The sequence below is a fragment of the Bidens hawaiensis genome, unplaced genomic scaffold, assembly GCF_021521415.1.
Source record: "Bidens hawaiensis isolate Kalapana, Puna unplaced genomic scaffold, B.hawaiensis_p1.1 tig00062734_1, whole genome shotgun sequence".
Lineage (NCBI taxonomy): Eukaryota > Viridiplantae > Streptophyta > Magnoliopsida > Asterales > Asteraceae > Bidens > Bidens hawaiensis.
In genome coordinates, this window is record NW_027501266.1 from 1 (window position 1) to 64186 (window position 64186).

The window sequence follows — 64186 nt, forward strand, 5'->3', positions numbered from 1 at the left end:
AATCGAACCAATCCCAACCTAACAATATAATCACCGGTGGCGTACTATCAGAACCTATATTGGTATTCGTTTCTTCTTTCTTTCTTTTTTGTCAATGTAATACACATGTCGACATCCAGGGTTACTCAACTAAGCCATTTAACCAAACCATTGTAAATAAACTTTTTATAATTTTGTGATGCACGTAATATTTTATCGAACCAAACTAAGACTGTATGAATAACATAGGTATATGTATTTGATTTTATAGTTTTTGGTTTCGATACAATTCGGTTTCGGTAAAATTTTGGTCCTTTTACACTACCATCAGCGAAGTGATATCGTATCGTAACGCAACTTAATTTATAATTAATTTGCAATTTTAAGTTTGTAACTTTTATTACTTTTATGTTTAGTGAATATAACAAATTTTCCACGGAAACGTGCGAATGAATTCTACTAGTTCAAATAAAAACAACTAAAATGCAAAAGTAGAATATTTATTCTATGATAACTAAGTTTTATTATAGATTAAAGAATTATCTAATTACGTATAATTGAAAAGTTTGTGTCACAAATAAGTTTTTCTAGATTTTTTGTATATAAGATATATTTGTGGAATAAAGTCATGAACTCTTTGATAGTGTGACAGGTGTAGATTTCTTTAAGTTGTTTTGTGTTGGCAGTGTCATAGTTCGAATCCTAATTTTGACATGTGAATGTTTTTTACATGTGAATGTTTTTTTTCTATTAGTTACATGTTTTTCTTTTTTCTTTTTTTTCTATTAGAAAATAAAGTGACAAAATCGAATGAATACTTAAGTTTTTAACGACTTTATGTAGTTCGAATCTTACTCTAGACCTGCGATTTTTTTTATTTCTTTTTTTGGTTTGTTTCTATTTAAAAATGAAGTGACAAAATTGAATGAAAGTATAGAATACCTTTTACGAGTTGAGGGGTCAACTGGCCACGATAAGTAACTATGATTCAATTAAAGTTTCCATTGTTATGTCAAAATACTTAAAAAACCAGCTACTCTTTTTTAACGACATATTAATTAAAGCAACTACTTTTAATCATCACCTCTGATGCTTCAAGAAAAAGGGTAAGGAGGACCAACATGTTGAATTATTAAATTCAAATGGCTTAAACTTAAGGTAGTTATTTACTTTAATCCATGGATGAATTCACAGTACCCAATGTCCAACGCTTGTTTTCATGTCATACATCGGCACTTGTTTTCATGTTAAAATGCCTCATTGTTAGGCATTTTACGCCATTTGGATTTCATAAACATTTTCCCCCGTTCTGAAAAGTTTAATTATTAGCAATAATTCAAAATAAAAAAGAATAAAATATGATCAAACCTTCTGATGCGTCATAACCAAGATTCGGGCCATCTTGCTCTAAAAGCCTATCAACCATATCCGAACCCTCTACTCTAGCATTAGAAGCAATTGTTTGAACCGGCATCTACAAGCAGTATAGTCTTATTTACCATATAACCTATTTATACATTAGTTTTTATCCCCCGTATTACGGGGGTTGCTTTATAATTGTTTGTTATAATATTTATTTATTTTTTGAATTTATATTTTTTTTATTGTATGAAAGTTAATAATATACTTATGGTTTGATGATAAGTTGTTTTACAAACAAATGAGATGTTATAACCCGGTTTAAAAGTTATATGGTCTTGATGAGACCCAAGACCCGTTTTATTTTTTTACTATAAAATTGGTTTTTTAATTATAAATAATATTTATGAAAGTTAATAACATACTTATGGTTTGATGAGACCCAAGACCCATTATTTTTTTACTATAAAATTGGTTTTTTAGTTTAAATAATATATATATCTTTTTTAACATAAATAAGATATTAATTTTTAGTATATCCTATTTTATAGGATTTTTACATCAATAATTTGGTGAGAATAATTTTTAATTAATGAGATGTTATAACCCGTTTAAGGTAAACCCTGGGTTTGGTAAGACCCATACCCATGAATTCGGGTCAAATGCATGAGAAGCCTCCATTTGAAAATCAAGCAAATCTGGTGACTCCAAAAAAGGGGGAGCGACCACATCGCGACACGTAGGATTTTTATGTTTTCGTTTATATATTATATATACATATATATATATAGGGGTGGGATCTAGAGAGAACTCCTCTTAAAGAGAGAACTAGAGAACTAGTAAAGAATTATTTTTAACTATTTTTAAAAAATTATTTTGTGATTTTTGTTTCTTTCCTCCTTCTACTAAAATGATATTGTTCCTAAAAAAACCGCCAATGTAATACGTATGTGCATTAATGTGTATTGTATATATAAAATAGTGGTTTTATTGCATACAATACAATACAAATACATTATCTAAATACACACTATTGAATATATACAAATACGACACTAATAATTGTATGCAACCCACATTATCGCATATATGTAATACAACACTAATGCACCATATGCACTATATCGATTTTTTTTAATTTTTGTATATAATATAACACTATTGCAAATATACAATACAAACAACTATATATGATATTCAACACAATTTCAAATATCAAAATGCACACTATTGCACATATGCATTATAAAAAAAGTTGGTGTATTGTATATATGCATTACTCGTTAATTTTTTAATTTTTTATTTTTATATTTTTTGTGGTGAAGAATAACAACATATAAGAAGGATGAAAGAAAAAAAATTTAAAAATATTTTTTTAATTAAATTAAAAATACTTCATTATTAGTTTTCTAGTTCTCTCCATAAATGGAGTTCTCTCATGATCCTCTTCTTATATATATATATAGGGGATGGTTCAAGAAAGGAATGATATTACTGCAAAGAAATGCGAAAAATGAATATGGGCCACTAGTTTTGTTTTAAGTTTTTAAATGCTTAAAACTAAATAAAGAAAGTATTAATCATTCTTTTTCTTCAATTAATATAACTAATAAACCATAATACTTATATACTTAATTAATATAACTAATTAAATTATTTAAAAATTGAAAAATATTAAGAACTCATTTATTTTTATAACTTATTTTTTATGTCTTGAATTTTTATCCTACACAAATATAATTTATTCATACATTAAAATTTCTTTCTATCCAAACTAATCTTCTTCCAACTCAATATATTAATATCAATAAAAACATACTTACATTACATTGAATAATACCAAAAATACTATTTTACATGTGTTTGCATTAAAAATCAACAAAAAACATACAACCTACACAAAAACGTATAATCTACACTTGTTCTAAGAATAAGACAACATATAACCTACACACGAAAAACATATAACCTACACACAAAATTTATCATCAGTGAAATATTCAAGCACACAAAAACAATAACATATACACGAAAAACATATAACCTACACAAAAATTTTATCTAACACAAATACAATTTATTTATACATTAATTTATTTTTATTCAAAACCAATTTCTTCAAACTCAACATATCAATATCTATCAACACGTAGTTACATTGTGATGAATAATTCAAAAAACTATCTTACACATGTTTGTATTAAAATGCCAATAAAAAATATACAACCTACACAAAAACATATAACTTACACTTGCTCTAAGAATAAATAAACATATAACCTACATACGAAAAACATATAACCTACGCATGAGTAGGATATGTGTATATTTGTGTAGTTTATACTAATTATTGATGTCGAATTCCATATGTAAGTTGTATGTTTTTCGTATGTTGCACGTTTTTATCGCTTAAAACAAGTGTATCCACTATGCTTTTATCACGATTCGCATTTCCATGATAAAAGCACTTATATATAGGATGTACCGGCGGCGTATCCACCATGTTTTTATCACGATTCGCATTTCCATCGTTTTTTTTTCTGCCATCATCCTCAGGTCTGAGTTATCGCACACAAGTGTACTTACTATGGTTTCCATACGGGGATTTCGATAATTAAGTGTGCACCCATAATTATTTCGATCGTCGCATGGTCCACATAGTTCGTTTCATTGCGTGGTTTAAGAGACATTTTTTTTGTTTTTGGGATTGACTTTTTAATAAGTAGGAAAATGGGATACATAAATGAAACAGTTTAAAAGCTTAGAATATAAATCAATGGTGGAAATAAAAATTCGGCTTAAATTAAGTAGGGACGATCAAATAAAATAAAATAAAATAAAATAAATAAATAAAAATTTGGGTAAACAATATGAAATAAGGTTCGAAGACAAAAGTCATCTAGATAATTGCCAAAGTCTATAAATCGAGGTACTAAATGAAATTGATAAGATGAAACCCGATAAAATAGAAATGAAAAGTCCAATAAATGATCACATAAGGTGGGGATAAACGATTATACGAATTGTAATAACGTCGTACGATGAGTTTCACACGTGAACAAACTTGAGGTTATAAATAATTAGGATTTCGATTGCTTGAATCACAAGAATGAGGTGAGTTTCTTTTGGGGTGACGCATACGTGCATCAATATAAATAAAATAGTATCTAGTTAACAACCAAAACCATCGATGAAATGTGATAAAACGTGAATACGGCCACTATTGTGAAACCATTTATATAATCGTCATTATAATAACGGTTTCTAATAGCGCCAAACTTGTAGACAGCCACACATAGGCCATTAATAGATTAGATGAAATGATATAGAATTCGTGTTTACATAAATGCTCAAATATAAATAACATAGTCATGCAAATATCGTTTAAAAGATAAACGAGATTTTTTTTAGCGAAAACCGAGGTTTTGAAAGTATTGCACAAATTCTTATTGAATAGTTTGCATTCGGTCATGAAAATCAAAACACAACAATGAAATCTCATGTGCAAAATATTGTCATCAAAACATCTCATCAAATGAAAATAAAATCGCAATAATTGTGAGACTCGAATTTAATGTCGAAATATGTAAATCGCGTAGCGTATAATAGACTAAAACTGAAAATGAGGTCTTAAATAAGGCTGTTTTATTGTTTCTAAGAAATGTACATAATAACAAAACATCGCGGTAACGCATTGCTAGGGGAAATATTTAAATTATTATTGATTGTAAATCTTGTAACCCAAATTGTTAAAGGAGTCGTATACATAAAGCGGTTGTGATAAAAAAATATTTATAAAATAATGCTTGCGATAATAAGAAGTAATAGTTTGCGTAAATCGTTATTGAGCAAAAATTTGTGTAACAATATAAAATATTTATAATTGCTTCCCAAGATTTGCAAAGTCGTGGTCATTGAGTTTATGCAATATGAGAAAAGTTGTAATTTATTAATAAATAAATTTCCGCATTCAACATTCAAAGTGAAACCTCGGTTTATAAAGTTATTAAGAGATTTATCACCTTAAGTGACAATATTTAAAATCTTGAAATCATACATATAATCGTTTAATAACCCTTAAATACTATTCCTCATAATAAAATTTTGTTTTCATGACAATACCATATATATATTTAGGGTTTATAATTTTAAAAACGATTATTCTAACACATGAGGTTATTATAAGTACACTAGTTGTATGTATGTATGTATATATATATATATATATATATATATATAAATTTCAGGGAAAAAACGAAACTTGCATGCGTAGGGAGGGGTCTTAGGCTTCGTACGGTTAATGGTTGGAAATTTAGTAGTAAGTGAGAGTGTTTAGGTCGGCTTGAGTAGTTGAGTTTTCTTGAGTTGAATCGATGGGGTTTGTTGAGTTTAGGTCTTTTGAGTGGGTTAGGCTTGGATGATTTGTGTGAGTAGTGGTTGGGCTTATTTGGGCTCGGGTTAAGTTGATGGGCTGGATAATTTGATCTTGGTTAGTTTGGGTGGAGATTTGGTTTATACATATATTTTGTAAGGAGTGTTTGGGTTTCTATTTTGATAACAAATTTTATTTTGGATGGGAACGGTGTGGCTATATGATTTGTGACTCGACATAATATGGGTCGAAGGATTTTAAGTCATAGTTGGGTAAGCTTTGGTTTGTATATGTTCAAGGCATTTGTGAGTGTGTTTGTCGGTGTCTTTGAATTATTAGGATAGTGAGTTAGGTAGGTTTTTATGGCGCAAAAGTGTCGGTATTTATGGCTTTTTGTTGGGTTGATTTTGTACATCTTGGATTTACGTGGAGGGTTGGAGTTGGTGAAGGTATAACTTTTGAAGTGGAAGGGTGGTTCGATTTAAGGCAGTAGTTTGAGATGAAATACGGGTGTTTGGGAACTTGTGGTTGCGTTTAGGGAGATTTTTTTTACCCATAATAAGTATTAAACTGAAAATATCATAATTTATAAATAATATTTGAAGCATCCATGAAAATTTTGATAATAAAAATTACAAGTTAATATATATATATATGAATATATATGTTGTATAAATAGATTTTTTTTGAGATCCAAGCGTGTGAATCATACAAATTTTTTTATAAAGATTAAAATAAATTTATTTATTTATTGCTTATGAGGAAATTTAAAATACGTAAATTGAATGTTAAAATTTGTTATGAGGTTTCAATATTAAATGATGAATGTCGTCTTTGGGAAAACAAAGTTGCGAAATATTTTTTTTTTACCAAGTTCGTTATTAATATCGTGTAACAAAAATATCATGGTAAGTTAAATGACCGACATTGTAAATCGAGAAATCATAAGTAAACGATTTTGATCTTTAAAGTAAAATTTCTATGAAGTTTTGCATGAGAGTTTCAAGAAGATTACAAAGTGTAAGTTTGTGACTTTCTTGAAAGATCATGGCAAAACTATCATAAGAATTTTAAAACGCGTAAAATCATATGATGTAAATTTTTATTTGCGAAAATTTATAACGAACCAAAGATTGCATGGTGATAGTTGTTATAAAATAAATTTGGGTAACGAAAATTCTACCATGCATATTATATAATATAGTATAATTAAAAATGTCGTGAGAGGTTTAAATAATTAAAATTTCGAAGTGATCGTCCAAAATAAACGGAATAGTTATAAAAATAAAAAAAAATTATAATTTTTTTTTGTACAAGGAACCTTCTTAATATGATGAAATTCATATAATAAGATTTTTTTTTTGTAAATAGTCTTAATGAAAATATATGACATATTAAAAATTATTATGAATAGGTCAAACTATATATATACATATATTTATTTATTTATTAATAACGTAGAGATTTTAATGAACAAAATTTGCAATAAAAATCCTTGTGAAATCAAGATGAGAAAATTGGTGTAAAACTTTACCATATAAAATCGAGATATAAAAGAATTATTAACAATAAGAAAAATATAACATTTATAAATGAAGACTTGATAAGAATTTATAACAAAATAAAGGAAAAATGGTATAAATTCTTGAAATTTGTAAACAATGTCTTAAGAATTTAAAGATGGAAAAATCGTGTATGAACCACCATGACTTGATATTCCAACTCTAAAAAAAATACATTTACAAAACACCACGTTGGAGTCCAAACATGTGCACGAACCACCGCGACTTTTCATGTTTTTGACTCAAATAACAATAATAACACAATAAATCGAGATACAACGTCATGTCAAAACACTAGTCCACGAACCACCTCGGTTCTATTGTTTAAACACCGAAAATTAGGATGGCGAGCGGAACACTCGAATTCGACTACTTAAACTGGTCATCTCATATGAGACAATCTTTAAGGAGATTTGAAACAACGGGATCCAAGTTAAGCTCGTGATCCATGAAACACAATATAAATCTAATGTTTTTGCGTTTTAAGGTAAGGATACCTTGGAGTACTATGAAAGTGTGTGTATGTGTATATTTATGATTTGATAAAATAAATAAGTATATAAATAAACAAGTGCATTGAACAATTAAGTAAGGTAAACACGTATAAGGACCCTAAAGTAAAGACTATACTAGGTCGTTATGTCTAACCACCTATCCTATAGTCTTGTGGCTCTGATACCAATCTGTCACACCCCGACCAAAGGCGGCGGAACATGCCGGGGTGCAACGTGATTGGACAAATACACAAGACACTATTTAAAGTGACAATATTTATTTAACTCATTTAATTTCAACAAATCGATAAACAACACATCTCGTCTACACAAACAAGTTGAATACAAGTAGCAATTATATTGTTCGTTTTACTAATATCCTAATAGTCTTGGTAACGTTTTTTCGTCAAGTCCTCGAGTCAACAAAAGTCAAACCTGTAACATTTCATAAAATAAAGTTTGTCAACACAAAGGTTGGTGAACAATTCATAAGTTTGAGCATATAAGTATATAGTAATAAAAAGCCACAAAACTTGTATACAAAACAATAAATAAAAGCAACAACTTGGATAAATTGACAATCGCTAATAGAATTACATTAGCGCCACCTAGCTACAAGGGGTTGCCAAGTAGTCTAGGATTTAATAGAATATCGTTAATTGCATTATGTTAACGACACCGTGCTATAAGAGAATACCAGATAGATCACGGATTTATAGACTTCCCCATGACTGAAAGCGATAAACACATAGGCACATAGCATGTAAGCATAGAACACCAAATCAAGCAATTATTCAAGTAATGTATACAAATCACGTTTGTGGGTTTAAGATTCAAGTAAATAAAGCATTTAGTTTGATAGGTATGAAATGTCACCCCAAAACGAAAGGTGGAAAAAGGGGTATGAAAGTACTCACCTCGACTGATGAACCGAGAAATAAATAGATAAATAAATGAAGCTCAAACGGTAAACGAACATATCCAACTTGAAACGATAAACACCTTAGCTAAAATAAATAACATAATACATATTAATGAACTTGAAACCATAATGAAACTATATTAATGGGACGGTTCGGTTGTAAATCGGATTATCGGTTAATTTGTTAATGGTTAGGGACTCGTACTTAAATGACAATTAAAATAAAATAATATTATTTTATTGGGCTTTTAAATAGTTAAACCAATATTAAAAGAAATAAGACGGGTTTAAATCAAGAGTTCGGTCTTATGAAAATGAATAGATAATAAAGTTTATAATAATATTATTAATGATAATGATAGTAATGATAATAATAATTCTAAAAAAAGATATGTTAGATATATATATATATATATATATATAGATATGTAAGATAATGACGGTAAAAATAATAACCATAATTATTATTAATAATACTAATAATAATAGTTAAAGAATAAAGATCTTAATATTAATTAAAATGTTGTTGATAAAAATAATATTAATAGTAAGTAATGCTACCATAGTCGATGTCGGTTTGATCTCTAAACGAATTCATAAAATAAATATAATAATATTATTGTAAATAAATAAATGATAGAAGTATAATTTTAATAAATAATAATAATATGATCTTTAATAAAAATATTAACAACTTTAATATTTATACGAATAATGATACTAATAATAATAATAATAATTGTTAAAAATAATGAGTTATATATATTTAAATAGTTTTATACTAATTATACGACTTCTAACTACGATAACACAAAATCGGTTTAAACGTGGGACTCGAACTCGGGTTTTGACGAGACGACTCAACAATCTAATCCCGAAACACAATTTATTAACAATCTAATTCTATATTTTATATAACAATTTATAACCAAACTTTTATATCCGATTATTAACAATTTAAATCCGACACTCGATATATGAAAGATTAATAATAACAAAACCCAATTAAATTGTACCTATTAGTGAACACGAGTCGTCGGAGATGAAGACACGGAGGGTTGCCGGAGCCAAATTCCGGCAGAGCCGAGAGAGAGATGGAGTAAGAGAGAGAGAGAGACATTGCGAGAGAGATAGAGAGAGATATGAGGAGGGAGAAAGACGGAGAGAGAGCAGAGAGATAAAGAGAGATAGAGAGAGAGAGACGGTGAGGGTCACGGTGGCCAAAAGTCGCCGGAAAAACGAGGAGAGCCGAGAGAGCTTGAACGATCACACGGCGGCCGGATTTCTGGTCGCTGGAGAAACGCGGGGGAAAGGGGGTGTTGCCAGGAGTGCGTGAGAGGAAGAGAGGGTTCGATGGTGTCAGGTTTCGGACCAGAGGGAGAGACGAAGGGAGGTGGTGGTGCGGGTGTGGTGGCCGGAGGCGGCTTTTCGCCGGAAATGGAGGTTCGCCGGAAAACGGCAGGAGGTGGTGGGGTGCGGTTGGATGTTTGTGTGTGTGTTGGAGGTGGTGGCCGGAGGGGTGGCGTCGGCTGTGGCGGCAGCGGCCGGAAAACAAAGGGAGGAAGAAGATGATGGAGGTTGTATGTTAATGTGGGTAGGGTTAGGGTTTTGGGTTGGGATATATGTATGCATATTTTCATAACAGCCCCCTCAAGTTTCAATAAATGTTTAAAACAAGTTTAAAGGTTTTAAAAGCTTATAACAACTTAACGAAAATTAGTTTGAACCACTTATGTTTTTCTTGACGACTCTATAATATGACTAACACCGATTTATTAGTGATCGAGATATATAATAATATTATATGATAAATAAATAAAGAAACAAAAAGATGTTGAGTCGGGTTTGTATAATAAAGGTTTGCAACACGAATGCAAATCGATATCCGAATTTTGACGAATGTCACATCCCCCATCAGTGAGTAAGACGTACTCACCAGTCGAATAACGAGTAGAAGGTTGATGATTTCTCGTAGACTGACTGAGTGGGACAAATGTAGGCATATCAACTGGTAACTCGGGATGAATATCCTCATTTAACTCCACATGCTCTTGATTATCAACATTATCGGTACCATGTTGTTCGTCATTTTGAATACCATCTTCGTGATGTGGCTCAGAATGCTGAGTAAGAATAGGGTCCAAATCAATGAGATCATCATTATACTGAGGAACTACCTGTGTCTTCTCAATATCTTTCAAACTCTCGTCTTCCACAAACACAACATCAAGACTTCTAACAAGCTTCTTTGAAACCGGATCATATAGCCTGTATCCAACCTCATCTTGCTCATAACCAAGGAATATACACTGTCTAGACTTCACATCAAGCTTTGATCTTTCATCTTTGGGGATATGCACAAATGTTTTGCATCCAAAGACCCGCAAATGACAATACGAAACATCTTTGCCACTCCAAACTTCGTCTGGAACATCATTATGCAAAGGAATACAAGGAGTAAGGTTAATAACATGTATCGCTGTATGTAAAGCTTCTCCCCAAAAGGAATTAGGCAACCCTGCATGTGATAGCAAACACTTAAACCTTTCAACCAAGGTTCGGTTCATCCGTTCTGCTAAGCCATTCAACTGTGGTGTCTTTGGAGGTGGCCTTTGGTGTCGAATACCCATCTCTCTACAATAAGCATTAAAAGGACCAATGTATTCACCTCCATTATCTGTACGAACACACTTGAGCTTCTTCCCAGTCTGTCTCTCAACTAGGGCATGAAACTGTTTAAACACATCAAATACTTGATCTTTAGACTTTAAAATATAAACCCATACCTTCCTCAAATGATCATCTATAAATGTGACAAAATATAAGCAGCCCCCAAGTTTTCTAGTCTTCATAGGACCGCATACGTCTGAATGCACCAAGTCAAGTATACTTTCTTTTCTATGAGGCGGATGGCTATGAAAAGAAACTCTCTTTTGTTTACCATTCATACAATGAGAACACTTCTTCAAATGAACATCTTTCACACCGGACAAGACATCTTTTTTCAATAAAATAGACATCCCCTTTTCACTTATGTGAGCAAGTCTCTTATGCCACATATCAGTCGCATCAGAATTCGTCAATGAATTAATCGAGTCTCTGGAAATCTTTGGATGTGCCATGTAAAACTTTGAAGTTCTTTCACCTCTTGCCACGATCAACGAACCACAAGTGAGTTTCCAAATTCCACCACCAAAGGTACTGTGGAAACCATCATCATCAAATGTGCCTGCGGAGATCAAATTAAGTCTAATATCCGGAACATGTTTCACATTGTGTAAAACCAAATCCATCCTAGTATCAAACTTCAAACAAACATCCCCAACACCACCGATCTTTGATAGCCCATTATTACCCATCTTGACATTCCCAAAATCACCAGAAGTATAAGACGAATAAAAATCCCTTTGTGATGTCACATGACAAGTAGCACCACTGTCAACAACCCAACTCGAATCATCACGTGCAATGTTCACCCTATCATAATCACAACAAATATAAAACTCTTCGGTGGCAGTGTTAGTTTCAGAAGTACCTTCATCACTATCATCTTTCTTGTAGTTGTTCTTTTTATTGTTGTAATTAGCCTTCTTGTTCTCCTTTTTCAGTTGCCTGCAATATTTTACTGTGTGCCCTTTTCTACCACAATGATGACACTCATATTCTTCAAACTTTCCTTTGGACTTACTGCGGTGCTTTGCTCTATTACTCGGACCTCTGCTATGGCTTCTCCCCCTAATTTCGGTAACCAAGGCATCTGAATGTGAAGAGGAACCTTGTGACTTTCTTCTCATCTCTTCATTTATAACATTACCTTTAGCCAATTCCATAGTAATAATACCGTTAGCTGCGGAGTTGGACAACGATGCCCTAAAAGTCTCCCAAGAATCCGGTAACGTACCAAGAAGCCATAAACCTTGTATCCCGTCTTCAAACTTAATACCCATACCTGTAAGCTGATTAATAACATCCTGAAAAACATTCAAATGATCAGTGACAGGAGTTCCATCACGGTATTTCAAGTTAATCAACTGTTTAATCAAGAACAACTTATTGTTCCCGGTCTTCTGAGCATACAACTCTTCAAGCTTGGTCCATAGAGTACGAGCATGAATCTCCCTGCTAATATGGTTCAAAACATTATCATCAACCCATTGCCGAATATACCCGCAAACCTTCCGATGCAAAATATTCCATTCTTCATCAATTTTATTTTCAGGTTTATCAGTACTAAAAACAGACAAATAATAATCCTTCACATAAAGAAGGTCTTCCATCTTGCCTTTCCAAACATGATAATTGGAACCATTCAAACTCACCATCCTACCCGTATTAGCTTCCATCGTTCAAACAAGTCTTAACCCAAGAACAAGAGCTGAAGCTCTGATACCACTCTGTTGGGAAAAACAACCACCTAGCCACGAACGGTAAACTAAAAGTGCGGAATTAAACTTCGTTTGGCTAAAATTTTCCCCGACCCGAATAAACCAATGAGGATGCAAACAAATAGGATAATATAAAAGTAAATATGACACAATAAATTTTTAGCGTGGAAAACCTCTCAACACGAGAGTAAAAAAACCACGGGACTACTAGAGCCGCTTCAAATCCACTATCACCAATAATGAGCAATACAAAAGTCTTCTCTAGGTAAAACTAGAGGCATACACAAATCATCATATACTTGGTACAACCAATCTTCAAGTCTATGGAATCAAACTACAAAAGAGTAACGAGTAAAAGGTTTCACCAACGAGAGAATTAATCGATCTTTGGCACGTCTCTTATCTTCACCAAAATACCAAAAGCTTTGTCGTCGTCTCTGTTGATCTTTGGCAGCAACAAAGGAACTCCAAAAAAACACCCTTTCGTATATGTTTGTGGTTTTCGGCAGAATGTATATCTCACAAACCACAAAACCTTAATAATATATATATTGTTGTTTCTTGTCCAAGATAACAAGCCCACCAAAAACATGGTGAGGACTCACGGGGCCCAAAGAAAAAAAAACGTGAACCTATATATATATTTTTTTCCTTTCTTTTTATATTAATAAATAATAATAATAGTAATACCCATGTAATATATAATTGTTGTCGGGTTTTTTCATGGGCAAAAAATACCCCAACATTAGTAGTATACATTTTCATAGAATTGAGTGTTTGTGTCACATACAATGGTGTAGAATTAGTGGATGTGTTAGTTGGCCGTTCTATGACTCTTTTTTTAACCTTTTAGCAGTTAATATTAGATAAGTGTGAATAATGTATCACACAATTTGTTTATTGACTTTGTAACATATAAGTGTAAGGCTAAACTTAAAGGATACAATTTTATTACAAATATATGCAAGGCTAATTATGTGGAGGTGATATCTTTAATTGATTTATTCCTTGATAGTTAAATATTCTTGGCATTCACACCGGAAAAAAAACTAATAAATATAATCCACAAAAATGGTTAATGTTTGTGTTTTAACCAACACCAACTCTTTTACTTACTCAAAAATAGCATCCATCAAGAAAACATTGGAGTCATATCATAATATGAATCTATTGATCAATAGTTGTTCATAAAACTTAATCTTAAATATATGTCTGTATGCTAATCAAATCGCTCATAAGCCAACTGCCAACAAAAAGAAGCGAAGTCACATTAAAATCACACTAACCCAACCCTTTGTATTTATTTGGTCTGTAGAATGTGTGCCAATCTGTTGCAGTATCTAGCGGTCATCAAAGACGAAATCCTAAACACAATCAAAAAAACGGTTCAGTAATCAGATATAAAATAATCAAACTTGCCCCGACCCAACCACGGTCAGTTTAACTAACCTTGCTGCATCAACTAACGCGGTTCTAATCACTTTCAGTGGGTCAATGATTCCACTTTTCACCATATCCACATATTCACCTATACATCACGAGAGTTAATTATTAACGGTAATTCAAAACTAAGAAATAAATAAATTAAAAGAAAACAAATGATCAAACCTTTGGCTGCATCATATCCAAGATCCGGGTCATCTTGCTCTAAAAGCTTACAAACAACAACCGAACCGTCGACTCCAGCATTAGAAGCAATTGTATAAACCTGCATCTGCAAATAGTTAAGTAAAAACAGACAAGTTTATCATCTTATTTAACCGATAACTACGTTATAAACAACCGTGTAAAAAATGCAAAAACATGTTTATAGTTGTGAGTGTTCTAACCTTTACTGCATTTTGAACAATTTGAACACCTATTTTCTGATCAAAATTGGTTGTTTTGCAACTTGTCCAATTCTTTAGATGCATACAAAAGAGCAACGCCACCACCTAAATAAAAATGGGATTGCTTAATATGTATCTATTGTTTAATGATTAATACAAGACAACAAATGCTATCCAATTTAATTACCTGGAACAATTCCTTCCTCAAAAGCCGCCTTCGTTGCATTTAACGCATATGTAACTCTATCTTTTTTTTCACCTACTTCAATGTCACTAGCTCCTCCAATCTAAATATTTCAAAACAAATCATCCCTTAAGCATAAAAGTAAATAAAAGCTACATGACAATACCTTGATAACAACACTCCTTGAAAGGTTGGCTAACCGTTTTTGAAACTTCTCTTTATCATTATCCGACGTGCTAGACTCAATTGCTGATCTTATCTGTCAAACAACACCATTTAACCTTTCCTTTATTCAATCTTGTTAATTGTTACAAATATATGTCATAGATTGAATATAATGGAAGTGCACCTGTTCACATCGTTGTTCTATGAACTCCTTATTACCATAACCATGAACCACAACTGTGTCATTTTTGGATACAATGACCTAAAACATTAATAAATTAACTAATTATAAACCAGTTTTAAATTAATCACCTAACTGCTGTTAATCCATGATTTAATGTAAGCATCTAGCTAGCAATTTAAACCTTTTTACAAAAGCCAGGAAACATACTACTGATTCTTCAGTTCCACGCTGCAGGTAGATTATAGATGGTAATTTTTGTAGGAACCGAGTTCGTGAATTGAGTAAATAAACAGAAAATTAACAAACAGTTTTATTACTCATACAATACAATGCAAGAATCTGAAATACAATACAGAATCAAAGAAATAAACCAAATACAATACAAAAAAAAATGCAAACAGTTTGGCTGAGGATCGTGTTGAACACGGGGCACTTAAAACAATATTTCGAATCTCCCAAGAGAACTCGTTGTTTCCCAGGCTACAACAGCCGGAGCAGTAGTACTGCCGGAGTTAACCGTAAACCTGAAAAATGTTCGAATAAAAGAAACCAGAAATGTAGAAGAAGAAGAAGTTGGAAAAACCTTGCAACAATGCTTGTGTTGTGTGTAAGGTTTTGTGTGTGTTGCAACTTAGTTTACCTCTCTATTTATAGTGGAAAAACAAGGCACAAGTTCTCCATCCCACCAATGTGGGATACACCACTATAGTATTTTCTTTCAAATACACACAATCACACATCGATATCTCATTCATCAATGTCTATTAGTGTGCATTTGTTGTGTCATAACAACCTACTAATGCACACGTAACAAATTTTCCAACAATCCCCCACATGAATGGAAATCGATTCTTCGAAGTAAGTTTCAGCAGTTGATTATTGCCGGATAGGTAGGTGTTACCCTTTGAACCTTCCGTTGTGAAGCATACTTAGCCTCCTAGCGGTTTGTAGTCGCGATGACTTTGAACAGACCCCCATTTGTGTAGACGACAATATGCCTTCACACAATACTTTCCCTGGTTTGGTCAACCCCTCATTCTTGTGTCCGTTATGGTCATGGATCACGGTCCTGGTTCTGCGAGAGCTCTAGGAAATTGCGCCTCCCCACAATTCCATTCGAAGCGACCACACTTCTCTCTAACATAGGTGATTCCCATGAATCATTAAAAGCATCATGGTTATTTCACTTAACCTTAATATGCTTAACCTCTTCCAAATGTCACTGGTTTTAGGGTACTCCCCTAGGAGAAAGGACTAGGAAGTTCAAGACTCCCTTTGGTTTTGGGGTACTCCCCCACAGTGACTGCCTCTGGTCATATGATTAAGTTTGCCTATTGAACTTAGCTCTTGGGATCTCCAGTATGCTAAGTTAGGTTTCCCTCATACTTCCTTTATTAAGGGCTTTAGTCCCATTCCTCTCGACAACTTATAAAATTTATCCGTGCTTAAGCCTTTTGTTAATGGGTCTGCAATGTTACCTTCTGACCTCACATGGTCAATCGTGATAACACCCGTTGACAGTAGTTGTCGTATCGTGTTATGTCTACGTCTCATATGTCTTGATTTGCCATTATACATTGAACGTTGAGATCTACCAATTGCAGACTCACTGTCACAATGTATGCAAATTGTCGACAACGGCTTTGGCCATTGTGGAATGTCTTCCACGAATTGATGTAACCATTCTGCCTCTTCCCCAGATTTGTCTAAGGCAATGAATTCAGACTCCATTGTGGATCTAGCAATTACAGTTTGTTTGGATGATTTCCAAGATATTGCTGCCCCACCAAGTAGGAACACGTACCCACTTGTTGATTTGAAATCTTTCATATCCGAAATCCAGTTCGCATCAGTATACCCTTCGATCACAGCTGGATGGTTGGTATAATGCAAACCATAGTCTCTTGTGTATCTTATGTACCTAAGCGCCCTTATAATAGCTTTCCAATGTTGAACACTTAGATTGCTAGTATATCTACTTAGCCTACTCACCGCGTATGCTAAATCGGGTCTCATACATGTCATGAGATACATTAGACTTCCAATGATTCTTGAATACTCTAATTGAGCAACTGGCTCAGCTCTATTTTTACATAGATGTAGAGTAGTGTCAACAGGAGAACGAGCCACTCGCTTGTCTTCCTTGTTGAATTTTTCAAGAATCTTGTCGACATAGTGTGCTTGACTCAAAGTAAGACCTTCTTTGGTTTTAATGATTTTTATTCCAAGAATAGTATCAACTAAACTCATGTCTTTCATGTCAAATCGTGCCTTTAACATGTCTTTTGATTGAACCATTTTATCATTACTCCCAATGATAAGCATGTCATCCACATAAAGGCATAAAATAACATAACCTCCATTTGTGTTTTTAACATAAACACATTTATCACACTCATTAATTTTGAAACCATTGCCAATCATGACTTGGTCAAACTTTTGGTGCCATTGTTTTGGAGCTTGCTTCAAGCCATACAAAGACTTGATGAGTTTGCATACTTTACCTTTTGACCAGGGGCAGAGAAACCCTCAGGTTGCTCCATGTATATCTCTTCTTCCAAATCACCATTTAGAAAAGCCGTTTTTACATCCATTTGGTGCCCTTCCAAACTTCGTAAAGACGCGATTGCAAGCACCAACCTTATAGAGGTTATACGTGTTACAGGTGAGTAAGTATCAAAATAGTCTAGACCTTCCTTTTGTCTAAAACCTTTGATCACTAGCCTCGCCTTGTATTTATCAATACTTCCATCGGCTTTCATCTTCTTTTTGAATATCCAAGTGGTTTGCAACCAATTGGAAGATCTACCAATTCCCAAGTATGATTTTATAAGATCGAATCAATTTCATTCTTGATTGCTTCTTTCCATTGAGGTCCTTCAGGTGAGGTCACTGCTTCATGGTAGGTATTAGGTTCACCTTCAACCATAAAGCTTACGAAGTCAGAACCAAAAGATTTTGCAACCTTTTGTCTTTTTCTTCGTCTTAAATCACCATCCTCAGTCTCGGGCCGTTCATGTGTTCCTTCATGAACCAAGTCGTCATTTTGTGTTGACGAGCTTGCACCTACATCATTCGCTCGTGATGATGAGGCCTCATGTGTGTGTCCTAACTTAGGAAACACGTGCTCAAAATACGACACAGTATCGGGGCTCGCCTCCATGAAAGTGTTTACGTGTACATTTGGATTTTTGGATTCATGTACCAAAAACCGATGTGCACTACTATTGTGAGCATATCCAATGAAAATGCAATCAACAGTTTTGGGACCAATCCTAAGAGCCTTAGGAGGTGGTACGGAGACTTTAGCTAGGCACCCCCACACTTTCATGTATTTGTACGAAGGTTCTCTTCCCTTCCATAACTTATAAGGAGTCTCGTCCCTAATCTTGAGAGATATCTTATTTAAAAGATAATTTGCCGTTAAAATGGCATCCCCCCACATGTCATGGCTCACCCCAGAATTAACCAACATGGCATTCATCATCTCTTTCAATGTACGGTTCTTTCGTTCCGCCATGCCATTTGATTGTGGAGAATAAGGAGCGGTTAATTCATGTATTATGCCACTTTGTGCGCATAAATCCGCAAATGGTGAAACGTATTCACCTCCTCGATCGCTTCTCACACGTTTAATTTTCTTGTTAAGTTGTAACTCAACTTCATTTTTAAACAAGATAAAATTTTCTATTGCTTTATCTTTACTTTTAAGTAAATATACATAGCAATATTTTGAGCAATCATCAATAAACGTGATGAAATATTTGTTTCCCCCTCTTGTTGGGCACATTTTTAAATCGCACACATCGGTGTGAATTAAATCAAGTGTTTCGGTTATTCTTTCAACCGATTTGAAGGATGATCTTGTAAGTTTGGATTCAACACATTTTTCGCATTTCGATTTTGTATCAACGTGGAATGTTGGTATGCTTTTTAATTTAATTAAACGACGAAGTGAATTGAAATTTACATGTCCTAATCTACCATGCCAAACATTTGAATTTAAAGACTCAATAATATAAGCAGAAGTAAATGCCTTATTCATTTCATTTCCAATCACGGTTACATCAAGTTTAAACATACCATTGAGGGCATAGCCCTTAACAACATACATTCCACGCTTAGTCAAGACAAACTTGTCCGACTCAAACACTAAACGAAAACCAAACTTATTAAGCAACCAACCCGAAACCAAATTCTTACAAATTTCGGGCACATACAAAGTGTTGCTCAAAGTAAGCTCTTTTCTCGAAGTCATCTTCAAGATCACATTCCCTTCACCCTTGATGTCGGTCGTTGCTTGATTCCCTATAAACAACTTAGCATCACTAGCAGCCTCCTTAAAGGTGCTAAAGAGGGTCTTGTCACCACACACATGACGGGTCGCACCCGTATCAATGAACCATCCTTGCGGTTTGTCCCCTCCAAGATTGATTTCTTCAATCATTGCCGAGAGCTCGGTGATTATTGCCACCAACGGTTCACCATTTCCATCCACCATATGCGCACGCGCACGCTCACGCTTAGGCTTCTTGCATTGGTTCGCACGATGGTCATTCTCATTACAATTGTAACAAACACCTTGGAAGTTTGAAGATTGAGGTTTCTTTTTCACAACCTCCTTCTTCGGTCCAAGGTTCACCTTTCCCTTTCCCTTATCCATTTTACCCTTACCCTTATGCCCCCCCCCCCCCCTAGAAGATTGTCCAAGTTCAACCATGTTGACCTTACCCATTGGCTCCACACGAGCTGATTTTTGAGCCGTTTAATTGTCATCCTCAATTCGAAGACGAACAATTAATTCATCAATAGTCATCTCCTTTCGTTTGTGCTTAAGATAATTCTTAAACTCAACCCAACTAGGAGGAAACTTTTCAATTATGGCTGCTACTTGGAACGTTTCACTAAGTGTCATACCCTCAGCATGAATTTCATGAAGTATAACTTGTAGTTCTTGGACTTGGGTGATCACAGTCTTGGAGTCAACCATTTTAAAGTCCAAAAAACGGGCCACAACAAATTTCTTTGTTCCCGCATCTTCGGTTTTATACTTCTTGTCTAAAGACTCTCATAGTTCTTTGGCAGTCTTTATCCCACAATAGACGTTATACAATGGATCCGCCAAACCATTGAGCACGTAATTGTGACATAGAAATTCAGAATGTTTCCAAGCGTCCAAAGCACTCACACTTTGGGCATCATCTTGGGCAGTGGGTATGGGCGCTGTTTTCTCCAAGAACTGTGCTAAGTTCAAGGTTGTCAAGTAGAAAAACATTTTCTGCTGCCACCTCTTAAAGTGGACACCCGTGAACTTTTCGGGTTTTTCAGCATGGTTAGCCATTGTGGTCGCTCCCACATTGGCTGGGGTCAAATGGACAGCAGGGGTAGCATTAGAAGTGTTTGGGGTTGGTCATATCTTTCTTAAACACATAAAACAGACCAAGTTAGTAACTTAGAAAAAAATTCAGAAAATTCTGAAATTTGCGAGATAAATTTATCCCGTGCGAGATAGCTAAAAACAACCCCAAAAAGGAGCCTTTTCTGATTTCAGAATGCTAAACTAAGAACGAATCTGTCTAACTCCAACTTTGAAGATCCAATTCTTGATTTTGAGACCAAAACAGAAAAGAAAAAACTGTTCTTAAAACATATACTATTTTGAAACAAAACTGGTTTGGATCAAAATAGAATAGTTTCTGAAAATTTAAACAAAGTTTTCACGATAAGCTATCTCGTGCTAGATAGCCAAAAACAGCCCAAAAAGGAGCCTTTTCTGATTTCAGAATGCTAAACCAAGAATGAATCTGTCTAAGTCCAACTTTGAAGATCCAATTCTTGATTCTGAGACCAAAACAGAAAAGAAAAAACTATTTTTAAAACATATACTATTTTGAAACAAAACTGGTTTGGATCAAAACAGAATAGTTTCTGAAAATTTAAACAAAGTTTTCACGAAACGATTTTAAAAATATTGTTTTAAGATTGTAGGAACCGAATTCGTGAATTGAGTAAATAAACAGAAAATTAACAAACAGTTTTATTACTCATACAATACAATACAAGAATCTGAAATACAATACAGAATCAAAGAAATAAGCCAAATACAATACAAAAAAATGTAAATGGTTTGGCTGAGGATCGTGTTGAACACGGGGCCCTTAAAACAATATTTCGAGTCTCCCAAGAGAACTCGTCGTTTCCCAGGGTACAACAGCCGGAGCAGTAGTACTGCCGGAGTTAACCGTAAACCTGAAAAATGTTCGAATAAAAGAAACCAGAAATGTAGAAGAAGAAGAAGTTGGAAAAACCTTGCAACAATGCTTGTGTTGTGTGTAAGGTTTTGTGTGTGTTGTAACTTAGTTTACCTCTCTATTTATAGAGGAAAAACAAGGCACAAGTTCTCCATCCCACCAATGTGGGATACACCACTATAGTATTTTCTTTCAAATACACACAATCACACATCGATATCTCATTCATCAATGTCTATTAGTGTGCATTTGTTGTGTCATAACAACCTACTAATGCACACGTAACAAATTTTCCAACAATTTTGACTCGTTTACTTAAAAAATGACCAAATTTTGACCCATTTATATAACATCAAAACTCACCACACGAACAGTGACGGCAAGATCATGCAAGATTGCCTTTCGGTTTTCACCAAAACCAGGTGCTTTTATAGCACAAACCTATTTAAAAAAAAGTCAGTTACATAAACTAAGAACGATAGTTATTAATGAATAGAGAAAAATTCTTTGAAAGTTGTAAAAACCACTAATCCAGTCTGAAGCTTGTTAGCAATCAACGCAGCCAATGCATCTTTTTCCACATCTTCAGCAAGAATTAACAGGGGTCGTTGTTTCTGAAAAAGCATCATAATAGAATAATTGATCAGGTGATCAACAAATACAAATGGTTAACAATTCGTTGATTAGGTTAAAAAGACTTAGGGATAATACTCTCTTCTGTGCCAACTTTGACATTTTGTTAACAAAATCAACGCTTGAAATCTTGTTCTCGCGTATTACTAACACAGGGCAGTCTAGTTCCTGTGAATCATCAATGAATGTATGTATTCAAATATAAATGATACATAAAATACAATGTGAATACTAATATTCTAACAAAGTAGTAATCACACAAACTTACACATGTTTGATTTTTTTGGTTTGTAATGAACTGTGAAGACATGTATCCGCAATCCAGCTTTATTCCTACAACAACTTCTAGTTCATTATACGATGTGTTCCCGTCCTACATCAGTCCATAATACGAATTTTGCAAAAAAAAAAATATAGTAAATTATCTGATGTTAATTTAAACAAATTAAATTGATCGAACTCCTAATAATTAAGGGTAAAGAGTAACTAAATGCAGCCTTACTTGAATTGTGACGACACCGTCTTTCCCAACTTTCTCCATAGCTTTGACTATTAATTCACCTATTTCACGTTCTCCGTTTGCAGAAGTTGTAGCCACCTGTTACTTATATTACATTCAGTACCCATCAGAAGGCAATTTCATACCAAATTTAATATACCAATTCACCAACCTGTGTGATCTCCTCAGATGTGCTTATCATGCGAGCCCTACTCTTCAAGTTTGCTACAACTGCATCGACCGCCATTTAAAACACCTCGCCTGAGGTCCTCTGCATTCACACCAGCTGCAACTGCTTTGCATCCTTCTGAAAATATTTCACGTGTAAGGACCACCGTTGTAGTACCTGAAACACAAACCATTAAAACAATTGTCACAAAAGGTTGTTAATTATTAAATATAATAACTAGGCGCAAATTATTCATCATGACAAGAATATTACCATCACCTGTGACATCGTTTATAGCAGTAGCAATTTGTTTCACAAGACTTGCACCAGCATTCTTGACTTTATCATTAAACTCAATGCTTTCTGCAACAGTTAGACCATCTTTTGTTGCTTTTAGTGCTCCGTTGCTTTGTTCAATCATCACATTACGCCCCTATATATAACGCTATTGCAAAATAAAACTTTTATCATAATACAGTGGACTAATTATCGTACTCCTAATCTTTAAAACATTCAACGTCAAAATTAGCTCGATAAGAGTCTCACACCTTGAACAGCACGTCCAAATATATAGATATTAAAATCCGGGTGACAAACTGTACATATTTACATTTATTAATGTATAATGATCCACTCCAATTAGGGGCGCAATCTTGGCGGGGCCACAATTTACATGTAAAATACTCATTATTCCCATTTAAAAAAACATTTATATTTGCGTAATTTTTTTAAGCTTTTGTATATCTTTTTGAACGGTCAAAAACAAATAATTGCGTAGATACTCTGTACGAGATGACTCAATGACAAAAAGCAACAGCTAGCTCTTGAGCGCATCCAAGTTATATGTAATAATAACTAGTGTTTTACCCAACGTGTTGCGCCAGGCAGGTTGTTAAAACCCAAATATTGCAGGTCCCGACTTTGAGGCGGTAAGTCGACATGAGTTCGATCAGTTTTGATTATGTGCGTTATGACATTAGAACTAAAATAAAAAACAAATTAAAAACTTAGGTTATGTGTGTTACACAAATTTGGCAGTCTTTGTCACGCTTGTTATGATACCGAAACTAAAAAAACAAAAACAAAAATAGAAACAAAATTGGTATCCTGTCAGTATTCGTTATTGTACCGATACTAACACAAAATGCGGTGATTGTACGCAAACTCGGTCGGTTTCACTTAACAACATAATTATCCAGTCCACTCCAAAGTTAATTTGAAAAGATAACCATTCTACCAAACACAAAAACATAAATAACAAAATTAGAAAATAATAAAACAATGTTGAAACATAAACCATATACACAAAAAACATAAATAACACAATCTAAAAATATAAAACAACAATTTGCTGCACCAGGGATTCGAACCTGGGCTGCACACTGGCACAAAAAGTTTCCTTTACCAACATAACCACCAAGCCAAGACCAATGTATTTGCTATCAATCAAAACAATTAATACATATACAAAAACATAAAAAACCCACTTTGTGGCACCAAACTCTTCTTTTATAATAATAATAATTTCCTCTTTTCTTAAAATTGAACCCAATACCATCCATCTAAAAGGCTTTACACCTCTACCATATATGATAATCCCACAATGGCCTTTTTAGAATCCTATGACTTTGTTTTGAGTTGCTTACGTGGAGATTTTCGGATAGGCTATCTATTTTTATATAACAACTAGCTTTTGAATCCGTGTATTACACGGGATTTGTCAAATGACCGAAATTTATATATTTAATCATACATAATTTAGGGGTTTTCTTTTGAATCTATAGATTAGTTTTAATATTATCACACACTTTAAATGTTACATATTTAAATTATACATTTTCCTAATATTAAAATATTGTTTCAGTATGACATAAAATCAATTATTCGTACCTAAATATATTCAAGATGTTTTATATGATCAATAAGAATGTAAATTAAATAGTGTTTTACAAATTGTAAGATTATAAATATTGTATTTATTCAACTAAATTTGATATACACACGTAACTAAATATCTATTATACGATAATGGTTAGTAAGTCATTATTTAACTAATTTAATAATTCACCGTTTGATTTTAAACTTATTATATATATTCAATGGTTTATGATTTATATGCTTTTTTAAAAATTATGGTAAAGTTTTATATATCTAGTAGTAAAATTAGATTTAATGGGTTAGTAAAAGTTAATGTGATTTAAATTACATTAAATACATTTTTTCATATGGGTTACAATTAATGTGTCATTATCAATTAAATACATAACCCATGGATAGCTTAGATTAAGGAGAATGAAGATTAAAAAAGATTGAATGTGGTTAGGATATATCATCATTATTATTTTTATTTATTAGTATAGGTAGATAATAACTATTATTATATACCCGTGTGACACACGGGTTAAAAAATTTTTAATGCAATAATAGTAAAACAAAACATTTGATGTTTTCTACAAACACAATATTTTAACTTTGTAAGTTTATATATGATACCAAACTAGTAATTATAAAATTACAAAAGTGCCTTATAGGGTTTGTTGCATTTAGTGGATCCCAAATTAAACATAATAAAATATAATAAAATGATACAATATAAACTTTTATCACAACACATAACTTCTATGATATTCAAATGGATTATATGTCACATTTACAAAGAAAAACAAAGTCATCTATCTCCAAGGACTTACTATCACAAGTACTGTAATTCTGCCTCTATTTTTCTTCTTGCAGTCATTTCTCAAAACTTATCTATACTACAAAACAAATATTCATCATTTTAAAATAAATAAGAATATTATATATATTTAAGAAAAAACAAAGATAAAGCACTGAATAACGTAAGCGTGGTCTACTCAAGTAATCAACACATATCCAAATACCGAAACATCAATTTGGTTTTGTTTTGCGCAAAATCGAACCAAAATTGTTTGGACGACGAAAATGCCCACAAATTTTCGAAAAGGCATATACTCTTGTGAGGTGTCACTATGTTGTAGCTTAATAAACCTGTTTGTAAAGTAATAATAAAAACAAAAATTGGAGTTTGCATCATCAATTGTTGCATACTTCAAAAGAGTGGAAATTTCTCAAGTTAACGGCATTTTTGTCATTTAAATTTTTCTGAACTTTTAACCTTAACCCATGATTGGGGAAAATGAAATAAAACTGGTGGAAAATACCTGCCAGATGAATTTGTAAGAAGGCAAATACTCTTGTTGTGTGTCAACAAGTTATAGGTTAAAACTGTTTGTAGAGTAAAAACTTGATTAGGGGCATTTTGTTATTTTACAGTTTCTGTACAAGTTATAAACCAGAATGGCATTACTGACAATAATAATATTGAAAATTCTCAAAACATCATCTTTACCTGAATTGAACATGCCTCAGCTCACGTTTGCCACCTGGCAGTTGTCTAATGGTGATGTACACGCTTGGCTCGTCCTTCTCAGCCCACTCGGTTTCCGAATCACTTGCATTGCTCATAGAAACTTCTTAGATCCTCTCTGGATGAACTACTCATTGCAGAAGCCAACTAATGAAATGCATCGTTACAAAATCCAACTAATGATAATAATGTATAACATTAAAACATGAAAGAAAAAAAAACTACAAATAATGAACAGAAACAAATAAATATAAAGTGTCCTAGAATGATGCTTTAGATAATTTGAATGACTATTTCAATAAAAACCAAATATTCCTGAAGCATAAATTAAACAAAAATAATGGATGAAAATCTTCTAAAACTAACCATGGGACGCTATCAATATTTGTAAATCAGTTATACTAACCAAAACAACCTCATTCAATATTAGAGCATGTACAATGAGTCTGACAATGGATTAAAAGTGACAGTTAAACCCAATTGGATTCTATGCTACGGTATATGTTTTTTTCCCTTGTCTCTAGTTTGTATTTTTATTCTTCAAATATGAGTGTGTTGAAATGAATAATCTTACCTAATATCCACTCCAATGTCTCTTTGCTCTGTAGCATGACGTAATTAATGCACCAAATCATGGAGAAACAAATACGAGAACTCAGATTGAATTAAAGGTTATGAATAATCGAGCGGAATTAAATAGTTAAAACGAAACATACCTATTGAAGTCGATAACAAACTGCAAAATCTTGAAAACTGAAAGGACAGATCTAATTTCAGAGCTAACCAAACTAACGACAATGAAAATTAACGATCGAATTAGGCTTTGTTGAGATTGGGTGTTTAATGTTAATGTTGAAGCAAATTCGAAGGTCTTCTCTTAAATATTTTTTCAAACACCATGGCAGAACTACAAACCAATCAATGTTTTAAAATTGTTGCAACATGCCAATATGATACAAAATTTTACAAAAAAGTTAACCTCTAAATAAACCTGTTAGTATTTTCTGAAAACCGTACCGCCCGAACAAAGATGATCATTTTCTAAAAAGACCCTTTCTGGTCTAACTCAAAATCACCTATTCGTTAAAAAGATTCGTTATAATGATCACATTCTAAAAAGACCCTTTCTGCTCCGAATCAAAATAATCATTTCGTTGAAAAGACCCGCTATGGCCTGAAGCCCTGAACCATATACAAGCCGAAACAAATATGTCCCGGACCAAAATGAACATTTTTATAGAAAAATATGTCCCTTTCTAGGCCGAACCAAAGTTACCAATTTCTTAAAAGACCTGTTGTGGCCCAAACCCATTATTTTTATTTTGATAAGATAAATTTAATCTTTTCATGTGCAGTCTATGTCACCAAAAATAAATAACAATAATAAAAAGAGAGTACATGATCAACTTCATGGCGTAAACAATTGACGAAAATAAATGAAAGAGGTGGTTAGTTACCTCAACAAATTTCTGGAGAGCATAATCTAGACCCCACTCGTGAACCAAATCTTTCTAAATTTATAATTGAAAGAATTAGACATAACCACTAAAATGAAGATCAAAATAAAGATACACATTTTGACTATTTAATCATCTCTAAACATACACAAGACATAACAAAAAAGAATGATTCATGGACTTACTTATGAACTTCATATCTCCACGTCTTCTAGTCATTTGCCATGTTAAGCACAGACTGATAGGATCCAAACCGCAAAAAGATATTTCTAATCCATGTTTGCTTACAAGTTTAATATATCTAAAAAGTTAGAAAAAAGTTTATTAAATATCTCCAAAGTAAGTAAAAAAAATACAAGCTTTATAGATCCCGAGAGAGAAATAAACTGCTTTTTATTCTCATCCACAATCAACCAAGTAAGTCCATAATCAACAACAAATCACACTAACAGCACTTTTACAAATTTAAATTTAATTCTTGATCTCATAAAATCATCCATTCCTAATGTACTTGTAGAATGAACAAAATGATGATCAAAACCTTGATATGAGCAATAGTGCCATTAACAATCTTTATCTAAGAAAATAACCAGATTAAAACCTTACCTGCTTGCCTTTGGTCAAAGAAAGGTGGACAACAAATTGAACAATCTGGCTCCTTTGTCTTGCATTGCATACAATCACCGACATAAAGCCTTAAATGTGAGCATATAAATGAAGAACAATACACTGTTTGAAAGTCTAGAAGCTTTTTGACTGTAAACAATAAAACCATGGATAAGATAGTTAAAACATAATGTTTGAATCTAATTTTAACAAATTGATTTCCTGATTCTTAGATGTCATAGCAATATAAATAAATACCCAAAACTTATAAACCCAAAATTCGAACCTTGATGATCCTATTTTAAGCAATTGATCTCTAATAGCTGAAGTATCACCAGGGAATCTAAACAAACTGATAAGAAAACACAGAGCCATTAACCTTATTACATTCAAGACATATCCGACCTATATTATAAGCACCAATCTTACTAAACAAAACTAACGAAACAAATGATATTAATTTGAAGAACATAGATTTTGAAAAAAAAAATACCATAATCAGAAAATTAGGTTAACAAATCAACAAACTAACCCGTGTGAAGAAGGACAAACCTTTGTTTCGTAATATACCGATAACATAATGAATGGAAAAGCCTATTATTATATACCGATGTTGTTGAAGAAATGAAGATCAATTGAAAGATAATATGATCTCTAATTTGTGGAATATCATAAACGTACATGGTGAAATCGTTTGAATTGGAGAGAGAGAGAAGTATAGATTTGTGCATCAAATTTTGAATTTTGAATTTGCACAAGAGATCGAGAAAGAGAATGCGACGTATCAATTCTTTGGAGGGGCTTCTTCAAACCCAAAGCTTCCTGAAGAAGATTTCTAATAGAGCCCATTCATGACTAATCCTATACCAACTCAAATACACAATTTGAATCTAAAACAAATAGGATTAAATAAAATAAGACTAATTTATCTTATAATAATAAACTAATTATTATATTAAATATTCTCCGAGATTTTATGAGCCTTCAATCTGGTTTGGTGTTGGACACGTTTAACAACCGCACAAGTAATCAATGTATAATCACATACAAAATCGAATGTTTAAAGTACCTTTGGGCCCATAGTAACCTTAACAGCATCATAAACCTCTTCAACACCTCTAAGCAATAAAGCCCTGGCCTCAACTCCAAATCTTACGTCTTTATCCGCATAGTTTCTTCTCAAATTCAACCTACTTCCAATTTAGTTTCGGCAGAACATATGTAGATGTGTAAAAAACATCATGCACACATACAAACAGATCAGTACATTACCTGTTGAGTTCTGTTTGCGATCCTGAGAAGAATTCAAAAACTATTTAGATGAACAAAAACGTAAATTAAACAATTGTTAGAGATAATGAAACCTGGATTTAGAAGCAACATTCAGTGCGAAACGATACATGATTGAAAATGATTTATGAGAGGAAAACATTAGACTCCTGAAGAAACACTAAGTGAACCCTGGACAGATTATAGATAATCTGGGGGTTAAGTAATGTTTCCCACGGGGATGAGGTCCAACAGAGAAGGTTGTTCTTCAGGAGACCTGCAAAACAGACACCGTAAGCTCGTCACTGAGAAGGGGGGGTTCCTCCTTGTGACCACCCTCCTGCGTGAGAATCAGACTAGATTGCTCTGAATATAAGTGTATATTGAGAGATTGCTAGATAAGATTGAGATATCAGATGATGTCCTTACCATTCCAAGGTGTTGGAGTATTTATAGCCGAAGGTAGGTTTCCTAGAAGGTACAGCCGGCTGAATAGTAATCCTGTTCCACCAACAGTGGACTACGCACAGGCCATGCTGGTTGGTGGGTAGGCTACGGCCAACAGTAAAGGTCGGCTGTATACTGTTCATTTACTGCCGGCTACGCACTGTTCTACCAACTGTAGGCTGCGCACGTCCCCTTGTAAGGGTTGGTGAGTAGGCAGCGGCTAATAGTGACAAACAGTACTAGAGGGTGCTCCTCCTCGTATTGTTGTCGGTGAGCTGTCACCCTGTGATTGGTTCATGGGCTGCTTTGGTCAATTTGTCTGTTCCGCCCATACCTTAGTAGGTATAGTACGAAAGACCTTCCAGAAGCATACGGACTGGCTCACTTGGGCGGGAGTATTCCCGCCTTGCTCATTCCTTCATGTGACTACTGAAGTAGCTAATGCCTTGTGCGTGTAGCCTTGCTGTTAGTGCGGGTAGCCTTCCCTGATGGCTTGTATCCGCAGCTGCGGGAACAGGCGGGGTACTTCACCATTGGGAGGCTTTCCCTGCGGGTACAGCTGGCGTACTGCGCGTAAGGCTCTTTGAGCATGGTGGGTCCTGCTGGAGCAGTTGGTCCTTGCGCAGACGTCCCTGTTCAAGGTGAGTCTTGCGGGTCCAACTGGGCTCTGCTGGGACCTACCTCTTCAAGTCCCCCCAGTCCAATGTTCTTCTCATGAATTATTAATAAGTGAGGTGAACTTTTGGACTTAGCTAGGGGTTTTGAAAAGGGTTTAGTTTTTAGGTTTTCCGGGGTGATTCTTCCCGCGGTTTTCCTGGTGTCACGCAGAAATTCCCGACTTTTCTGCTTGATCTTTGGGTATGAAGCGGGTAGGTTTGTAACCTCCTCACACGTCAGGAGCGTTGAGTCCCATTCGTGTGGATTCTCCATGGGGTCTTGGTAGTTTTTAACATAGTGATCAATCATGCTAAAACCACCAATTCCATCTTGGAGTTTCAACCAATATAGTTCTCGACATTCCCGTCATGCGGGGATGTTATTCCCGTTTCCGCAAGCGTGGCCCAGAAGATCCTTCTTGGTTTGAATTCCCTGCAGAGTGCTAAGTATGTGAAGGGTTTTGCCTTTACACTGTACCCGCACTTGTCTTACGGTTACTTTATTTCCAAGGTATTCCTGGCGTCAATTCCCTGCTGGTGCTAAGTATGTGAAGGGTTTTGCCTTTACACTGTACCCGCACCCGTCTTATAGTTACTTGGTTGCCGAGGTATACTTGGCTTCAATTCCCTGCGGGTGCTAGGTATGTGAAGGTTTTTGCCTTAACACTGTACCCGCATCCGTCTTACGGTTACTTGTTTGCCAAGGTAAGGGGTATTTTCCCGCTTACTTTTGAATCTTTTTGAATTTTGAATTTTAAATTTCGAAGAGTTGGTGGAAGGATAAGAACAGTCCAAACATCTGAAACGTCGTGCGACGGTTTCTTCTGACTGTGTCAGGACGTGCAGGAAGTTATGGTGATGTGACAGTACATGGTCATTCCAGACGCTTTTTCAGGCGCGTGGGCGCGATTTTTCGGGCGCGTGGCCGCTAAATTAATGGTATGCGTCCTGTCAACAGCTGTTGCCAGCTTGCTTTTTGCCACGTGTCATAGTTTCATTGCACCTTCGTTTTCTCTCTCTTCCGTATTAAATGCATCGCATTAATTGCGATTAGTATATAAAGGGGGAGAGGGTTCTTTGTAATCCACACTTTCACTCTTCTCTTCATCTTTTAAGCGATTTCCGGCGAATACTCATCCTTTTTAGGCAAGCATTCTCCCGAAATCGTTTTCTACTTTAACAAAATGTCTCGTGATATCGATTCTTCAGCTGATGATAAGAGTACTGCTGGTGAGTGCCAGTGTGCTCTGCCTGGCGATCTATATTCGTACGTCGTCAGGAAGTTCATGCTCGAGTCTCTCGAGCCTGAGTTTCCTGAACCCCACCAGACGGTATACGATGCCCCCAGAGGCAAGATCGGGGTTTATGCTGCATTCTTTGTCTATGGGAATCTTAGGTTCCCATTGACAAAGTTTGTTTACCGTGTCCTTGAGAGGCACGGTGTTCATTTGACCGAGTTGCACCCCATGGCGATCGCCAAGATTCGCCACTTTGAGTGGGTGTGCCGGATACTGGGTGTTGAGCCCTACGTTGACCGCCTGATGACCTTCTACACTTGGAGGTGCATCAAGGGGTGGTACACGTTGACAACCCGGATTAAGGGTTTAAAGATCTGCGCGACCGAGCGCAGTCTTCGCGCGTGGAAGAGGGAGTTTTTCTTCATATCCGCTCGCGCCATCCCCATTGCCATGAAATTTAAGAACTGGCAAGCACTTCCCAGCCTTCACGCCTCCAACTACCAGGAGGCGGAATGGTTTGCGAAGATATCTCGGGTCCAATCTCCGGTTTACCGGTTTGCGGAGTCCGGGATGGTGATGCTGAGGATGAGCCGGGTGTGGAAGGCTAAGTGAACCCCGTCCCACGGATGGCGCCAATGAAGAAACACTAAGTGAACCCTGGACAGATTATAGATAATCTGGGGGTTAAGTAATGTTTCCCACGGGGATGAGGTCCAACAGAGAAGGTTGTTCTTCAGGAGACCTGCAAAACAGACACCGTAAGCTCGTCACTGAGAAGGGGGGGGTTCCTCCTTGTGACCACCCTCCGGCGTGAGAATCAGACTAGATTGCTCTGAATATAAGTGTATATTGAGAGATTGCTAGATAAGATTGAGATATCAGATGATGTCCTTACCATTCCAAGGTGTTGGAGTATTTATAGCCGAAGGTAGGTTTCCTAGAAGGTACAGCCGGCTGAATAGTAATCCTGTTCCACCAACAGTGGACTACGCACAGGCCATGCTGGTTGGTGGGTAGGCTACGGCCAACAGTAAAGGTCGGCTGTATACTGTTCCTTTACTGCCGGCTACGCACTGTTCCACCAACTGTAGGCTGCGCACGTCCCCTCGTAAGGGTTGGTGAGTAGGCAGCGGCTAATAGTGACAAACAGTACTAGAGGGTGCTCCTCCTCGTATTGTTGTTGGTGAGCTGTCACCCTGTGATTGGTTCATGGGCTGCTTTGGTCAATTTGTCTGTTCCGCCCATACCTTAGTAGGTATAGTACGAAAGACCTTCCAGAAGCATACGGACTGGCTCACTTGGGCGGGAGTATTCCCGCCTTGCTCATTCCTTCATGTGACTACTGAAGTAGCTAATGCCTTGTGCGTGTAGCCTTGCTGTTAGTGCGGGTAGCCTTCCCTGATGGCTTGTATCCGCAGCTGCGGGAACAGGCGGGGTACTTCACCATTGGGAGGCTTTCCCTGCGGGTACAGCTGGCGTACTGCGCGTAAGGCTCTTTGAGCATGGTGGGTCCTGCTGGAGCAGTTGGTCCTTGCGCAGACGTCCCTGTTCAAGGTGAGTCTTGCGGGTCCAATTGGGCTCTGCTGGGACCTACCTCTTCAACTCCAGAAGAAGAGTTTTAAAAGGGTTTAAGACAGTTATAAGTAATCATTTCTAATTAAATCAAATAATTCTAGACATAAATAGAAACTTATTTTTGGGAACTCTTAAGCCGAATAATAAGGTAAGAAAACTATTAATAAAATCTTTTATGTTTTAATTGCATAAACTTTGTTCTAAATTTTAAGCAAACAAAACTCTGTTATAGTGGTGCTCGTGCAATGCTACGAGAAATACAAACTTTAGTAATCATGTAACATGCTATTTTTTTTACTTATAAAACTTAGTGATACAATTGAAACAATTATAAAACGTTACTATAAATATCTAGAATTGTTTTTAGTTTAGATTAGATCCTTGATACTTTAAAAACACATGTCACATGACTCACATATGTGTTTACTGCTTTTATTTTATTACTCCGCATTTTGTTGTTTTCTGTTTTTAATTGTTTATTGCTTTTTGATTGTTTTAATTTTAGTAAATTTGTTGACCAGCAACGCAACACAACTAGCATCAAATGATAATAAACTTTATTACATTCAAAGATATGGAGGATAATAAACTTGATCATTTTTTTTTCTACAATAAATTTTTACTTCCCAAGATTTGAACCGAACACTTTTATGTGATTGAGAGATTTTGGTCCCTGTCATCTGATCGTCAGCCTCCGGACTTTCGAATTATCAACATCTTTTATATATATTTCTCATAGTTAATTTGTTTGTTATGATAAACTATTTAGTTCCTAATATTGTATAATTAAATCTAATAACGTCTCAATATTATATATGTAACTTCATAAAATAAATAATAAAACATATTTAAGGTCAATAAGTTTACAACTTTTATATAACTTATTGTAATTTATATAACTTGGTATTCTAAAATTTTAATTAATTGAAACATTTAGAAGTTAAATAAACTCCTAAACTTCAATAAAAAAATTAATTTAATGAGTTTCATTTACAACACTTAATGATATTAAAGGTATCCCTTAAATAATAAAAGGTTGTTAGATTTATAAACTTATTGCTGAAACTTAAATAATATATAAATGTTTATCTATGTATTATTTTTATGTTATATATAATTAAAGTAAAATAAAATTTTCTTTTTTCCTTTTGGAGAAACACAACATATACTAAGCTGAGAAAATACAAGCAACGTAACAACATGACTATATATAAAAACAGACAAAAATAAAAGGAAAATGGAAAAAAAAGATGTATTTATTTATTTATTTATTTATTTTATTTATGCAAATTAAATAACAAGACCAATCTTCATATCAAATGAGTTTTCCAGAAACTTGGTTCCAAGAAAACTCCTTGTGCCAAGCTGTGTGATTGTAATAAAAGTAAAATCCATCATCTCTCACCTCCCAATTACATGTATTTCCTTTTCTTTTATTTTCCTAACATCATAGAGACAATTTGTTGTTAAACATATCAAATACTTGTTCAAGATTTCTAGATTTCTCCAATGAAAATGACAAAAATATAGAGTGGATCCGCCAATATTGTTGCAAAACGACCATTCATATTCAAGGTTCGGCGACCGAAGCACGTGGCTTCCCAAATCATCATTTCCCGATTTACAATGAACGGTCACATCTTCGTTGACAATATCTGACTTAATGTGTACAGTATACCCATCTACAAATTTGGAGCAACCATTGACAACATTCAACCCTACAGATATTAATACAAAGACAAACAAAGTTTTCATTGTGTATCTTTACTCAAAATACCCGAGCTTGTGTGTGTATATATATATACATACATACATGTATATGCATATTTGTATAATTATATATCATCTACATATATACCATGTAATGTGATCATCATGATATAATATTATATATTCACGTTATACCGTAATAATAACGGATCATATATATAGCATGCCATGTTGGCATCAAGATGTAACGACTTACAAATAAATGCCTTTAATATGATACGTTATTTATTTTTATACTATAATGACACGTGAATGTACGTTTTACGTCGGGTTCGTAAGAGTACAATTTAACTCGACCTTTAACCCGACATGCCTTATTTTTTTTATTTTTCTAACAGCTAAATATTAAGTTTTTTACATGTTATTTTTTTTAAATGAGTTTTCTTTTTTACTTGTAAAAATAGTTAAGTCGTTATAATAATTAGAGTTTTCTTTTGATTACTTTATATGTTAATATTCACATAAATTTATATGTAAAACTTGTTTTACAAAATTTAATTTCTTCTTTTGTAATGCTGTTTTACATTCGCCCTGGTTGAGGTGCACAAATATAATGTATATATGTGGGTCCTCGAGTGGGCAGAAGTGAAATTGCACTAACTTTAACATCATTTTACTAATTTTGTGAAAATAACGTTAAAAGTGGCGGAAGGTTAATCAGACGTCATCGGGTGGCATTGATGGCCGAAAGACAAAGGTACATGCACCAATCGGTGGGTGTCCCAATGGTTGAGTGTTATGTGCCTTATGTTGAAGGCTTGATGCAAAACTACTATCGAGCCGAGAGTCTCACTGAAATCAGCCTCTCTATTCCTACGGGGTAGATGTAAGGCTGTCTACATCTTACCCTCCTCAGACCCTACCATAACTTTGCTATTTGTGGGATTTATTGAGTATGATGATGATGATGATGATGATGATGATGATGATGTTGTTGTTTTACATGTAAAAACTTAGTTTTGCTAAAATTTTCTTTTCTTTAGGTACTATCCGTTTTTATACGTTAAACAATCTAAGGGGTTGTTCGCGATCTTGTATAGAATGATTAAGAGATCTGACTTAAGAGATGGTCTCTCAATCATTCAACATATCTCTGAATTTTAATCATTAAAAGATGTTTTTTTGATAAACCAAATACATTCTACCTTTGACCGATTCAACCCTTAAAACTGAAATCAATAAAATGCTACCAAACCGCTCATAAATTCTACCTCTGACCCACCACAGCCCCACACCACCAGCACCACCACCACAGCCCTTTCTTCAACCACAGCCCACCACCACCGGCTGCCGTCACCAAATTCCCTTCTTCAACCACAGTACACAAGAAATTAAAAAGATTCAAATTTTTGGAACATAAGATATAGAAAAAGGAGGCTCAGATCTGTCATCACTGCCTCTTTGGAGATTTTGTGGTGATGGTTGTGGTGGCGATGACGATGATGATAATCAGAAGCCACCTGCGACCACCGCCGATTTCCACCACCACTGTCACCCACCTGCGACCACAATCACCCGACCATCTGAAAACCCTAACCTACCACGAACCACCACTTGAAACCCTAATCTCCGTTCACCCGTACCACCTGCAACCTACAACCGGTTACTATCTCTGTGTTCACCACTGCGAACGGCGGAGACGGGGTGGTGGTTGCAGACTTGGAGACGAGGTGGCGGTTGCAGACTTGGAGACGAGGTGGCGGCCGGAGACGGGGTGGTGGCCGGAGACGAGGTGGTGACATGCTATGAGGAGGCTGCTGATAAATGGATTTCTCTTTGTTTTAAAGAGAAATGGAATTCTCTAGTTTTAAAGAAATAGAAATGAAAAGTGGAAAACAAACAAAAGAAATATTTCTAATTCCATTTCTCCCTAATCAAATCCCTCTACCAAACACCCCCTAAATGATTTGAAATAACTAAAAAGAGACTAGAAATTGAACTAAGATGCATTTATTCATTCAGAATTGTTTATAATTAAACTCAATTGGAAACAAGATCGATCAACCTGCATATCAAATGAGTTTTCCAGAAACTTGTTTCCAAGAAAACTCTTTTTGCCAGGTTTGGTGATTGACATACAAGTAAAATCCATCTTCTCTGACCTCCCAATTACATGTATTTCCTTCCTTTTTATTTTCATAACAAAATGGTTTCAAATCAGGGTTGAACACGTCAAACACTTGTTCAAGATTTTTCCACCAAAAATGACAGAAAAAGAGAGTGGATATTCTGCCAAAATTGTCGCAAAATGAAAACTGGTATTCAAGGTTTGGCGATCGAAGAACGTGTGTTCCCAAATCATCATCTTTCGATTGACAACGAAGGGTCACAGCATCGTTAACGATATCTGACTTGATGTGTACAATATACCCATCTAGAAATATGGAGCAGCTGTTGACAACATTTAACCCTATAAATATCAATACAAAGATAAATAGATTCTTCATTGTGTATCTCAACTCAAAAGATCAACCCAAGCCATATATATATATATATATATATATATATATATACATATATATATATAGGGTAATGTTAATGTAAAAAATAATAGTTTTGTGAGAAGAATAAGAATAGATCTAGGCCCTTAGATCTAGGATCTAGTGGTTGATATCAGTAGTTTTTAAAAACCATATAGTTTCCTATTTACATGGTATAGTGTCCTATTTAGTTGGTGTGGTTTATTTTAAAGTTTTTTCACACTTCTCACAAAACAATTGTTTTTTATTTGAACCCTATTATATATATATATATATAGGGGATGGTTCATGCGAGAAGTCAAGTTACAGCGAGAAGTGCGAGAAGTTAATCTGGACCACTATTTTCATTTTTAATCTTACATCATTAAAAGTAAATAAAAATAATATTAAAATAATATAATTATATTCTCTCTCCAATTATTACATAATTAAACCATACAGGTTACATTTTCAACTAATATAATTAATTTAATTACAAATACTAAAATATTTAAAAAAATCAATAAATCTATAAAATAGTAAATCTTTATAATTTTTTATTCTATCTTTTGAGTTCACCCTACACAACTATAATTTTTTCCTACACCTCTTCAAAAATTTCTACATATATTTAATTTTTACATACATGTCTTAATTTGTTTTTTCCTACACCTCTTCAAAAATACATTTTCAATTTCTTCGTGTGCATGTTTTTCGTCCTACACATATTCAAATCTTTCTTACGCATATTCAATTTCTTGTTACACATCTTTAGTTTTTTCATGCACATCTTAATTTATTTTCATACACATCTTTTAGTTTTCTTATACACAAAATATTTTTTTCCTACACATCTACAATTTCGCCGTACACTTTTTTTTCCGTCCTACTCACCTTCATTTTTTCATACGCATATTTAATTTATTCCGACACATCTTCAAATATCTCATACACATCTTTAACTTTTTCATACACATCTAAATTTTTCATCTACACATCTTTAATTTTCACATACACATCTTTTTGTACACATTCTCAATTTCCCCGTACACATTTTTTTCCGTCTTACACATCTTCAAATTATTTATTTATTTTTCAAAAGAGCAATCGATGATGAAGATAATATTTTGCTTAAATGTTATAAACTATAAACATTTTATTGGTGAAATAAAAACAAAATTAAATCTTACACTAAACAGAAAAAGAAATTAATAAATTGTAACTTACAAATCATAAATTTTAAATATTTATGCTTTGAGCTTTTATTTAGGGATGGATGAGATAAATTAAATGATGAATTATTTTATTTTACCTAAACTAACATTTTCTTGTTTATTTTAATGTCTTTCAAATTGTATTAATTACAATAAATACAATAATGTTTCAACCATTGATTAATAATCTAATGGTTGAGATCACTTCTTACACTTCTCTCTATAAAATCACTTATGAAAAGAACCTAATCCTATATATATATATATATATATAAATAAGGTGGGGTTATAATAAGAAGCGGAGTGTGTCAAAGAAATACTGTAAGAAGTAATCTGGTGCGTTAGATATGTTGATAAACGGTGTATATGGAAAATGTGTTTATTGTGCGGTGTCTTTTATTTTAATTGCGGTGTGTTTATTGTGTTGTGTCTTTTATTTTAGTTGCGGTGTGTTTTATTAAATCTAATGGTGAAAACATATTTTCTATACTTTTTAGAAAAAAATATACTTCTTATTATAACATTCCTCTCTCTCTCTCTCTATATATATATATATATATATGAAAATGATGAATAGAGAACTCATTTTTAGATACAGAACTAGAGAATTAATTAATAAATATATATATTTTTTTAAAAAATATTTTCAACATTTTTCTTCTTTTAGCCTTATTATATATTGTTATCTTCACCTAAAAAAAACTTGATATAGTGCACAAAGATTATTACATATGATTTGTGCAACAGTGTGCATATCATATGTGTAATAATGTTGAATAACATATATACAATTGTTTGTATTGTATATATGCAATACTATTATATTATATGCAAAAAAAAATTGATGTGGTGTATATATATGTGCAATAGTATAATATTGTATTATAGAAGAGAGTTCAAATAAAAAACAATTGTTTTGTGAAAAGTGTGAGAAGCCTTTAAAATAAACCAAACCACTTAAATAGGACAATATGCCATGTAAATAGGAAACTATATGGTTTTTAGAAACTACTAATCTCAACCGCTAGATCTTAGATCTAAAGGCCTAAATCTATTCTTATTCTTCTCACAAAGCTATTGTTTTTTACATTAACCTTACCCTTGTATTATATATGCAATAGTGTGGATTACATACATACAATTATGTGTATTGCATACATCAATAGTGTTGTATTTGTATATATTTAAATTTAATAATGTGTATTGTATAAATACAGTTGTGTTGTATTATATGTAATAAAACACTATTGTATATATGTAATACACACACTATTGCATATATTCACCACACAACAAAAAAATTTTAAAAACAAAAAAAAAGTAATTTTTAAAAAAGTATATAAAATTTTTTTGAAAATTTTTTTTTAATCTTTATTGGTTCTTTAATTTTCTCTTTAAAATGAGTGCTCTCTTATATAACATCTAACTATCAACCATGTAATGTGAAGGTCATGATATCATGCTATTTACGTAATATTGTAACAGGTCATATTGTAACGTGCATTGTTGCCATCAAGATGTAACAATTAATATAAATAAATATTTTGATATGATACATTTTCAAAGAAAGAATTATTGGTTTTAAATTATCTTAACTATGTTCTATTGACAAATAACAATCTCAATTTTATTTTTGGCTGGTGGAAGTCCTAACTAAAGGTGCATTGCTAATGGTTCGCGACTAACGGAGGACTAACTCGTTAGTTGCAGGTCGTCGGAAAAACGTTTTTACTCGAACACTCAATTTCCGTTGGAAAACTCAACTTTTTCATCACAAACATCTTTGTAACCTTAGATCGAACCTTTAAGAATCTTTTTCTTTTAGTAAAAGCCTCAATTATTGAAGTCGTTGAAACTTTAGAACCGCTGTCGAAATCAGTTGGTGAAGCTTAAGTAGTGGTGGTTGGTTGGTGGTGAGTCAGTTGATGGTGGTGGTGTTGTTCAAGTTGAGTTTTTCGTCAAAAAGTGTGAATGTTCCACAAAAAATGTTTTTTTTTCAGCGATCTCGTGGACCGTTGTAAACAATGCACCTTCAGTTGAGACCACCACTAGCCAAGAGTGAATTTAAAAATATTATTTGCCAATTAAACATAATTAAATTTATTTAAAACCAATATTCCATTTTTATACCATAATGATGCATGGATCTATATATAAAGCAAAGCTATTTTAAAAACCACCTTGAGTTTAAAACCTCTAGAAAATCCAGTTAAATAATTAAATTATAGGCAAAATATATTTCAACAATCCAAAGTATAATGGGAGATATGAGGGATGACCCTGGCTTGCTAGGGTTCGAGTCCTGATCTCACCCGGTTTTATCGGCTCCTCGCTGTCGTGCCGTTAGGCGGGCGTGGGGGTCGGGTTTTATCCGGGGAATCCCTCAACAGGTGGACCGCTAGGGGCTCTGTCCGTCCGGACTAGCGGCCGGCTCAGGCTACCTTTAGCCAATGGAGGCCGCGTACGGGGCCCGAAGTTACTTAGTTGGTCGTTCAAAAAAAATAATGCATTGACTGATACCATGTGACCAATAACACTCAAAAATCCAAACTAACATTATTTATATGATTATTAATTGTATTTAATAAACATTTCACTTATTTTATCTCTAACACCCGCAAAAAATGCCATACCAAAAATGTCAACTAGTAAAGTTAAAGGACCAAAATATAATAACCAAAACAAAATGTGTATAAAAATACGATTAATGCAATGTTTAAGTTTATATTCAAAATACTATTAACTTGAATGTTTAGCAGAAGATATGACCGTTAATACATTATTGAAAATAATTAAAATAAATAGACAATATGTATAATGATTATATAGGGTCGAGATACTGTACAATAATTTCTTAACGTACAGTAGGTACGCGAGACGCTCAAAGGCAAAAATACTAAAACGCTCAACCAAAAACCTAAAACGCTCAGCCAAAAACTAAAACGCTCAAAAACGGTTTTCGTGAAGAAAAGTAAAAAATTGATATCGATTAACTATCCAAAACTGTTTATTTCGGTGAACAAATGATTAATTGAATATATATTGACGATTTCGAGATCTTGTGATGTGATTTCACGGATCAATTTCATGAAAAATAAGTATACTTGTATTCTTGTACGTTAATCAATTATTGTATTGCATTTTTTCTTTGTATATTTTCTCTGTATACCGCATAAGTTAGTCAAAAAGAGAAAAAAATACGTGTAGTGTGTTATAATAATAAAGTAATTAAATTGTTTTACGTCCTTTGAAGTTAATTATAAGAATTAATGGAATGATGTCACGATTTTGATAATTGGGTTGCCAAACAAATTAACACTTAAAAATTACAAATTTAGTCCAAACATTTATGAGACGGTTATACATTTAGTCCTATCAATTAATTCAATAAGTTTTTAACATAAAAATGATATCATATGACATTCAAGTGAGAGTAATTGTGTCTATTCAAATTTGGAATTGTAATAAAATTTTCTTTCAAACTCTAAAACCTTAGACTCCTAACGTCAAATTTATCAACTTCAATTGGTGCAAAATCGAAGGCTCCGTACATGAACTAATAATAAACATAAAATGCAGAATAAGTTAAAATAGATAGACATTCATAAATACTTTTAAATTTATTCACTTCAAAATTAAATTTGAAGCACATCAAGGAAAACCGAGTGCAAACTCATCTAAAGGTATTTTAGACGATTTTGAATGTATCCAATCATATTGTTTAATCCAAACATGAGCATGATTATCTAAGAAATAAAAGCCATTAACCTTGATCCCCCAATGGCATGTATTACCATCATGATAACCTTGACAGCATGCCCTAAACATGGTGCGGTTGAACACCTGAAATGATTGGATCAATGGATTCTTTGCGCCAAAAGTTACAGTTAAACATGGTGCTTTCTAAAACATTCTCACAGAATGAAAAAGTATATTCCAGGTTTGAAAAATTAAGTACATGAACTCCGAGATCATCTTCTCTCGATCTACAATGAACCATCACATTGTCCCATTGGATGCCGGTTAACATGTGTACATTATAACCCTTAACCACAAAACAACCATCAACTGTAGAATAATTAACAAGATTCAGCAACACAAATACTAAAATCAAGAAACACGGATTTCTCATTGTGAAATGCAACTCTTAAGAACCATGAATATATATTACATATATATATATATATATACATACACATACATAATACACATTTATGTATATATGTGTGAATGTGTATATATGATCATTAAGTATGTAATGTTATTATTGTGATCTACTATTCACGTAATACAATTTGAATGATCTTTTTTTTTAATTTCTCATGTATAATTAATACCAATGGACAGAATTTGATAGCTGTATTCAAATGTTGAATTCGACAAATAAATCATTAGTATTAACAAAGAAAAAGCCTTTTCGGAAAAAGTAAAATCAAGCATGTAATGTCGAGAACAAGTAGTCATTCTCACTTTAACAGGGTAGTAACGCAGTTAGGTCTAGAATGTAAGGTCAATGGTTTAATCCATGTGGCTTGTAACATTTAGTTGTTAAAAAAATATTAAGTACATGTAGATTAATAACAAAAGTTATTAATTATAACACTGAATTTTATAACTGTATTAATTACATTATTTGTTCCAGCATTTAAGAACTCATATTCGTAAATTGAATTTAACACTCTTAGGCCATGGGGTATACTCTAACCCATTTTAACTCCACATAATTCAACATCACTCATTTTTTTCTCTTTCACTCTATGTCCTCTAAAGGAAATGGTTTAACCCCCATTTAACACATAATTAATATAACAAATCAATTAGTAATTAATACATAATTAATGCATATTGTTCTTTTTAACCCTTTAAAAGCATAGCCCATGGACCGTTTTAACACACTTAACACAAGTGGAGAGTGGTTTAATACATCTTTAAAGTGTCATGTCACTTTATAGGTTAGAGTATACCCCATGACGTTAAGGAATTTAACGTGTGAAGTTCAATAAAAAAAAGAAATAAAAAGAATTGAATGTGTTAGGAGCCAGGACATCTAAGATGTTTGAATAATCTTAATGTCCATAACTCCATATAATGTAACTGAACATTATTATAACTGAATGAGTTTTGATTAAGTGAACTTTAACTAAATTTTGTAAAATTAAATTATTTTAATTAGATTATTTAATTCGTCTCTCATAAACGATTTGCAATTAATCTATTTATAAGAACATATTAACTTGAATAAATCTTATATCCGCGAGTAGATAAAAAAACACGTTTTAGCGATGTATTTGGAATTTAGTAAAACTTTATATTTTAAATGTTATAAAAGAAAACCTAATTATGAGTAAAATTAAATATAATAATATACTATTAACAAAAGTACAAAAAATTTCATTAAAATTTGCCCAGACTATTTGTTACCTAAAATAGTCGTCCCGACAAGTTTAGTGCTTCAAAATACTGGTCCATGATATTTTCATAGCTTAAAATAGTTGTCCCGATCAGTTTTGTAAACTACTAGTCATCCCAACCAGTTGACACCAAGAATCCAGTCGTCACAACTAGTTTAAAATATATATTTATAGAATTCTTTGCAAATGATACTTAAAACTTGAAACTTGTTTTTTAAAATACCTATTTTTGAAATTTTCACTTATTTTGGTCATGGTAGAATCCACACGATTGACATGGTCAATGTTGAGCTTGGTTTGGTTGACCAGGATGGTTCCTCCGTTCATCGGGGAACCAGGGCGAATGGTTGAACATGGTTTGGTTGACCAAGATGGTTCTCAAGGTCATGGGGAAACCAACACGGTTGATAGGGCTGTCAATTTATGACACAGACATGTTAACACGACACAATACAGGCAGTGGCGAAGCTTGGACTAAGTCACGGGGTGACCGAAGTCACGGACTCAAAAATTTTCGGGTCGATGATTCGGTTCGTGTCAGATCGGGTCGGATCAAACAATATGACATCTATATATCTAATTTTTCTTCATTTATTCAAACAATTGTTCTTATAATTAAAAAAAAAAAACAAAATAACTTTTTAGCCGACAATAACTAAAGTATTCATGATGATGCGAGAGGAAGGGTGAGTAGGGATAACCATATTCGTGATTGATACCGGTACTGGTACCGAAATCGGTACAAATTTGGTACCGTCGTTACCGAATAGATACCAAAGTTTTGAGTTTTGGTACCGGTATATCTTAAATTTTACCTTCAATACCGATATCGAACTGAATATTTTTGTATCAATACCGGCACCAATACGGTACCGATCTCATCCCTAAAGGTGAATACCTAAAAGAAGAATTGCAAAGACCTAAAATATTTATAAAAACAAATCTTTTACTATTCGACTACTATTTTGTAACTTTTGTTTATAAATATTACGAGGTTTTTTAAAAAAAAACAAACGATGGGGTATTATATTTATAAAAAAAATACAGTAGTGACCGATAGCATTTTGGGAAAATACATCAGGGGTGACCGCGCTTAACACCTATAAAAATTTTCAAGAAAAATCGCGAAATTTACCCTACTAACGGAGAAAACGGCAGTGACCGGGGCCACCCCCGGTCCCCACATAGCTTCGCCCCTGAATACAGATTCTAATAGGTTTGGTTTTGAGCTTAACGTGTTTCGTGTCTTAAATAAGTCGACATGTTTAAGACATGTTAAAATTCATGTCCTAACATGTTAAACCGTTAAAGACATGTAACCTAATATACATATGTAGATTTTAATTTTAAAAAATAAATAAATATACACTCCTAAATTCATAAACTTAAAGTCATACTTATATACGGCATTTCACTTTATACGTTAAGTAAAGTTGTTAATCACCTGTCTAGTTTTTCAGCTTAATTGGACCAGCTAAGATGGTGGTTTGTGAGTATCAACAAGATCGTCTTTTATTAGTTAGTATTAGAATGACATCGCAATTGGGCTTCTGGTTCATTTAGGCATGTAAACAAATTGAATAAACACAAACACTTAATGAACACATATTTTGTATTCGTGTTTGTTTATTTAAAACATGAAAATTTACAAGTTCGTTTGTTTAAATTATATACGAACAGTTTGCGAGCCTAAATGAACACAAACAAACATGAACGAACATATATGAACACACTTAAATGAACATGATTGAACAAATATAAAATCATTAAATAGACAACTCTTCAATTTAATGTTTAATACTCCATCTGTCTCGGTCAAAATGTCTTAGTTTGAAAACATAAATTTTAATGTAGATTAAATCATTGTTTTCTTTGTTTACCAAATGACAATAGTGTCATTTGAAATTGAATTTATCAATATTGTTTATTAATTATAGTTGTGTGTTTAAGGGTAAACTTGAAAATTGGCAAATAAATTTTGAAAGTTGACATTTGTAATTGGACAAATAAAAAAGAAAATGTGGACACTTTTAATGAGACGGGGAGAGTAATTAATTGTTATTAATATGTAAACGAACATAAATAAACACAAATAAATGAACATAAACGAACGTTCATAAACATAAATGAACGAACGAAACACGTGTTCATGTTCGTTTAGTTAAACGAAAACGAACACAATTATTTTGTTCAAGTTCGCTCGTTTATTAAATAAACGAACTTACCGTCAAACAATTCACCGAACGTTCAGTTCTTTTACATGCCTAGGTTCAATGGTACGAGAGTGATGGTTCAGGTTTAACACCTGACTCAAGGGTGGCGGACCCTCTATCAGTGAGGCCCTGGAGCGACAAATCCGTATGAATGTATGACATCTTGTCTCGAAAAAGTTCACCCAGGTATTGGGATTAATTCCAAACGCGGTTAAAAAAGTATTAGAATGACATCAAATGACCAAAATGCCCCTAACATGCTAACTTTTTAAACATACTTTTATGTTACCGTCTCCTTGGCTCGTTCCGGCGGTAGCTGAAACCCTAGCGTGTATTGCTTTGATCGTATCCGGTACGTTCAATCTTAATCGTTTCATTTTAATTGCTCCGGTTGCAGTTTATATTCGTTAATAGCAAATGATTACTGCCATAGTTTGTTATTAATTAGATATATGAAATGTTCATTTTTATTATTATTAACAACTGATTCCATCTAATTGTATGTAATTGAATCTAATTAGGTCTAAATTTATTAACTTTGTTTAAACCTAATCACAATTAACCTCACAAATAGCTAATTTTGGAGAGCTCTGATGATGAAAAGGATTAGTGCTGCTATGGACACCTCTGACGATGAAACGGATGGCGTTAACGCTAAATCCACCGCCAACGAACCGACACCTGGTACAAAGTTTGTAGATGAGGTTTTGAACGGTTCTAACGAGCGTTTTCTAGAGAATTTCCGTATGGACAAACAGGTGTTTTATAAATTGTGTGACAAGTTAAAAGCGAAAGGGCTGCTTCGCCACACCACCCGAATAAAAGTTGAGGAACAGTTGGCCATATTTTTGTTTATTATTGGGCATAACCTGCGTACGCGTGCAGTACAAAAGCTGTTTAAATACTCGGGGGAAACCATTAGTCGTCATTTTAATAACGTTTTGAGTGCGATTATTTCTGTATCTTTAGACTTCTTTCAACCGCCAGGCTCTCAGATTCCTGAAGAAATTCAAGATGATCCGAGATTTTTCCCTTATTTCATGGTATTTTACTATTTTACTAAATTAGCATTTATAAGTTAGTTACCGTTAGAAAGTTATTAACAAGTTTTTGATGATATAGGATTGTGTGGGAGCTGTTAATGGCATACATTTTCCTGTAATTGTTGGTGTTGATGAACAAGGGCCTTTTCGTAATAAAAACGGTGTTCTGTCACAAAGTGTTCTTGCTGCATGTTCGTTTAATATGAAGTTTCAATATGTTCTAGCGGGTTGGGAGGGGTCGGCACCCGATATTAAAATTTTAAATTCGGTTCTTACAAGGAAAAACAAGCTTCAAGTCCCTGAAGGTTGTAATAATTTTTTCAATATTTAGTGACATTAATTTGATTTTAATAATATCATTGGTTGGACATGTTGCAGGTAAATATTTTCTTGTGGATTTCAAATATGCAAACATTCCAGGGTTTATTGCGCCATATGTAGGCGCTCCATACGTGTTAATTGAGCATGAAAACGGGTTTCAACCGCAAGATGCTAAAGAGTTATTCAATCACCGTCACTCGTTATTACGAAGCGTCACTGACAGAACATTCGGGTCACTTAAAGAACGGTTTCCAATACTGATGTCAGCACCTTCTTACCCTTTACCGACACAGGTGGTTTTTTTCGTTTTCATTTTCGTTTCCTTTTTTGTTTTTAATAACATGTACTGAAAATATGTTGGGGGACAGGTGAAATTGGTGGTGGCAGCCTGTGCTTTACATAATTACATTCGCGATGAAACGCCTAATGATGTCATCTTTAAACGGTTTGAAAATGAGAATTGTGTTTTGCGGTTGGAGGAATCGGTTTTACAGCCAACTGATTTTGAAAACCCCGAGATGCTTATGCATGCTGGTGGTAATCAAATGATGGATGTATATGTACTCTTTGATGCCCAACAAATTGAACAGAGTTCGCAGTTGCGTGACACTATCGCTGCTGACATATGGAACGATTATGTTCATGATTTTCCAGTTACCGGAGTTTAATAGCATCGGAATTTTATTTATCAAAACCATTCTAGGTTTTAGATTGCACATATTTAGCAAAAGATTACTAGTCATTGTAGTTGACATTTTTGATGCCCAAAGAATGATTTTATCATATGTTAAGGGGACTTCTGTGAGTTGGGTAAAAAGAACCTGTTTGATTTTGGTATCTTGCTTTCATTCTTTTCTTGAATATTAGCATTACCCCACTTTATGCAAGGGGTGTTTGGTTTGTGAATATGATTGTGATGGTGTATGTTAAGCCTAGCAAAAGTCTAAATGTGGTTAAACAAAACAGGTTGTTTTGACAAAACAAGGCTTAGGATCCTCCTCATACACCAATATGGATCCTCACACATCACTTTTTCTCATACGGCTCGTATAGAGCTATACAAGCCGTATAGCACCCAAGTTGTGTTAGTTTGTGTCAGATGTTGTCGGTCATTGTTTCTAGTGTCTTGTATAGCCCTATACGGGCTGTTTATCCCAATACGAGTCGTATAGGCCTAAACGGGCCGTATAGACAATTTAAAAAAAATTAGACACTTTTATAATGTGTTATGTTATCTTTATTCTAAAAGTTAGAGAGAATGTAAATGCACTGCTTACGAGGTGTTTACATAAAAATTTGAAGATGAGTAAAATATTTAAAGGTTTAATAATATAATAGGTTAAATTGAATTTATATTAGCATAACATACTTGGTTAAGTAATTTGTAGTTGTACATCAAGAACATTCGTTTAAGATTATATTATGACGTTTTTCTGCAAAAGTTTTCTATATGATCGTATAGCCTACACGACCCGTATAGGTTTTATGGTGTACCAAGTGCTATACGAGCCTATACGGTCATATAGGCTGCAAAGTTGTTTTTTTTGTCCCATTCGTACACTTGTCAGTCATGCGTAGCTTGTGAGGCACGTATAGGCCTATACGAGCTGTATAGGCATATACAATAAGCATGGGGGCGATGTATGAAGATCACATCCCTAAAACAATTTGGTTTGAGTTAAAATGGGCTCAGATTGAATGAACAGGTTTAGGGATAAAAGAAATCAAAACAAGATTATCCACTATATTTATTTTATTTGTTTTTGGTGGCTAGTGACAACGATGAAGGTGGCGGCAGTAGCGACACTGTTGTTGGTGATGGCGGTCATGGGTGGAGCCGTGAAGGTGATGTCCGCGTATAGGCGGTAGGGACAAACAATGGTCATGAGTGGCGCCAACTCATTTTGATTTGCTTTAAGTTAACAAAGTTATATATAATGGTGGCTAATTTTGGCGTGTTGTCTAATTTGAGCATACCCAAATTGAATTGTTGCCTAATTTAAGACGACTCAAATTAACCCATATTCATTTTTGTTATTATTATTATTATTATTATTATTATTATTACTATTTTTTGCTTTAATCAACCCATTCACGTTAAAAAATGGATCATGATGGCCACTTATATAGTTATATGTTTGTGTATGTTTAGCTAAAGGCATGCGTATGGGAAAATGGGGTTAATTTAAATTATTTTGTAGGTATTTTGATTAATAAAAGCATCTTTATTTATCTGCATAAAATAAGTTACTTTTGAGTTTGAGATTGTTAATTACAAATGGTTTGTTTACATTAAGATGTAAATAAATAAGTTATAGCCTATAGGAAAGCCGAAAGCGGTTCATACAAGTTCAAATTGGTTTAGTGGGCCGTCTCATTTGGATAAGTGACTTGCAACTTTCCAACCAATTGTGTGGAGTGGACGAGTCTTGGCGTTTTAAACTTGGTTACAAAGTGTGGCGTTGACTTTGCTTCTTGAAAAGACTGTCCCTTCACCATTGGTGAAACCAAATGATAATATTTAACCCCAAATCTTGATCATTGAAAAGACTTGTGCCTTCATCATTGGTAAATCTTAGAATTGTTTAAATAGCTTGAAACTCGCTTGAAATAACTCGTTCGATATTGATTAGTTGCATGGTCGGCTGGGTTTGTAAATGAGCCGAGTTTGAGTTGACTATGAACCACTTAGTTTGAGTCGTGAGCAACACTAAGTAACATACTGAAACGAGTCACTTGTAGTTGTTAATTCGATATGAAGTGAGGTAGTCAAACTGTATTGACCTATAAGCATTTTTTTCTTTTATTTTATTCAGTGGCGGACTTAGAAATATTTTTCGGGGAGGGGAAATTTTTAGCGGTCATTTCGCTATCATATATTAATAACTTTTTTCGGTCTAGTTTGGTTTGGTTCAAGTCTAGTCATATTAAAAAATAGATAACTAAACTAAATTTCGATATTGAATACGTCAAAAATTATTACAAATATATAACCAATAGTGTTAAAAAAAAAATTTTAACCGGCCGGTCATAGTATGATAATATGTCTTTAGCAATACATAATAGATAGATACTAAATTGTTAAAATTAAATTATATAGCTAGATAAGTACAAATAAATAAAGAAAAGATAAAATCAAAGAAAAATATAGTACCTTAAGTTTTTGTTATTATGATTAAAATAATAATAGAAATAGTCGATTTTCAAATCAAATAATATGAAAAAAAGAAAAGGGTAAGATAACATCCGGTAATAAAATTCAATAAAAAAAAACTAGAAATTCAATTAACAAATGAGTAAAGTGAAAAGCAAAAAAACTTTAAATTTTACAATATATGTTTAAACTAATATGATATTTTATCTTAATAATTAAAATGGTAGATGAAGTACATATTCGTAATAACTAGAAAAATATAAATAAATTCTATAGTACTATAGTAGTACTTTTTAATAGAATGACTTCATGTTTGACAAATCTAGCACCTATTTATTTATTTATTTTTTTTTTGAATGTTAATGCCTAACTCCTACTATTTACATTATACCACCATTGTCAGGAATCGAACCCTGGACCTCTCACCCAAAGGCCAAAGCCTTTACCATCCCACCAAAGTGGAGATGGCAAGTTGCAACAACTCAACCTGCAACTTTAAATTGTTTTTCATACATTGTACGCTATTCTCCTATTCTAAAGTTTCTTCCTTGTTATCTCTTAATTTTTATTTCAACAATCAACCTGCAAGTTGCAACACTATAAGCCACCACTATTTTAGCAAAATATTTTTTTCTGATCAGGTAGCAATTGTTCTCTTTCTTATATTGTTTATATAATTATTATGATTATTGAATAACATAAGTCTTTAAATAAAACATGTTTTGAGAGGTCTTTAAATAAAACATGTTTTGAGAGGTCCTGTGATTTTGAATGATTCTTGATGGATCATTACATCTAATTATATATGCGCAAAATAGAATGTTAGTAATTCTTTTTATTTATAAAGGGAAACGGAAATTAATATGTTATTTATAAAAAAGGAATAACAAACATTGTCCACCACTCGACATATAAGTTATTAAGATATTATTTAAAAAAAGGAAAATAAAATATATCAAAGTTGGTTTACATGTCAATTCAGTTTGATTAATTCAGTTATTTATACATGTGAACATAATCGGACAATACATATTGGATTTAAAAGAAAAATAACAGAACCATCGGTTTCTCAATCATTTAAGTTTGTTTAATTATAATGATGCCATGTTAGTCAAACCGGTGACCACAATATAATAAAGATCTTTTAAGTTCCGTTGCCGACCCACAAATGAGTTGCAAGTGATTAACGATTAAGCATCCATTTAGACGAAAGTTTTTATCTTCAATTGTATCTTTTGAGTGAAAGCATAACACATATAATATTCAAAAAGTCAACCAACTAAAAAATGATATAATCTTAGTTTAAGCAAAGACATTTTTGAAGTCAAAAGGGATCATACCTTTTGTTACATGCTCATACCTTTTATTACATGCTCATATCATGTCAAAACTTAAAATACAAAAGTCAAAGAGCCGCAACTCAAGATACACAAGTCAAAGGGTTATAATTATGTTTTGTATTCTTTGGCTGTCAAAATTGCATTTTTCACCTTTAATTGTCAAATTTTTCTTTCTTGTAACTTAAAAAAGCAGACATAATAAACCACCTTGCACTAATTCCATAGTGGTTAAAAACAGTAAAACAATATTTTTAAAAAGAATTTAATCAAATAAGGGCATGTGCCATCTTTATTCAAGCAACTAAATGTCATTTTTAAATTGTTTATGTTTATATTTTATAAAAACAATTTTTTTAAGAACTACCCGACTACCCGTTATAGCCATGTGAATATGAGCCGTAGGTGCTTGAGTTATTAGTCTCATTAAAGGGAAATAGCAATGTTAGAGTTATAATGAAAAGTGAACCCACCATGTTAGTTTGGACCCTAGACGAATTATTTTTAGTCCTTCCTTTTTCATTTATTACAATAATGGACCATTGTACAAAATATATAATTGGATACATTTCTAAATTCTAAATCTAATAGTAAATTGCACTATTGGTAAGGTGAAGTTTCACTTTCTATGTCTATTATCTTAATAGTTACACTTTTGGTCTTTTGGATAGGCGTATCTCGATTTTAAGCGTTTATTTTTCTAGAGTACAACTTGACCCCTTACTACTTCTTAAAAATTGTTCTTATATATCTTAAACTTCTTACTCTTTGTAAGGATCGGATAGAAGCGAATGAAGATCGTAACTACCCGCTAGTTCATTGTGTTTGACTTGATCAACGCCACATTGTCCAACACGAAAGTTTCGATCCTCAGTTTTTATTTTATTTATTTCAGTCTCGTGTTTTCTAGTGGTGGTTCCGTCCATCATATAAACCAAGTGAATGATTACATAGTTTAAGGACCACCAGAAAATGTTCTATAGTGGAAAGTAAAATTTTAACCTATCACACTTATTTTTTTACTTGCTCTATTTATTATCTTAGTATCAACACAATCTATACAATAGATGTTAATTATAACAATTTCTTTCTCAACAATAAAGAGATACAAAAGATTAAAAGTAAAAAAAAACAAAAGCCACCTCTTCCTTTACACTAACAGGAGAGGGCTTCTTACCAACATATTTTAAACTCAAATGATCATAGTTAGACATTGTGTTAATATTCTACTTGTTACATCTTCAATCACATGAAACTGTGACACAATGGCCGGGTTTCTTCATTCCAAATTCTAGCAATGTCCTGCGACACTCTAATGGCATCAAACGCGGCACCCGATAAACCTCTCCTTGTGAACCCGACCGCATACAACCCACATTTCCCCTTCCACCCCTCTGGAAACGGCGTTGTTGGTATCCCTTCTTTTGAAAACATATCACTTTCCTGCTGTCACCAAACATTCAACTATAACGGTTAATTCTTTTGAACATTCCATAACGGCTAGTAAATGAGTCTAAAATACCATTTTTAGTGAACGAGTCAATATTATAGTTTTAGTAAACTGGTCAAAGTTATAATTTTAATGCACATTTTTTATTAAGTTTTACTTTTATTTTTTTTTATATAATAAAAGTTTGATATTATATTTCAAACCAAATTGATCTAGAGGCAGGTAAGCAGACAACAAGTTGTGTTGTCACCCCTTTTATTTGAGACATGTATAAAACTAGTTCTTAAAGTTGTTACCTTCAGCCACGAGGGAACGTTGCTACAATACCCTGTCGCCAAAATAACCGAATCGACATCAAGATTGCAACCATTTACGAGCTCTACACCACCCCTTGAAAACTTCTTGATTCCAGGAACAATTTGAATCTTCCCAGATTTAATCTTTTGTAGTGCACCAATATCCAAAACAGGGGTTTTCCCTTTAGTGTTCTTGAGCTCAATTGGACCCATTAATGGTTTCTTTATACCATATTTCTCTAAGCTCCCAAGTTTAAGCCAAGCAATAATTAATAGTATCTTGTCAACCATCTTTACCGGCAACCATTTCATTAATAAAGTTGCCAATTCGAATATTGATTTCCTCGCAATATCCCTTGGTAACACATGAACCTGTGAATTGTAGAACAAAGTTAATTTCAGTTTTGGTTATAAAGTTTCAAGACTATGTTAAGTGAATTATCATTATGGAGTTCTATATGAAACGAACCGAGTTTCTAACCACCATGAACGGGAGGGCATTGTGGTGACAAAGATCAAGAGAGACTTCCATGCCGGAATTCCCACATCCGACAACCAGAACCTTTTTGCCTTCATAAGGCTCACCGGACCGGTAGTCACAAGCATGCATAACATGGCCATTAAACTCATCCAACCCTTCAAACTTTGGCACCACTTTCTCTGCATTTTCACCGGTGGCCACCACAAGCCACCTACATATGTACTCAACCTCACAATCACCTACCACCGTTCGTACCCTCCATAATCCACAAACCTCATCGAACTTGGCTGACTTAACGGATTCATTGAATCGTGGGTTTATCTCAAATTTTTTTGTGTATGATTCAAGGTAGTTAACGAATTGGTATTTCGAAGGGTACTCGGGGAAGTTAGGTGGGAAAGGGAAAAAGGGTAGTTGACAAAATTGCTTAGGAAGATGGAGTGTGAGGCGGTCGTAAGTTTTGTTTTGCCAGAGAGATGCAATGCAGTCGGCGCGCTCTAGGATTACAAAAGGGACTCCTTGTTTCCTGAGCCCTGCGCCGACTGCAAGGCCAGACGGGCCAGCTCCAATTATGACTGGCCCGTTGACCACTATGCATCTCCTGGAGAACAGGTCTCTGTGTTCAAGAGCTCGTTGAACCATTGTTGGAAATTGATCAAGATTGATACCACAAGCACAAAGCATCAAAGCCTCAATGGAGAACAAAGTTAGTGAGTGAAAGCAAATAGTCTATGTATGTTTTCCAATAAATGAATAGGACAATGATCAAGAGAAAGACTTAAGAGGAATGGGAAATGTGTGGAAGGGGTGAGAGAGTAATGCAGAGGTATAAATAGAGTGGAGTTGGCCACCAGAGATGCATGTGATTGGGACAGATATTAGAAAATGCTAAGAACTTAAGTTGATCATTTTCTAAATGAACCAAAGTAATCATAATTAGTCAAGTTTCTTGTTTTTTTTTGTCTAAGTGTGAGTGCCACAAGTTTTTAATTCTTATATCCTTATAGAAGTTGCAACATATGTCCGTACGATCAAAAGAGGCTAAATGACGGAGAGGATGGAACGAAATGATTATTGGACAAAGGATATCCAAAATATGTGACCACAATTTAGCTCGGGTTGTATGTTATGGCTAACATGATTAGTTAATCTGTGTTGCTTTGCTAAGTTTAGGCAATCATGTTGGGAGGCATATGATTAATGATGGGGAACTAGAGCATTGGAGTGAAGTTTTTTTCTTTATTTGTACCAAAACCAGAAAGAATATGCATCTAGGTCCTTATCATGAATATCTTGTACCAAAGTTTGGCAAATGTGTACTTGTTGGTTATATAGAATGTACGGTCGCTCACATACGGTAAACTGAAAATGATTCAGCATATATGCATGTTCATGTATATTGGTGACACAACTCATGTTCAACAACCTTAATAATGCTAGGTGTCGCATGGGAGGAGTCGTGGACAAAGATTAAAACGAGTTTACCAGACAAGATGATTTGTTTAACCTATACGTGCGTATGAACGTATTAGTTACATCAAAAATGAAAATAAAAATCTAAATAAGAAATTCTGTCATTATTGAAAGTGTATCTTTAAGAGGACCATGTATCTCAAGTAGATATATTCCCCATTTCATGGCTAACATCCTGGCATATGGGAACTACCTAAAAACTATTTATTTACATAAATATAACACACCACCAAAAGATTCATGATTAGTTTTATACATTAAAATAGTTAAAGCAACAAAGGTTGGATCATATAGTTTGGCCCTCAAAAGTTGGAAATATTCCATAAACTCATTAGTCATTTCTTTATTTTGCCCCTAAAATGTTTCGGGTAATCCATTGCCCAAAAAACCGGTGGCTGCCTTTCTTCCTCACCCGAACCTCTTCTAAGCCACAAGTTCCATCAACTTAGTACACGGTAGCCTTCAGCCTTGATTCCTTGTCGCTCGCGTTGGTATTGATCGAAATCAAACTAAAACGAAATTTGATACTTAATTTCTTTACATGTAAGTCGATCATGTTTCCCCCAACTAAATGTGTAGAGTTTCTTTTATTCTTTATACATATCTAAGGGAGAAGTAACTTCATGCGCCTCTAATAAATAATCAATTGATTTACGGTATATCTCAATCAGAATTTTGTAAATTATTTTATTACGACATAAAGGAAAGTTACGGGTAGACAGAGTTACCTCTAATTAGATGGAGATTTCCCTAACAACGAAAATGAAATTTTATTAGTGTTATCGGTCAAGTTTAGCATGACGACTTATCGAGCTTATCACATCATTAACTATTAAAATCCAATTTTCCCGGTTAATGCTATAGTCTTTGTTATTTAAAAGTTTAAAACCGAGATTTTACATAGATTGCAGGCTTACAGCTACCTATATATGTTTCTGAAACAAAGATATATAATTGATGTTTTCTTTTATTATTATTGTCATTGAAATAAAATAGCGCAGCCTGCATGTTGATCTTTTCGCTTGCAAATGCATGGAGCACATACACAGATAAATTAAATATAACCATAAACTCCAAAGTCAAAACAACAGCGATGATCCATCATTAATATTAATGTTGTTCATTTCACGCCTGATCTAAATTAGCTCAATGCCTAGCTACACATATGCGCATGGTTTGTATATATTATACTCCGTATTAATATATATAATGAACCAGGGGTAGACATATATAATATACGTAAGAATATTGTGTATCATTTAAAGTTAAAGTTATCATTAGTATTGATATAATTACAAAACCCGTATGATATAGCCTTCTTGGTAACTAATTTTATAAATCTCATCTTGTTACTTGTTAAATTAATAATATCAATTCATATTTTTACATATGGCTTGGGAAAGTTAACATACAAATTAAATTAATATGCTAATTGTGAGAATTAGGTTGAGTTCTTATATATACAAGTAGATTAGTTATGTAATTACATCATAGTATAATTTAATTACACTATGATATTGTAATTACACAATTAACACATTAATTTAATTTGTATTTGATAAAAACCCATAATATACATGTTAATATATATATATATACATATATATACGCGCGCAGCGCTGTGTGTTAATTACTCGAAAACAACTAAAATATTAGAGGGCTATCCTAGAAGGAAATTTTTGGCATAGCAACAATGTTTTCATGAACCAGTTGCCTTATAACGGGTTTACTAGTTTGACCGGTTTTAAAAAGAAAATGAATAACTTAATTATCAAATAATTTAAAATTTTAGAACATAAATATATAAGTAATTTAAAAAGCTTAAGTGTTGTTTTGGAATTTTGTTTTCAGTTAAAATTAGTCGGTCCCTCTATTTATTATGGAAATAAATCGTTGATCATTGCGACGAAGACTATATCCGTTGATACTATAAATGTTGGCATGTTGCAACGGTAAGCAATTATCTGGTTTCATGGTAGTTTGAAGGTAAGAGCATTCCCAACAACTCATCTATCTACATGTCATAATTGCATTAAAAATCATTATATTTTTTTAATTAATTAATATTTGTTATATCTTTATCATTAGAATATATCACTCATCAACTCATAATCACTTTCAACGGGTATTAAACAATTATAGAACATGAACAGTATTTATCCAAATATACAGATCATAAACAGTAATATTTTATCTCTCTTATCCACTCACAAATCAATAAATCATATCCACTTAACTACACTCTAAAATATAGAGATCATTTTCACATAATATAGAGTAACTATCGGAAATGATCTAACGAGTGGTCCTATATAGGTGGTGATATCACTTTTATTTTGATCATATTTTATTCTATAGAGATAAAATAACTATACATTTATTTGAACTTTTAATAATATGCATTAACTATAAGTACTTTAGAAATGGATAATAAATTATTCGTTTAATTACTCCACTCATTATTTCACTTTCCGTCACTAGACTCTCTCTCTCTCGACTTTCTACTTTAGCGACCGCATAACATGTTTTTATATTATTGTTATATATTTCATTAAAAGTTTTTTTTTAAACGGAGTTTTCCCCTCCAAGTTTCATATTTGTAGAACTTGGATAATGTCCACATTAATTATTATTATTATTATTATTATTATTATTATTATGCTTCAAACCCTATGCAAAGTGGCTAAGTGTCATGCAAGGAACTAGATGCACACGTACAAGAGATGTCAGTTATTTGCTTAGTTGGTTACCGTCTTCTATGGTCATTTAAGTTTACTTTTCCTTGTTTGAATAAGTCACTTATGTTAGTGGGTAGTTATTAGCTACTTTCTAGGTAGTCAGTTCATTTGTTTTCCTATTTAAGAAATCTCTGTACGTGTAGTTCATTATCACATGAAATAGCAAGTTTTTAATTTCAGTTATTTCATCTTCTACAATTAATTTTCATTAGTGTTCTGAACCATCATTATGTTGATAACATTAGGCATATATAAATAATTAAGCACAAAAATATAATCAAACGCATATCTAATATTGTAGGGGTAGGGTCCCGGTATGACCCTTTACTTATTACAAAAGATGTTATATTTGTTATGTTATTATTTGTTTACTAACCAATGTCCAATGGACTGGAGGGTTATGAAGGTAACCCCTAACCGGGCTTGACCCACTAAGATTAGGGTTCATGATGGTTGACATGGAGTCCCCTATATAAAGGACCTTCATGTCTCATTTGAAGCGATCCTCTCTTGGACTCTCTTGACATCCACCAATATTTTTGTGTCTGTAAAAAAAAGTTTACTTTTAACAGTCACCTTCACTTCCCCCTGGTCTTTCCATGGTAGGTCTCGAGCAACTGGAAGAAGAGCAAGGTGCGGGTTCGTACGTGTTCAAAACCGAAGAGAACATCCATCTGACCAGGCGAGGTGGGATTTCATGTTTCTTCAAATACAAATTATTATTTACCGGTTAATTATAATAATAATCAATGTTTGAATATTAATTAGTCTATATTTATTGATAACATTTTGCATGATAGAAAAGAGGATTTAAAGATCCATAACTTTGTTAATCTTTTCTCATGAAACTACTTTGAAATATCTTCTTTCCACGTATATACGAAAAACAAATGATTGACAAAACTGAAATGAATTAAAGAATTTAGATAGCTAATTAGAATATATTTTGTAGTGTACGGGATGTAGTATATATTAACATGAAGGCACGATTTAAATCAAATTTTCTTACTTGCATGTGACCTTAAGATGATAGGATTAGAAGAAGGTGGCCGGTGTATTCTAATCTAATATAGCCCTAAGTGGAACTCTAATCATTTGTTTTTGTTTTTTTTTTCTTGTTGCAATTATGGGTTTAATTATTAAAAAGGGACATTTATATATTAGGGAAATCAAACCAAATATTCACTCCATCAATATGCCAATTTGAATATTTTTGAACGATAAAAAAATACAAACAAATAAATAAACATATAACTTAATTTGAATTAATGAACGCATTAAAAGTTTTACTTATGTTTTCATAAGTCTACATTTAAAAAAACTTATTCATTTGCTTTACATAATTTTAACATTTTTACGTATCGTTTTTCGCACGGTTTGATTGTGTTTGAAAAGTGTAAAAATATGCACTTGTGAATGCATATAATGTACTAATGTATGCATAGTTGCATACATATGCATTATTGCTGTTTTCAATTAAGAGAGAAAAAAAAACATAAGGTAGACTTGGTTCAATGATTAATTAACGAAAGGATAGATTTGGTTAACGAATGAGGACTGATTCTATCTGTAAATGAAACCAAATTCAATGGCTGATTACCAAATCTTCCTCGTTGTGCTCAACTTTTGCAGTTCTAATGTCTCAGATTCACTACATAAATAATATCTCAATCTGTAGCTAGTTAGATCTTATCATTAATTTCACTTGCTAATATCAACATCTTTAAAAAACCCAATGATCATATCCCGAATAACAAAAAATATAGTATGGTTTGACATATTGCTTGACCGTTAAGTTACAACATATTGTGCGTATGTAAACTCTACCAAAACTGTACATTGAACTTCAATATTTTGTGTTGTAAATATATATTATTTCAAAAGCTTTTGGGTGCATGTATTCAGTGTATATAGCCACTACTTGTTTCAAATATAAATTAAAAATCTACACCTGCAGGCAAAACAAAATGAGAAATTTAAAAGCATATTGCACTTTAATGCGAATTGTTTTTATATTCTTTGCATATAAACTAACTAAACTGTAACAACTGAAACTGAATATTTAAAATACAAGTTATATTATTGGTATATGGGCATTGGGCATATAGATCCCATTTTAAAATATAACAATTCTGCATTTAGAATTAGCTTGTTGAGACGAGACATCCAAAAACTTTTATAAATAAAAAGGTTTTGAGTTCAAGTTCTCACTTATAATAAAAAATAGAAGTTTCAAGTTGAACAATGGTTTTCTCATCTTTAGTGAATTTCCTCTAAAGTAACATATAAAATAATCATAAACCACATTTTTCCTTTTTAATTTAAAAATACTAGGACATGCATGTGTATTGCTTATGGTATAAGGATGAAACCGAAACTTTAAAAAATAATTAGTTACTCCAATTAATGAATGAATAATGTTTTTCATTTAATTTCATTTCCATTATAAAATTGATAAATATAAATTGCGAAATTTTATTTGTATAAACGAAGAACGAGAGACTTGCATGTGATCACATGATCTTGGATTTGCATGAAAAAGGTCAGACCATTTCTAAAAACTTGGCAATTAATTAATTTTCCTTTTTTAATTTGAAATACTAGGGCATGCATGTGTTAAAGCAAAATATAATTAAAAGTGTTGAAATTTTATTAATCTGTTATACTTTAGTAGAGCATTAAACAAAATGGCATATTGATTAGCTATCTACACCCCTTGTGATTATAATAATGTTTTATTCTTTAGGAAAATTGTTTTTATTGGTCCCAAGTATTTTATTTTTGTCGGCGCTGGTCCCAACTATCATTTTGCCTGGCAACGATCCCAAATTTCATATACGTTGATTCCACCAGTTCGCGATTAACGAAGTACTAACTCCGTTAGGTAAATGCTGATGTGTCCATCCTAGCTGTCAAAATCATGTGACATGGCTGCCTACGTGGACCTGTATGTGTATTATACTTATACTTAAACCCTAATCTATACCAATGTTCAATTACTCTTCAAAATCCTCAAATTCTCTCAAGCCCTAATTGAATTAGTGAATGGATTTCACTCTCAAACCTTAATAACACTCTGCTCATAAGAGTTCATCATCATCATCTAAAGAACCCTATATTCTTCTACAATGGTGGACAATTTTTTGGGGGAAAGGAGCCGATAGTTGCTTCCATATGCCAGAAGCAGCGGCAACGGTGGGTTTTGACGGTGGTAGCAGCACACGAAGATGGTTGGGTAGAATCAAAAGACGGTGGTAGCGGTACACAGAGATGGTTGGGCAGAATCAGAGGACGGTGGTAGCGGTACACGGAGATATCAGAAGGCGGTAGCAGCCGACGTGATTTAGGTTTCCGCCACGATAACGATGGCGTTGATGATTGAGATGCAGGGGAGCCAAGTGATCGATGGTGGCTACTAAGGTTGTGGGCGATTCGACTCTAACCTATTTCCGACGAACAGGTACAACCTCCGGCATCTACAACCGGCGATGAAGGAGACGTGAATATTTCCCATGGTTGCCTACGTGGATTCCATGTAAACATGTTAAGTATAAGCTAAAATCCAAGTAGGCAGCCATGTCACATGATTTTGGCAACTAGGACGGACACATCAGCATTTACCTAACGGAGTTAGTACTCCGTTAGTCGTGGACCGGTGAAATCAACGTATGTGAAAGTTGGGACCGTTGCCAGCCAAAATGATAGTTGGGACTAACGCCGGCAAAAATGAAATACTTGGGACCAATAAAAACCAATTTTTCTATTCTTTATAATTTAATATATTTTAAGATAAATAATACTATAAAATTTACCCTTTTAAGGGTGCACAAAGGCATTAGAATACTAATGTGATTTGCTCTACTAACATAATTTTATAAGTAAGGTTGTTTGGAGGTCTATTAGGGACGTGGTTGAGTAGAAGTTCGCCCGCCTACAGCTGATAGTGGCAGCATTACGCTAAGACAATGGCTATTTCATATGAACAGTTAGATGTGCCGGGAAAGGGCAAGGTTTTTAGGGCATTCACATCTCATATTCTAATATCCTATCTTAATCCTTGTAATTTAATTAAAAATTATCATTTCTTAAATTTATTTTTAATTTTCTAAAAACTTCTCATGTCTCATTCCCTATCCTCATCCCTATATTATTTTTCTTTTAATTATTGTGTTTTCATATAGTTGAATAACATGTATATGTGTCAACATTTAACTCGACAAGACGAATTTGAGAGATGAATAGTGAACCCTTAAATTTAAGGGATAAACATGTTTCCCTTAAATTGTGGGGATAAGGAACAAGACAAAGTTATATATGTTTTAATGTGATTTACATAAATTTTAAGAATGAAGATGAGACTTGAATGCTCTAAATTACATGAAGGTGAATGATTTAAGGTTTGAAGTATGTGGGCTTTGGATTAATGGGTTGGCTGGAACTAGGATTAAGTTTAATTTTAATTTAGCTGGATTTACTTAGTTTACAAGTAAGTTTAAAGTTTGATTTAGTTGGATTTAACGACTTGTTCATTTGTTTATTAGTAAGTAAAAAATCAAATTAATTTATTTTTGGGATAGGGTTGCAGTGAACACATAATTTTTCATGGGTATCACTATTAAAAATTAATTAAACCAAACACTTGAGTTCCAGTATAAATTATACAGTATATAAGAAAAATTCATGGGGCATTACTTGACACTAGTAACCTTGGTCCGCCCCATGGATGCCACCAAATGTCGATATAAAGATCCACACAATTGGATACGTGCTACCACAATTGTAACTTATATCCCCATAGTTCTACTATCATTCCTCTTGTTGCCAACGATGTGGCCTTAGATCCGTCATTGTGTATGCCGCCACGTAATTCTTAGATCAAACCCAGTGCAATGCATTTAGGTTCTATTTGTGTCATGGATGATGAGTTGGAGGAGAGAGACAAGAGAGTGTTGGAAAATCACAACTAAGTGGACTCATTTGTGATGTTTTAATGGTGAAGGAGAAAGAAAATGAAGAAAGAAAATCTTTGCATTGAAGATGGTCTTACTGTTTACATTTGATGAGTTATATTTTTGTTTTTTTCAAGATTATATGTTTTACCTATACCGACATATCCATTGTCTTTCGCTACAATTTGAGTGTCCAATTTCCTAATGCTCTGATTGTAATAAATTATATTAAATTTCACTAGTCAAGTGTTATT

The 64186-nt window shown here is 33.4% G+C and overlaps 1 protein-coding gene, 1 long non-coding RNA gene and 1 pseudogene across 2 annotated transcripts; all 3 read right to left on the reverse strand.

The window, feature by feature from the left end:
• Positions 1-14436: 14436 nt before the first annotated feature.
• LOC143603794 (chaperonin CPN60-2, mitochondrial-like) lies at positions 14437-29840 on the reverse strand (annotated as a pseudogene).
• LOC143603797 (uncharacterized) lies at positions 25560-28422 on the reverse strand. Its single transcript, XR_013148136.1, has 3 exons — positions 28018-28422; positions 26358-27886; positions 25560-25743 (listed from the first exon to the last, which is right to left on the reverse strand). It is a non-coding gene; the product is annotated as an uncharacterized LOC143603797 (long non-coding RNA).
• A 23532-nt stretch (positions 29841-53372) lies between the features above and the next one.
• On the reverse strand, positions 53373-55471 carry LOC143603796 (putative indole-3-pyruvate monooxygenase YUCCA3). The gene is made up of 3 exons (XM_077080491.1): positions 54761-55471; positions 54292-54663; positions 53373-53988 (listed from the first exon to the last, which is right to left on the reverse strand). Exons 1-3 carry the CDS (start codon positions 55454-55456, stop codon positions 53791-53793), a joined length of 1266 nt encoding a protein of 421 aa, XP_076936606.1. The 5' UTR covers positions 55457-55471; the 3' UTR covers positions 53373-53790.
• Between the last annotated feature and the right edge of the window lie 8715 nt (positions 55472-64186).

Bases quoted from the DNA above. Each gene is read 5' to 3' on its own strand.
- LOC143603796 (XM_077080491.1), bottom strand. From the start codon at position 55,456: ATGCTTTGTGCTTGTGGTATCAATCTTGATCAATTTCCAACAATGGTT. The intron at 54,664-54,760 runs GTTCGTTTCATA...TACAATTCACAG, and splicing joins TCATGGTGGTTAGAAACTCG to GTTCATGTGTTACCAAGGGA. The intron at 53,989-54,291 runs GTAACAACTTTA...TGGTGACAGCAG, and splicing joins ACGTTCCCTCGTGGCTGAAG to GAAAGTGATATGTTTTCAAA.